This window comes from Vanessa atalanta, chromosome 13 (genome assembly GCF_905147765.1).
Source record: "Vanessa atalanta chromosome 13, ilVanAtal1.2, whole genome shotgun sequence".
NCBI classification, from domain to species: domain Eukaryota; kingdom Metazoa; phylum Arthropoda; class Insecta; order Lepidoptera; family Nymphalidae; genus Vanessa; species Vanessa atalanta.
The window spans coordinates 4370324-4442412 of NC_061883.1; the positions used below are offsets into that span (position 1 = coordinate 4370324).

Here is a 72089-nt window from a genome sequence, read left to right on the forward strand (position 1 = left end):
CGTAAAACACAAACTTCCAACCCCCGTTTTACCACTTTAGGGGTGGAGTTACGTAAAATCCGTTCTTAGCAGATGTCTACACCCTATACGGAACCTACCTGCCAAATTTCAAGTTTGTAGGTGTTATAGTTTCTGAGACTTCGTGATTAATTAGTGTGTGGTATTTCACTTTTATATATTACGGGTATATAAGCCGTAACTATTTATTTATTTATTGATTTTGAAATAATTACACCATCAACTTATCATTAAACACATAAAACTAACAAATGTCGTCTTCCGATTGAAAGGATATGTGATCCAATGTAACTATAGTTATAAGTGACATAACTTACAACTTTCTTAAGGTTAGTGGAGCATGGATGATGTCTATGGCATGGGGATAATTTACCATCACTTGCCTCATTTTTCAGGCCGCTCATTTATTTTTAATAAATATGAAAGTTATTAGGAAGTCATTACTGCTAGGCATATCCTCCTGGCTTCCTCTTGTCTTAAAGGAAGATTTTTAAGGTTAATGTCAGAACTTCCTTTGACACATTTTGCCAGAATATTCGATGACTGCGTCGTACATACCCAGACGGTCTTTCACAAGGTCATCCAGTTTACTATTACAACGCGTATACAACTGTTTTGTTTGTTTATTTATTCTTGATACGTAGGAGCACACGACAAAGGTCAAAGCTATTTATTATAATAATATATCAATTTCCAACAACAACTAGTATCCAATAACATCATAGATCTATTTACACACAAAGGCATTACGCATAACTTAAAAACAAAATTAATCATATAATATTAAACATTAAAATATTACTTATGTAAGATTCAGTTGATTTTGAGTTTTAAAAAGTATTTTATTTTAAATGTGTAATTATTTTTATTATAATTTGAAAAAAAAACAATCGTCCGATTTATTTTATATATTTGTCAATTAAATATTTATAATAGAATGTCTAGTAAATTTACTATTACTTAGTTGTTGACGTCATTCGGAGTGGCTCATATACTTGCGGGTAAATTTATATGGCCGCATGTCTCTTGCGACCACAAATACTTGTCTCATTGTAACCAAGTTCTGTACTTACAGTTGAGTTGAAATGGGACTTTGTCACGGTCATAAAAACTGCGTACCGATACTAATATTACACAGTTTGAGTTTGTTAATTTGGACGTGCTAATAAAAACATACTGAATAAAAAATGTCTCAAAAGAACTAACTTGGCTTAGTGTGTCATGATTTTTTAAATCTACTTATATAATTTTAATTGAATTAATAATATTTAAATAATAGTACTGCTTTGACTTTTAAATACTTTTTTTTTTTTTTAAATTGAAATAACATGTACGAAGTATGATTATTCCGTCTCGTGGCGTGGTGAGGCGAGCTGGTACTGCCTGGCACGGAGAAGCGCGGGACTTTTAACGGGAGAGAAAAAGATGGAGGACAAACTAGGAAGGACGGATATTTGCTGACTTTGCTGTTAAAGTTATAAATAATATATGTATCGAGTGGTTTTACTATAATGGAATTTAAGGTAATGTGAGTTGTTTTATTATAAGTGTGAGGGCTTTGTGGTAACCCTTCTGGGTAGATACCGTCCACTCATAATATATTACAAACAGTGACACTTAGTATTGCAGTGTTTCGGTTTTAGGGTGAATAGACCAGTGTAACTACAGGCACGAGGAACATAACATCTTAATTCCCAAATGTTAGTGGTGTTATGAGGAATGATCAATATTTCTTGACATACAAAACTTATGCTACAAGTCAAACGAACCTTTAGTACATTATTGTATATAACGAAGGGTAGGGTATTAATTCCTTATCAGACATATTTTTTCCAAAAATATAAGTCTCGTCGTTTTTGTTCGTATCTTTTTTAATGATCCATCAACTTTGACACTTTTCGATTCTTTTCTTTTTAACGTAATACTGACGTTGTCAGCTTGTACAATAAAAAATAAAATAAATTGTAAATAAACTTTTTGATGCTTCGACATATATACCTAGTACCTATGCTATACCCATATACATATATATTTATTCGTCAAGAGAGCTGAGATGGTTCAGTGGTTAGAACAGGTGAATCTTAACCGATGATAGCGGTTTCAAACCCAGGCAAGCACCACAGAATTTTCATGTGCTTAATTTGGGCTTATAATTCCTCTCGTGCTCGGCGGTGAGTGAAAATATCGTGAGGAAACCTGCATGTGTCTAATTTGAATGAAATTCTGCCACATATGTAGTCACCAACCCCCATTGGAGCAAGATGATGGGATATGCTCCAACTCTTCTCCTCAAAGGGAGAGGAGACCTTAGCCCAATGCTGGGAAATTTACAGACTGTTAATGTTGTGTTACCGTCAAGGTCACCGATTTACGTTATATGGTTTGCTCAAGACGTGCGTTCAGCTTACCTGTTTTAAATTCTTCTCTTGTATTTCTTCAAACATAAACTGAAATTTTCGCGTTTAAAAGTACTTTTATTCAATTCCGGCAAAGTTTGAACGAGCTAGTACGAATTTCTAAAAATATTTTGACGTGTTATTTTTATAGCTTTGTAACGCATTGCAACATCCACAATGTTACAATACGCTACTTAGTAATGAAAATGTTTAGTAAAGTACTACTACTGTAGAGGTTGTATTTGGTCTGCCCGAGGATTGCGATGATTTTATTTTATATTGCTTCCATAATATTTTATAATGTGAAGATATTCCAAATTACCCTCACGTAATTGAAACCATTTCAATAGCATTCAATTTGTAAATTATTAATTTATTTTTTGACCATAATAATTAATTATTATTTATTAAAGCTATATTTTGTACAATTCAATCAATGTATCTCTTGAATTTTATGAAGTAGACAGGACTATAAGTAAAGCACTATTTTTGAAATTTTAATTAGGTACAAATAAAAAAATCTGCGATGCGTAGCAATCTGCTACGACTCCTCGCTACCTAATGTAAAATAATAGAAGTACGCTAAAAATATTCACGCTAGTACTAATGATAGTTGAACAAAACTTATCTCAAACGGACTAATAGCTTAAAGACAATAAATGACACTCAACTATTAGTATTTATATTATAGAACCCACCACCCCAGTTCTATTAGCATTCAATTTGGATAATAAATACGATCAGCACTTAAACAAGTGTATTTCGTGCACTAAATAGGTACCCATCATGTAATACCTCTGCACTGACCACTTGAGAACGTTGTAGCTTGTATTTCTCGTCTTTTTCGTTTGCCTGATAAATTTTTATGGTTACTGTTGAGTTATGTTTATGTTACTGAGTAAAGCTACTCATTAAAGTCGTTGCGTTAACTTATATATAGCCTGTTATTTTCCTTACCATTTATCCACTTTATCCACTATTTTAGACTGACACGAAACATAAAAAAAAAAAATGTATCTTTATATATAAAGCCGCAGGCCTCTAGGTTCTGGGTTTGAACCCCAGATTAGGCCAGTAAAAAGTTATTAGGTTTTTCTATTGAAAAACTCTCAGCAGCAGCCCGGAGTCTGGAAATTGAAAGTGTGTATATTCCCGTGCCTCTGAAAGCACGAAAAGCCGTTGGTCCTGCGTCTGATCTATTTCCAGTCGTGTCGGATTCGCCGTCCAAGTGGATTCTGAGAGTGAGTAAGTAGAGAGTGCGCCCGTATTTGTGCTCAAAGTTGTGCAATATAATATGTCCTACTTTTCCTTGAGATTGGCGGCCAATCATGAGGGAGACCAGCCAACTACGATAAGATTGACTGAATTCGGTCAAGACTACATTATCATATGAAATGTATAGTTAGAAAAATTAAAAGAATGTGTATATATGTAGATACTCAGTTAAACAGATCGTCAATATGATTGGTTTATTAATATCGTAATAATATTAATAATGTTATTACAAGTGCTACAAATAAGCTTATGTCGATTATGAACATTTAAATATTCCGTCTTAAAATCATCCAGAATCACCAGCCGCTTAGTCTCAACATCTCCTACAAATGTTATCAATCGGTAAAACACAAATGTTCGTACTCGTAACTATACCAGATATAGAAATAATTTTCAAGTGTTTTAATGGGATCCCAAAATGTATTTGCTTGCGCTCGTTTTTAACTTATTACTGCTTACTTAGAACTGTGTAGTAAGCATAACAAAACACTATCTCTCTACCTACCTCTACCAAAACAAAAGAGCCTTTTTTATTTTTTCAGTGAATTATTATTAGAAAATACAGACGTGTATATCTTTCTAATTTGTCAAATATCAAACGTAAAAAGTAAATATTTGTCTATATTACGTATTTACGGAATAAGTAGATATTTGTATATTATTATGTTCATATATTTTTAGAATTGTAAAAGTACCACATTCTTAAGGACTTTTCATATATAAAATGTGACATAAGCGCAATTATAACAGAAAGAAAATTACGTGATATTAATTAAATTGATACCTTATAGCAATCCGGGATAAAGAAGCAATTTAGCTGTGGATATTTTTTTAAATTAGTATTTCCGGAAATTACCCCTACATAGAAACAAACCAATTTTATCTCTTGATAATATTCGTATAGACGACGTTGCAAAGATAACCATAAGATATATCATTGTAAATACGAGATACTGGATTTATAAAAAAATGACTCTACTTTATATATACAATGGAACTAATGAACGATTATGCACACAGTTTAGACTAAACTAAAAAATATTTAAAATGAAATATTTAAATCATAATCAAAATATACTTTATTCAAGTAATCAAAGCACTTTTGAATCGTCATTTAACAAACTATATTAAGTAGCGCTACTACCGGTTCGGAATTCAGATTCTACCGAAAAGAACCGGCAAGAAACTCAGTAGTTACTCTTTTCAATATTTTAAAATACAAAGACATGTTAGTTAAATACAATACTGCCTGAAAGTCAATAAGCTCCAAGAAACTAAGCTCCACGCATTTTTATAATCTATCTCATCATAGAAAAAAATATCGTCGTAATGACAGATATATTTTTATTTCATTTAATGATGACCTATTTCATAAAAAAAAATATCATCCACATTACGAACGTGTATTAAATTAAAAAACCTACGTATTTCGCTATACAGAAAGCGTGGACGTTTATAAAATATTCAAATAACCAAAGTAACATGAGTAGTTCTGTCCTGGATATCTGCTCCACCGCGATACGTTTAAGTGCAAATATAAAACATGTTTTAGCCTCGCAATAAAGTTTTACGATGATCCGAAACACGCATTTTTATATTTTCGAGGTAACATAAAAATCTTATTTGACCCTCTCATTCGTTACGTAAGTAACGTTTAGGAATATATTTAACATAAACTTCTAGTTTTACGAAACAAAATATATTATTTCGTAATAAATACTGACCCTTTTAGGCAGATACAACGGTGACGTGTTTAATAGAAAAGTATAAAAGTTAGTGCCGATGAGCCAGTGGTTAGAACAAGTTGATGTTAACTAAATATTACATGTGGAAATACCACTTCATTTGTATTTTTATTTAGGAGTAAATTCGTACATAATGTTTGTAATCAAATCAAATCAAATGAATATAATATAAAATTGTTATACAAAATCATATTTAAAATAGTCTCTCCTGGTTCCCACCCGACGCAAAGCTGCCCATAATGCAGGCTGCATTTCCACGCTGTACGGCAATGGACAACCTCTGCGCCAGGTAGGACCCGGAGCGACTGTCAAATCCCCTCTCTCTAAGGCGATAGCCAATCTCCCTGATTAAAGCAAGGGCATCCGACCCCCAACATCCTGAGGTCTCGAACGCTAGTGGCACAAATAAAAATCTTTTACACAAGGGGGCATATTTCTCCCGCTTTTTCGCTGCCGCACTCTCAGCAGCCGCCCCAGCCGTCCGTGTTGTATGAGCTAGGTGAGATACTGCAAAGGTATTGACACAGGTAGCATCCCACAACAAACTCCTCCCCCTTTGCCATGGGACCAGTGTCAAACCATCTGGTCTCTTGCCATCGGAGCGACAGAGACCCGGTGGTTCCAGGACGCATGGGACATTCGCCGAAACCAAGGCTCTCCGGACAATGTCGTTGAGAGCGTGGTGTCGGGGAAATCTCCCCGAGCATCGTCCGCAACTCAATGCGTGATGCCCGTTGGCACCCACCATGGACCCGCAGATGCATCGGTGTGGTTGACAAACATCGCAGCCCAGGCGGAGAGCCACAGCCACACGCAAAGAGTCACTGTCGAGAAGAGTCCCAAAGTTAGGTGAAGGCAAAGCCTGCAACCAAGCTCCAGACTCCGCCCTCGACACCGCTCTGAGTCTGGCCAGATCCACTCCACTAGCAGCACTGACAAGTCGGCCGAGCTCAGACTTGTACCCCATATCGTCCCAAGCACGCTGCCTTTCTGGAAATTCAGGAAGAGGTGCATTCGGGAAGAGCGTCTCCCACTCCGCTACTCCCTCAGCAGCAAAAGGTATGATAGTCCTGCCTCCATCGTACGATAAAATTTTAGAGACCAGACTAACAGCCCCATGCGCCGATGCGAGAAAGGCAGGCAGACACACATCCCTCACTCGTCGCACACCTAGACCCCCAAACCGTACAGGCAAAGAGGCTTGGCTCCACTGGGTATCATTCAAAGACACATTCAAGATGTTTTCCACCGTACACTTTAAGGAGCTGTCAAAGGAAGATATATCTTGAGGGAACAACCAGACAGGAGACGTCCTTAAAAGATAGGTAATCTGTGGTACCGCAAAACACATTCTCAGCAGAACCAAGGCTACATGCGCAGAGATCTTAGTGAGACGGTTCTGAGCAAGTAAAAGAAGACGTCTCCCGACTTCAATAGCCTCGGGAACTGCTTCCGGAAAAATAGGTGAACCCAGAAGATTAAAGGTATCACGAGACAGCTCCTTTAGGCCAGGTAGAATGGAAGAGAAAAGAGAGAATTTATTAAACGGGCTGGCTCCACATTGAAAAAACTCGCACTTATCTGAGTTAATCTCCAACCCTAAGTCTTTAAAGAGGGGAATCAAAGTAAGGATATCTTGCCTCACGTCTTCTGGCTTTCCCCCAATAGTACCATCATCTAGGTACCATATATTAAGCGGAGATTTTAAAGACAAGATTGCCTTGTGGATTGCCAGGCTGAAAATAAGTGGTCCAAGCGGATCCCCCTGCTGTGCACCAACTTGGGAGAGTATAAGGGAATTCTCGTAGAAGAGCTTAGAAGGGAACTGATAAACCTGTTGAAGAAATGGATAAAGAGAAGGAATATTTCTACTGACTTCATTCAGGAGTACGTCCCTTTCCACTGAGTTGAACGCGTTCTTAAGATCTAATTTTATCACTACACAATCTGCGTTCCCTGGCTCTGTTACAAATGCACGTGTTGCGTGTATTGCTCCCTCACATCCCATTTGGGTTCCGAACCCCAACTGGTGTGGCTGAAGGTATTTGGCCATATCCTCTCTAATAGCGCGACACCCTAGCTTTGCCACTAAACGACGGAAGATGCTCCCCACTGCAATTGGTCTAATGCCCCCATCTTTTTTTGATAGCGCGCACAGACTCGCCCCGTACATATATGGACAAATTTCCGGATTTAATTTCCCACTAAGAAGGAAGTTACACAAATCAACCAAAGATTCAAGCAAACGTTGCCCGTTGTCCCCTGCAGAATTCGTGATCAGTTCTTTTAAATGAACTGGACGAATACCATCCAAACCGCCCGCTGAACCATTATGAAAACTGCCCAGAGCCTGGACTACGTCTTCCTTTTTGACTTTTAAGATTTGAATGGATCGATCCGGCGCCAGAGGAAAAGCTACTGGACGCGATGGGGAGGGATGTTTGGACGTCAAGGAAGCTAGAGTTTCGGGACCAGGCGGTGCAATTGTATCATCAGACATTAACAAGCGCACTGCCCCTCTCAAGTCACCCTCAAACACTTTTGACTCGATCGCCTTTTGGACTGAAGACGCTCTATAGGACACATCTCCATCGACATAATCGGGTGCGCCACGGGATGTTATGTTGGCCTTCACTTTGGACGTAAGGTTACCCGAGCCGTGCAGAAGTGGTAATTTAAGCGCAGTATAAGAAAATGTAAGCAGTGTACACCAATCTGTTGTTCCATTGGTCTCAATACACCTTCTTACAATGTCGCACAATCTACCGGCTGCTAGGTTCCTCACTCCCTTAGGAATATGCTTTAGCACCCTTACAGATCTCCTGAGTGTCGCTAGACTATCAAGGACATTAATAGGAGTCTGTGAACCTAGAGATGGTGCACTTATACTGTTTTCGTCGGGTTGAAGTGACTGCCGCGCGAGAGCGGAGCCGGCAGGGAAACGAGCCACATCCTTATGTTTGTGCCCAATATGTATTTTAAGCCCATGAGAATTAAAAGTTCGCGCCGAGCTGGGGCAATGAGGACACGTTAACCTTAGAAAGGGGGAACTCATGTTTTAAAAATATATACACAATAATCATAATGGAATTCGTCTACGATCAAATTATTTCAGAACACAAATAATAACATTGCCATTTAACCTATTTATAATTGTAAAATAAATAAACATATATAATTAATCGTGACTAAAGTCCTAAAAAAATTATATAAAATTCAAAAATTAAGTAATAAACTCAACAAAATTAAATTACATTTGTATTTAAAATTGATTGGAAGGGATATTTTTCATCACCCGTTTCAAACTTATGAGTAGGATGAAAAATTTTCGCATGCATTTACACCAATTCGCATTACTACATTTAATTACATTACCACCATTTCCTTTGTGCACTCATCAAATATACTACCGCTAAACAGCAGTACTCAGTATTGTTGTGTTCCGGTTTGAAGGGTGAGTGAGCCAGTGTACCTACAGGCACAAGGGACGTAATATCTTAGTGCCCAAGGTTGGTGACGCATCGGTGATGTAAGGAATGGTTTATATTTCTTACAACGCCATTGTCTATGGGCGGTGGTGATCACTTACCATCAGGTGTTCCATTTGCACGTCCGCCTACCGATACCTTAAAAAAAGTTAAAGCGTGGTGAAATAAGCTTCAAGCCTTCTCCTCAAAGCGAGAGGTGATAGCAGTGGGATATTTGCAGGATACACTTATAATAGCTTGCTTAATATAAATTTGTCAAAATATAAAGTCATACTTTTACATGTTAGATATCAAAACAGTTTATTTTAATGCCGGTTAGTTTCACATTTCGTCTCCATATCACAAATGTTAAAGATCTTTTATAACAATACCTGAAACTTACCTGCGTTATTTAGCTGGTGTCGAAATAAAGTCTACGTTGATACGTTGACGCGTGCCCTCATGAATAATATTTTCAGTCAAAGGTTTGTCTTGAGAAAACCGTTTAATTTTGAGGAGTTTTACGATGTCCTTATTATTATTTTAATTTTTAATTAATTTAGGATATTGTTAGACATACAAAGGCAAAGATTATAATTTTTCATCCGCTTAATTTCGTATCTGTAGTGCTATTCTATAAGATCTATTTAACTTTTGTAAAAGTATCTCACGCGTGAAATGTTAAAAAACGGACATTTGCTGTTTTAATGCAGGTTAAATATTATAAATATTATTAGTTATTAGTAAATGTCGTACTTATCACTGTTTTTTTATGATCATCTTCCGCGGTGAGATACGAGTTTGTTCTAATAGAATACAGTACTCATTTAATAAAGAAGGTACTATGTAGAAAATATTTTTAAAAATCGATTAAACATAAAAACCCTTTTTGTAAAGGAAAATAAAGATCCCACGGGAGAAGTCAAAAAAACTATATCATACTTGACAAATATGGCCAACGTTCCATTATTCAAATGTAAAACAGAGATGGTTATATTTTTAAGACTTTCTTTTCATATAGTATAGCATATAAAACATTCGTCACGTCTCTACTATCTCTGTCTGTCACGTGGTTGATAGGATAATGGGGAAGCGCTCCGGAATTTTAAGTGACCCTTCACTTTATTACGAACGATGAAAAAATACGTATAATATTAAATTTATATTGTCAATTGAGTTGGGTTAGGGAATGAGAATAATTATTGTTTTCATAATAGGTTTTCAGGGGGATCGCAATATGTTTGACTCTTTAAACCCATGGTTTTACCCAAGTGGAATTCGGAAAAATGATTTTATATTGTTGTTATACAATAATATACCTAATATATATCAGGAGACAACGGTTAGTTTAGTCCGGAGACTGTTGGAATGCACTAATGGCAACGATCCCACGGCACGTACTTCTATGATTTCCGAATTCGTAGTACGTGTTAATTATTACATTTTGAAGTATCTTTAACATACATAAGTATATCATGCTGTTACACTCTACTTGAATCGATTCCCAAATAAATCAATGTTAAAAACTTACTTCTATAACACGAAGATATCTAGAAGATATATAGAAGGTAACCGGTAGTTAGAACATTATGACGATAATTATGAAGAATTATAGAATAGAAGAGTGTCAAATTAAAACAGTTTTACATTATAAAAGCAATTATGAAAATATGTGCTGAATTAAACTTTCGTTCACGGTTGGCTTAGCTTTGTGCAAGCCTGGGCACCCATCAGTTATTCTACCGTAAAACAGAAATACTTAGTCACGTTGTGCTCTGGTTTGAAGAGGCAGTAAACCAGTGTAATTAGGTGCACAAAAGAGATTATTTAGTTCCCAAGGTCAGTGGCGTATTGGCGATTTAAGTAAAGTTTAATATTCGTTACAGCGCTAATCTCCACCAGGTGGCCCATTTACCAGTCCTACCTACGCTATAACAAAAATATACTTTAGTAAATATATGAATAAATTTGTTTAAATCTATATATTCTGATAGTATAAGTCTTTCACGGTATGTTGTGTGCCTAATTTTTCTTTACATAAATTACACAAAATCACACGCACGAGTACGCTAGCATGGACGAAGGCACAATCATAGGAAATATTATTATATTTTTTATGTATCCTACATAACAAGTTCACATTGATCTTTTTAGCTGCGAAACAGATTTTAATACGGTTTTTATCAATAAACAGAGTGGTTCAAGATTGTATTTACAAGAAAATGCATATTAATTATCAAGAATATTTCTTTTTATGTTTGTTCTTTAATCTAATAGATGTATATTATACCCTTATTATAACAGTGTGATGCTGTTTATTAATCGTCTATCATTGTTCTTAATGCCACAACTAGGAGTGTACGAATTAAGTATAAAGCAATTGGTATTTCCACGATGAAATCAAGGGAACGCTCAACGACGCCCTCATCGCATATCGGGGATTTAAACAAAGTGCCATAATCGTGCAATTTTGCAGTTTAATGGCACTCAATACGTGCGCTGCGACGGAACTCGCTGAGATAATGGCTGTATGAAGTGATATTGCTCACGCTGTTGCTGAATAAATAAGTTTGATACTTTAAAATATTAGAAAGTACCTAATTAAATTATGACTTATGTACATTGCTCATAAATTACTCGAGGAAAGGGCTTATGTTGTATTATTATATTTAAGCAATTATTCGTTTTACTTACCAGTAGTTGAAGTATCAGCGAGCCGTAATTCAGGAGCTAGCATCGACTTGCTGTCAAAGCTACGTAACGCATAGTATTATTTTTTTAATAAAAGTATTTGTTATCTTTTAAAACTACAAGCGCTTATTTAAAATCCATATCTAATAAAGCTACGATAAGTAGATGAGAAGTACCCGGGAATACCTCTCGACTTCGTCGTGCTATCGTATTCATGTTTATAAATTTTCATCAAAATTACTTCCGCATAAAGTCCTGTCAATACGCAATTCCTATCAAATCAAATCAAATTCTAATAACATAATTTACTTGATACTTACCTACCCAGACTGGTTCGTACCAAGCCGGTAGGCACCACCTTCTCATAAGGTATTCTACCGCCGAACAACAATATAGTATGAAAATTAAGGAGAGAGAGGTACGAGGGACATATTTTTATATATATAGTAGCTTATTAGGGTCATATAAGGAATGTTTTATATTTCTCACGACATCAATGTCAATCAATGGGTGGTGATGACCACTTTACATTGATGGTCATTGGCTAGTCTTTATTCCGATTATATAAAAAAAAACGTTGAGTCTAAAAAAGATAGTCATCTATTTTCGTCCACGTGTGCACGTCATGGTGATCACTGGAAGGTTTTTAATTGGGTACAATTAAAAGGCTATAATTACACACAGAATTACCACACCCCCTACACACACACCTACTTGTCTATATATGAACGAGCGAGGAACACAACGCTGTTTTAAATTTAGCTATACATTTTTTATTGGAATATATTTATTATATAAAAGAAAGCTAAATTTATAGGAATAAAAGCTATACAGACTTATCTGTGCCGGTTAAGTGAGTATAAATATTAAAGATGATCCTATAATTTAAAAAATAAATTTACAGCCTCCATTCCTTTTGCGATTCTACCGGTTTAAAGCGTATTCATAAATTCAGTAAGCGTTGAATTCAGTCGACTTCAGTTCCACACCTGAAGAAAGGCTGAATTTTCTTACTCCATCTATGTCTTGGCACTAAATGTATTTTGTAATAAATGTGAATGTGGTATGCGTTTGTTGTGTTACGTATAAAGTCTTAAATACGTTATTTTTATAAAATACTATTTATTATAAATTTCTCCTGTTCTAATTCAAGATGGAGGTAGATGTCAAAGAAATTACATCTGGCTCAGTACAGAGATGTCTGCGTTTTCATAGTACGTTAAAACTGCAATCCGATACTACGCGAGGTGTCCAGGTACAGATTTATTAGTAAAGTGCTTTCCAATGCACGGAAGTGTAACATTGCTAACTTCCTAACTTCAGACTTAAAACTTAACACTTTATTAGTTCGACCCGGAATTTGAACTCAACCTCTCAAAACATTGACGTCTGCATACTTATTAACTAGACATTAGACCAACAATGTATACATCAATGTATAGTCATCCATTCCTATTAAAATACAAAAATATATTTAATCAAAAATCATACACTTTAATCTTCGCTTTCAAGGTGTGCTACTGTTACGTGACAACGTAAAACGTATGGTGAAAGCCTTTTATCAGTTTTAGATAAGCTGAAGAGCACATAAATATTGGAAATTACCAGTGTAAAAATCATTAATCATTCCATATAACAACAATCTACCATACTTCTACCGTACCATGCAACTAAGATGTTATTTCCCTTCAATTATACTGGCTCACTCACATTTTAAACCAATACATAGTAATACTTTAAAAGAGAGAACAACATAAAGAGCATAAATTCAACAATTAACAAAACATAAATAAAAAAAAATACCTTGAAAAGTAGTCTAAACTTAACCAGTTTTCAGAATTTTAAAGTTTTGACCTATTTCTCTATAGTACTACAACATGTTTTTGGTTAGAACAATAGGTGTCGTTGCGGGTCTAAATGCAGGCCATTAAGAGGGAAATAATTTCTGAGTCCTGGCCCGAGTTGCAAGCATTGTTGTTAGAACTGATTAATTATATTCATGTATGTAAGCTATTTGCATTTACTATGTAAGTGAGATTCTCTCGCTGGATTAGGTTTCACATATGAATATTCAGTTGTAAAAAATTGTGTTACAGATCTCACACGAATATTTCGTATTTAGAAAACATAATTCTATTTTCTGAGCTTATAATTACTTTTATTTTTATCGTCAAACTCATAATTTTCTTAACGCTACCGGTGCAATATAATTATGGATGTTAACCTTGCAATTTAAGTTATACTTTTTTTTTTAATATTATCGTATTTTAATAAATATTTAGTAAGGTATTTTTGCTTTATTTTGTTTGTCGTTCACGTTGTAAAGTCACTTATCACTTGGAATAATTTAATGAGTATTTAATCAATATGTCGGCGCTGCGCCTGCTCTAAATTAAACGTCATCAAAACTCGTCAAAATTAGTCGACATATTTTTTATTTTATTGTTAGAAGTGATTTTCACACTATTATAGATTAAACAGTAAAGTTAAATTTTGATCTAAATGTTTTTATTACAGTGATTATATTTTATTGAATTGAACTTCTGGAGCAGTTTCTGTCATTGTTCGTCTTCATTTGCATCATTGTCTGATCTCCCAGGATTAACGTTCTTTCCAAGGCATGGAAATGTAATTCTACCAAATTTCCAACTGGGGGTGATTATGAGATTTATTTTACGGAAATACCCAAGAACTCTCTAGCTTTACCCAGAATTTATAATCCACAAGACCAATGAGGCAGATTTAACAAGGCGAGATCTCATGTTTACCTATCTTTATTTCGTTTTGATATTGTGAATATTTAGTAAAAATGTGGTTGATAAAAATGTAGTCTATATCCTTCCCTGGAGTTAAAGCTTCATAACAAATTTCTTCTAATCATGTTCAGTGGTTTGGCCGTGTACAGACAGTAAAAGACACTTTTGCATTTATAGAGATTATAGGAAGTATTATAGTAAGCATTTTTAGGATTATATTAGTAGAGATTATAGGAAGATAGCAAATTCAATAACACAAGAACACGGTCAATGTCCGGCCACATCACAAAGGCTTTCGAAATCGTCAATCTAGATTACGAGTGTTGGTAATTAATCTTATTTTGGCCGATAATCCGTCTCACAGGAGCACAGGCATCGTTATGTATTCACCGCCAACCCGGATTTATCTTCTAGCATGTAGAATACGGCTATAATTATAGAACGTGGAACATATATTTAGAAAATAACGTTACTTTATAATTAAAAATTAGTTCAGATTTTGAGGCAATCTCTGTGTTCCAAATTTAAATAAAATCATCGAAATCGAAGCCAAATATTTAGTCATCTAGTAATATCTTTAATTATATTTTTGGAATTCTTAATAGTAGTTTATCTTATGATAAGTAAAATTTAACGATGAGTTACAGCAGTTATAACGTCACTTTCTCATTTATAATGTTGGTTAATAAATGGACTTTTGTCCATAACGTAAACGTAAAATAAAAATCTGTAACTATCTTTGATTTTTGGAGAAACCCGGTGCTTACTCCACCACGCAGAATAAATTCGAGTTTGTAGAAAAATTAAACAAAAAAACACGTGGCAGATTTTCATCTGACAGGTCATGGAAGTTGCCGTTGCCGTGCACGAGACGAAATTATAAAAACAACAAATAAGTATTCAAATATCATGCTTGCAAAAATTAGAACTTCGGATTAGACCTACGTGTTTATCCAACAATAATAAAAAAATATATAAGAAAACTTATACTTTATTCAAATATACAAATAAAAGGATTGTCTTATTGAATGAATGCTCCCCTATAATACGGGCTTCGTTCACAATTCAAACAACTCATCAGGCAGTCTAAACATAAGTTCTTCCGTTGAAATCAGAGATGGTACAGAAGTACGAGATTTCGGGAGCGGAGTTTCTCGTTGAATTTATTATTAATGTGTTTTAACTACCTATGTTTGTTTAAATAACCTCGTTGGTCTGCAGATCCCACGGTTCGGGGTTGATAGAAAGTCTAGCAAGTGAAAAAGATATTGGGTATTTCTGTAGTGAAATTTTGTGATCGGCATTTAGAAGATTCAAGTGTTTGGAGATATGTTTCGGAAATCACAAATACATTGTTCCTATGCCTGAACTCTTTCTAATCCTATTAATTTGCTGTCAAATCGGATAATAAGAGTAAAAAATATAAAAATTGCACTTGTGTTTACGCACACACAAGTTGACTATAAAATGTCTCGCGTAAGAACGGTTGTCATAAAAAAAAATATAGGTACCCTCATAGGTACTCACATTATTTATTACTCACATAGTTTTTTCATTCCATATACATATCTAAATATAAGTTCTAAGGATATCTTTCGAAAATAGATCGATCTATCTTTAATAAAGAATCAGTAATCGCTTTATAATATGTCAAAAGAACTGTTCAATTAAGCGTGAAATGGGGTCGCGTCATGTCAGCCGGTGAGGCGTTCCGAACCCGAAGTCTATAGGATTAATAACTGCCAAATAGATCTCTTATAATGACATGAAAATATCCGAGTTGATATCGAATGGATTTATCGATATCAAGGAGTAGATAGGTTTTAACGGGGCTTCTTGATCGATTATATTTATTTTTCCTTATTTCTTATTATATAGTGCCAATAACGCAATTTTAATGCCATGGAATGAACGCGAAATTATGAAATTTAGTTTAATTAGAAGCAATTAAAAAAATGTACAATTTCCACGCTGTATGTAATCCCTTTTATATTTTCCGTCTAAGGTTTAACCTTTCTTTTTTTTTTCGTCGGACGTTTTGTTAAAATTGCATCTGTCATGATTACTAGCTGACTGGGACTTGGGAGCTCCGCGCCTCATAACGTTGAATCTGCGAGGATGAACAACGTCTATGCCTTCACACTTTTACCATTTCTTATTCTCCTATAAAGCTGCAAACACACTACATCATCTCAAGCGCGTTATTACAGATTAATAAAATATATTACAGTGTTCACAAATTAAATCGAACGTCGCTACTAAAATAGTTATATTGCTTAATTTTAATCGTTTTACATACCTTTTTTTCATCATTGAAGAGTGAAGGAAGGGCTGAGACGGCCCAGTGGTTAGAACGCGTACATCTTAACCGACGATAGTGAGTTCAAATACAGGCACCACAGAATTATCATGTCATTTCATGATTGGCGGTCAAGGAAAACATCACAAGGAAACCTGCTTGTGTCTAATTTCAATGAAATTCTGCCACATGTGCATCACCCCAACAACATTGGAGCAGCGTAGTCGAATAAGTTCCAAGGCCTCTTTTTCCCTGCTCACAGGGAGAGGAAGCCTTATCCTAGCAGTTCACTTAACAGAGTGACATTTACAGGCTTTACTTACTTTCAGGAATGAGTAGAGTTTATATCTTGAAGTTTTGCAAGTCAGACAGTGACAGAGTGGTTAGAAAATCTTTGAGTCCTCAAACTCAAACCGGTATTTTGTTCCTGAGTTTAATAGGTTTTCAGCAACCACAGATGATAACAATTACATTAGTTGCAATTGAATTTTCAATATAATGAATTAAATAAAAATATTAAAACCATAATTTAATAATTCAGGTTTCTTGAGCTGTCCTATTAAATCGTTTCTTCGAGAAATTTTAAGCTAGGTAATATATATATTCCATCATGACGTAAAAATATAATTCTAAAAGTACTTATGTATATCAAAGTCATGCCCTACATTACACCACTAATCGTATGGGATTCCGTTGATGCCTTTAATTAATAGTCCACGTGTCCCTCACTGATCTTCTGAGACGATGGTATTACGTCAAAGGACTTTGTCTTATAAATTACTACTCAAAATTAATGAATATATTTGAACCATTACGTACACAAAGCTATTTATTATTCACTCAAATTCAAAAGTTTATACAATTATAGAGAGATTGTTTTTAAATGGAAGGTTTTATAATTTTTATTTATAGCACGTTTATAGATGTAATCACATTATTATAATAATCATTCAATAAAAGATAACGATATTATTTAGTTCAGTTCTAATCGTCAACAGTATTAATTTCATTTTTTTTAATCAAACTAGTTCTGAAATACATTCATTATATTTGATCATAGTTTTCAGGTTTTGGTACACTGCCATCTATTGGGAGTTTGCTGTACTACATTCGAACGAATACTTGAGAGAATATTTTATGACAATATAATGTTGATAAGCCAACAGTTCCCGAGTTGACAGATAGATGTCATTTATTTAGAAAAAATATTACTGAAATTGACATAAAAAAGGTCATACCTATATACTATTATTATGTTCAACAGAGTTAATAGTTTTAAAACGGCGTCAATTTTATAACGCTTTAAAACGACTACAATCATTAAAAATATGATTTAAAAAGTTATTAACAACAAATTTTAATGAATTATTAACATTTTTCTTTTATAAAAAAAAATTACCTACATAATAAATTTAGTTTAATTTTAACAGTTTTAATTACATGTTTTTTTATTATACTTTAGTCAAAATGTATATTAATGTATAACTTAAGTTAATTAAAAATGTATTATAACTTAAAAACTATTCATACGGTATAAATAATTGTTATTCTATTTATTTATAAAATATTCTACTTTGATAGTCGCATGCAATTACCAATGCTATTCATAATTCCACGCATTTATGTTCAACCCAGTTGATTCTGAATCAAACACATTTCCCTGCCTCATTCATGAAAATTGCCTTCACCCATTGAAACTCGCGACCTCATGTCGCCTTGTCATATCGATGGCGTCTTCGCGCATGCGTGGTACGCATGCGTTCCGCCATTTCTGTGTACAATGTGGAGTATAATCGCATAGATAGAATCTGTCAAGCCTTAATAATAAGCTTCTGTTGTTTTAGATGAATTAAATTGCATTTAATAAATAGTAATATTTAGCTAGAACAGTGTAATACATACAATCCGTTTATAGAAATATAGCTTTTTTTTTCTTGTTAAGTAACTTATTTTATCGTCAATGAAGTATTCTATTAGGGTGTGAAATCTGAGTGACTAGAGAAGATTTAAGAGGCCAATATCAACAGGTAGGTATTTGTGTTTACTTTTAGTTAGGAAAAAAGGTTGGAAGGCAATTGGTTAACGTGGGAGTTACTCCAGACGATACGCGTGGGTGGAGTATTTTAACATCGTAGACAGTGCATCAATAAATAAAGAAGTTGGAGGGAGATTATTACATTACTAGGTCACGGCCACAAGAAGGCATGTCTAAATTAGATAGCTTTTTTTTTAAAAAAAGACAAATTGTCTTTAAAATTTTATATGATGGATATTACTTAAAAAATATTTTTACGACTTCAAATAACACCGCTACTGGTACAGTAGGTACATATAAAAATAAATTAAACGAGTACAGAAAATAACTTTTTTTTATCTCAAATAATTTGTATTATAAAAGCACAAACAACAAAAGTATGTAAATTATATTTAAAACAATCAATTGATATGCAAATATTTCATCACAAAAGCAAACGTAAACTTTTATATTCAATAAGGGTTGTTCACACAAAATCGATATTGGCAATTAAGTCTTGCTTTTGGGTCGGTGCTCCTGTCCTACATACGACGGTGGAAATTAACTGGATGTGGCGTTCAGTGTTCTCGATACTATCAGAAAATTGAATCCTTGTTCATGTAACTGTGAATATTAACAGAAGGTTGAACAGAGTATTGTTTTTTCATATAAATTATGTTATTTTATCTTGTCTGAATAAATCATGATTCATTGTTTCTTTATGATTTGTTTTTAAATAAGTTTTTGTTTAATATAAATAAATATGTTTGAAAAATATTAATATATATTAAATATATTGAGCATTGATTTGATACACGCATCAAACAATGTCTAATAGTAGTGAAATTGACTAATTTCAATGCGAAAATACCTATCAAGAAGTGTTATAAGTGATACATGAACTCTCCAAATAGTATCTGTACAGATGATTCATTCTTCTTCAGGACATTTTTTATTTGAAATTTCAAAACAATTAGTGCTTTATACATGAACACTTTTGAATCTTCATATTAGAAGACTTCGTTAAGTATAAAACTTGCGAGTTTAGACAGAAGGTCAGGAAGTAAGTAGCTCCCCTTTTTAAATCAATCATTTTAATTATAATATCAAATAATTAAAAAATAATCTTAAAGTAATAAAAGTTGCCGAAATTCGACCGTAATTCATTGCTACTAAAAATTATATATCAGGGTTCACGGATTTATATCACGATATATATCAATTGATTTTTTTTCTATCTTCTGAACAACACTCATAGATTTATGCTTAAGCCCTGACTCCGAATGATTACTTTTATTATTTTGATTACAAATTAATATTAAAATAAAATTAGTTGATTTATCTCACAAACAAATGAAGATATAATAATAAAAGGTACTTGTTTTTTAAGTGTTCATTATAAATTTCTTTCTCAAATAGATAGACACTAATTCCTTTGTTACTTCTTTTTTACTAAAAAATGTGGTATTTCGACACTTGTATTAATTTATAAATTCCTTTCACAATTTTAAGTGTTTCCAAAATGAAATTCGCTTCGTTTTCTTGGCCTGGATATATATCAGATATATATCGGATATATATAAAAAAATCGGATTTTTGATATTTATTATAAAAATCGGATTTTTTCGAACCCTGATATATATATTAATTTCATAAACTTATATAATTTCTTAATTTATTTTTTGCGTTTTAATTTTTGGGTTATTCGAGAAATACGAGAGATAAGAAAATATATATTTTAGCTTGGCGAAACCCGGCCGAAAACTGAAAAATTATTACGAAAATATCAAAAAACGGGTTTTATTATTGACTAGACTATTATTTGACAGTATGACCGTTGCCAATGTTTTATATTTCATTCATATAATGAATATGTAACACGTAATATATATTATGTTTAAATTTTTGCTCTCTCACACTAATCCGTGAGCAGAAAATGCTTAATATTGTAAATAACTTTGTATATAATTTTCCCTTCAAATATTTTAATAGTACAATAATAATTACAATAATTATATTACAATTATTATAGTACAATAATAATTATTTTATAAACTGCAACTATATAACAATTCAATGATTAAATTTATTTAGATTTGCAAAAGAGTCCAAATATTTTAAGAAAGTTTTTGTAATAATAATGATTATTCATTTTGAATAAAAATATAGTTCAAAAATATATTTGTTATATTTTAATTAGAATTGGTATCAAAGCTATGCATTGATAAGGTTTATTTTTAAGTTCGAAGTTTTATGCGAAGTTAGTTGTTGCGCAAGGAGTTCAAATATTATTTTTTTGTGTAGCGATCTTTAATTAAGTTTGTTAGAGATAAGTTATAATTAAGGCATTTGATTTTATTTATTTCAAGGATTAAAACGCGAGATAATTCATAGATACTATATAACATTTTACTAATTTCAATGAAGTCTTTTATTTTATAATAACGATATGACGTATTAAGATTGTATAGGTTAAGTTCAATGAACTTAGTTTCATACTCCAAGACTTGATTACCAATATAACAAAATTTAAGTAAGTAAAGTAAGAATAAATTCGAAACTTGGCTTTGAATACGATTGTACCATTTAGGCGATATTGACAATAATAGGTAATAATAACATTTTAAGGACATAAGAATGAAAATAGCGTGCCATTATATGTCGGCTTTCAACGTTTTACGAGTTAGGTACGAAGTGAGTTCTTACAAGATAGCACTAAACATATGTCTAGTTTAATAATGGTTGAGCCGTAGACGCATCTAGGCTCTGACGATTCTAGGCTCTAATACAGACTGTGTTGAGATGTCCTTAATTTATGTTTTAATTCACTTAATGTTCTGTGGTGAATTAAATTCTGCCAGGAAGTTTGACTTTTACCTTTGCCAATTATAAACGGTTTTTTTATTGCCAAGTCAAAATATTGACGCTAGAAGTAGGAATTAAAGTAGCGCATCGTGTCATTGAGTATTCCAGACTAGTCATCAAACTTAGAGACAGAATTCCCACGATAAAGAGGAAATTAAAGTGGAAATCCTTTATTGTTCTTCAAGTTACGTGACACACGCACATGCTTAAAACAAATTGCGTATAGACGAGATTGATAAAACAAAAGTAGATATAGGAAATGTCTAAAAAGAGAAACATTCGAAAATTGTTTCGTAGTTTCTTCTTTGCTAAATAAAAACACACACACTAAGCTTAAAAATAACATACATAATTGTGGTAGTGCTATGTCATTTAAATACATTAATTCAAGAAAAACCTTATACTTTTTAAAATAATGACTTCCCTTATCTTGAGTGTTGTCATTTCATTACGTAGGTTCCTCTCATAAGAAGAATATTTACATTGAGGTTTTAAGGGTTGTATGTCAAAAAATGTTATAGCATAACATTCACTTACATATAAATATGTAAGTTATATTCTTTATATTACATAACAATTTTGTCTTAGTTCTAAAACGTTCGATTTATTTCGAATTTAAAAAAAAATGTGAAATAACATTTCAAACTATTTATACTTATAAATAATTCTAAAATTAAATTAAATAAAACTTCAATAATATATAGTTTTATGAATAAATCTCAAAGCAACTTATATGTTACTACATACAAATGAAAATAAATCGCTTGGGCCACAAAAAAGACGCTTGGGCCAAACATTATTTCATTTTCACTACGGCGACAGGAATTTCCTTCATTTCCCACTGTCAGTCGCTGTCTGAACTCCGTATTGAGAGGTTGTGGCTAAGAATCTGCTATCAAATATAATAAATTTTTTTGTTCTTTAAAATGGATTTGACTATTACAAGACACTTCAGCTTGGACGAAGTAAGTTAATATATAGATATTTTCTATTTTGTCAGTCAAAATATGTTATTAGCTTGTAACTTAAATTTTCAATTGAATCCGTTTGAAAAGTTATTTAAGAAAAAAAGATTTTTTTCTTATTTTGACTTTAATTTAGACTTTTGTGAGTTGCTTTGCTGTGTTACTTTCGAGTTTTACATAATACATTATATAGATAAATAGACAAAAAAAATCTTGCGTAATTTATTTTGCCAAATTATCTGATTTTCGTACTACTTGTAGATTTTTAACAATCAATAAGCTAGTTTTACTTTTATATTATATATAATTACATCTAATCTTAATCTATTTTTTTTTAAATTATTTGTACGTCTTTTTTATGAAAAATCCAATTTATTACGTAAATTTATTAAATTATCTTAAATGTAATGGATATATGTTTTTGTTTTCTTTTAACACGTAATTAAAATTATATTTAGTACATCATCTTCAAACTTTTTTTTTTATATTTCTTTGTAAGTCAGTGTTGATGTGTATATCTCTACAACTACAATTGATATAGCGTAATGCTTAAAAAATAAAAATATTTTTTCAGTAATAGATTCAACATAAATAAAATAGTTCTGATAAATGATGAATTTCTAACTCAAAGGGTTTGGTCAAAGGGAGATCCAATTACAGTAGCCAATTATTCGTTCGGCAATTTATCGAACAGTCGCTGAGATATTTTCTTGTATAGCTGGAAATAAATTTAACTTATATTTTATACGAATTTATTTTCCTTTGACATAAAGCCAAATGCAGTTAATTGCACTGCGGTTTTGTCACATTTCTCTTTCAAGCGTTGATTGTAATTTAAATGTTCGTTAAATTATATTTTTAATTATTCTTAAAATAGCTGAGGGGAGTGCCATTAACTTCGAACCAGAAATACAAAGTTTAATATTTTTATTAATTATTTCCGTTAATATAGCTCGTAATAATGTTTTAAAATTTGGTTTTAGTCGTCAATGCGAAGCGGAGCGTTAGTTGCAATGGAGGCGGAGCCCGACCTCAGTACCTTCGAGAACAAGTCAGGACTTGCTGAGGATATGAAGTTCCTTGCATCAATGCCTGAACTCTGCGATGTCACGTTTCTTGTAGGTGACACGAGGGAGCCGGTATGTGCTGTCAAAGCTGTTCTGGCAGCTAGAAGTAGGTGAGAATAATAATAAAATAACCAAATTGTTGGTCATTGTTTCTAAATTTAGCGTAAAAGTTAGTAACTTCACTAGTCCAGCAAGTCAGTTATATTATAGGCGTATGTTTTTTAACATTGCCTATTTTAAGAATGGCTTATTTTAATTGCAGTGTAATGAGAAATACCTTAGTTGATCAAAAACATGGATCTTGACAAAAAATTGTAGTGTCAAGTACCAAAAAGTTTTCATGGTGTCTCCGTGTTGAAGGAAAACACCGTGAAGCAGTGTTACTGAATGTGAGCACTTATGGCAAATACCTTAAACTTCAAGATCTTCAGGGTTTTTGATCAGCAGTGTGCTATCACTCCACTTAAAGTGTATGAGAAAAAAATTGCAATTACGATCAGATGGCACTTTTCCCCTTTTACATTCCAAAAGCGTATCATATCATTTACATCATACTGTACGTAATATTTGTTTAGCTCATATCAGTTTTTAATACGACTTTTTAAAAGTCTACCTTACTGTTTTCTCTCAAAGCTGGTGAAATTTCGTCGCAGATTCGCCGAATTTTTATTTTTATATGACCTTTTATATCAGCGTAAAATAAAATTGGACGTTTTTTCTATTATCTGCTATTCGCCTCCACTTTATGAAACATGGCGAGAAAAGGCTTATAGATATAACTACGAGTAGAACCTTTTAACACGTGTACTTAGTCGCTTTTTGCTCGAGTGCCTGAAGATGGCATCGAAGGTTAAGTGGGACTTACTCGTAAAACTATGCTACAGTCGATGAAAATGGAATGCTTTTGCAGAAAGTAAACACCTCTAGAGATATACACTAGGTCGTACTATATAAGTCGTCAATTTTAATAAATATTATATTGTATGTTATTTTATTATAAAGATGATAGCATAAATATTTTGGGCAATTATCATTCAGTTGCCTTACATATGTTAGTTAGGTTCTTACCTTGTATGAGTACCACGATTGGGCGTGTTAAGCAAAGGTTATTTTAGCAAAAACTCTTTTTTGATAGATTAATTATATATACTATATAACTATATATATAAGCCTATGAGCTATGTAGCTGTGTAGCTCAAAGTAGCATTCGTAAGGGCCGATTAATACATTTATTGTAAAGTATCTATATCAACACTTCGGTGCATTTACGCTCATATAAAGGTAGGTAGGTAGGAAGGTAAATGGTCACGGCTGATCATAGACATCAGCGCCGTAAGCTTTATTAGACATTCCTTATAGCGCTAATGTGCCATCAACCTTGGGTGCTAAGACATTATGTTTCTTGTGCCTGTACACTGGCTCAATCACCCTTCAGACCAGAATATAACAATACAAAGTATTGCATTTTGGCGGTAGAATATATGATGATCAGGTGGTACCTACCTAGACGGGATAGTACTGCCCTACCAAGTAACTTAAAAGGAAACTAAAAGTTGTACGTTAAAACACAGACTGGCTGATGTTTTGACATTACTATTCAATAATAATCGATGATATTAAGAATATGCAAATTTTTACCATCGACGAAATTGATACAAGCTCCGCGCTTGCTCTAATATTAAATGTCAATTAAAATGTATGCTTACCCGTAATTGGATTTCAGATCTTGAGTAAAATTTCATTTGACACTTCGGTTGAATAGTTCTTAAGCTTGTTACATATAAATACATAATAATTTATAGTTCTTACCTTAAGTCTTATATAACTTACGACCTATGAGTATACTTGATACTGAAGTTCAACGACCAGACAGTCGACTTTAATTCGTCCTGATAGACTTTTCACATTTCATTTGCAGTCAATTTAATATAATTATGTTCTTATTATTAGAACTTATAATATATATTATATATATGTATATACTAAACTTTTATAGTCTATTTGATGTATTGTATTTTAAAAATCAACAAATCTCCACTGTTGTGTTGGTGGTTTGTTGTGCGTGCCTTTGGTGTATTTTATTGGATTTATTTGACTAGCAATCTGCCTCGACTTCACACAGGTGCAATTTCTATAACGACGCAGATGTTGGAAGGTATTTTACTCGTACAGGTGTTATTGGTCTTAGATGTATAAAAATGTGAATAAATGGAAACATAAAAATTACAGAGTATTTCAAAAAATGCTTTATCAAGCACCAAGTCCTCAAAGAAAGAAGGAACCGGCACCCAGGGAAAACAAACTACGGCTGTTCTTGAAACGATCATCAGAGCCTCTCTTGAACCTTCAAAATGCTGCCCAACAGGTACTCTATTATAAATAAATGGAAACATTCATTCAATCAAATCATTAGACTAGAAATGTTATATCAACTAAACGTAATATAACCTTACGACCAACCCAAAATTATATTATTTGTATATCATTAATTCAGAAAATCTAGTGACTTTAATTTATATATTAACCAATAAATTCAATGACAATAATTTGTGTAAGTTATTGATTAAATTATAATATTAATTGAGGCAGGGTATTAAATTACAATGAAGGGCTACGTTACCTTATTATCGACTGGAATTCTAGGTAAAGGACTGTCTTATATTACTTTTTGTAAACAAAATATCATCGTTAGCGCTAATTGGACGAACGGAAATATTTAAAATTCGAATCACATTCTCTCTTTTTTTAAATGCCTATTCAAAAAAAAGTTTTTACTAGGGATTGCCTTTAAAGAATTTAAATTTATAACGAATTATATTTTTATCATGTTTACTTCAGAGATCGACTTTCGCGCAGCAATTGGCTCCAATACAAGAGGTAAATCAAAATTGACGGTGTGGTAGGAGATTTTATTAAAATGGGTTGAAATATTTCATGTTAATTCACTTTTTACTAAACAAAATTGAATGTAGATTATAAGTTACTTCAATATTGTACAGATTGGATTTCTTTGAATTTAATATTGATAATTTTATATTGCATGTTGTATTTATTTTTTCTTTTCAACCTCAAATATGACGGGACATTTTATTATTTGAATAGTGTTGTTAATTTTAAGGGTTTGTTTTGGATTTTTTATTTAAGTTTCAGATCATATTTCATCTCTTATACGCACATGTTTAGCACCAATAGCATGTTCTAACTGTGTTTAATTATTATATAGGCACAGGACTTTTTTAAATATATTAATGCTTCTTACAATAATTGAACTATTAATGGAACATCGTCCGAAAATTTGCGATTGCGTTTTTCCTTATTTTGCAGTTCATTCTTATAGAACTATTTAATTGAGAACTTTTATACCACATAATATACTATGTTATATACACATATGTTAATTTTTCAATCAAATGTTATCCTTATTTGGAACAATATATGTATTTTTTTTTTATCACAAGGCTGTGAAATGGTCACTGCATTTATGTTACGTGATTATAATATGCTGTGACATATTGTCATATATCAAAGGTTATCAAAGGTTATTTTCTCGTGCAGCCTTCATCACAACAGCATCAGACGTTAATCATTGAAGAATTCGAACCGGATGTATTTCGTCAGCTGATTGAATACATCCACACGGGTTGCGTCACTTTACAGCCAAGAACGCTTCTGGGTAAGTTGAATTTGTTAGTTGAATATTTATTATAAAACAAATGGTTGATAGAAAGCAAGGAACATTTAAGTGTAGCAACGAAAGTGAATACAAAATCAAAAGCGAATTTCCCGGTTGAACAAATTTACGCTTTTTTTTTATTAAGAAATCATTGAATTTTAATAATAATCAAAGTGACGTCAATTTTTGACGTATTGACAAAAAAGCGACTTTCATCTACTTTTTTATAATCTGAAATTTATTCGTTGTAATATTTACTAAGAAGTGGATCTGTATAAATAAACTTCAAGTCAAAAGCATTTCCCTTACATAAAACAAATATTGATTTGTCCATATATTGATATTGATTCGGCCATATTTATAACAACTGAAAGCTATAAGCTATATAAAGCTTAAGCTTTCAGTTGTTATAAATATACTTTCCTCCGAAACCTGACGTAGATTTTTTTTAATTTCCCATTTTGGTAAGGCCTATAATCCTTTATTAAAAAAATAAAGCGCTTGTAGCTGTCTTTAAAGAAATAAAACATTTTCGGTTGAATCCATTTTGTTTAAATTTACCATCACTAACTTAAATTCGACTATATATTTTATTTTCATAGTGCCAATAATTATAAAGACACGTATTATTACATAGTTGAATTCGATTTAAAAACGTAAATCAAATCTATATAATCAATTGTAATATAAAACCAAATTGAGGCTTAAAGTTCACGCATTTCAAAGTAAAATAAATTTGGGAGTGAAATAAAGAGATGGATCTCAAGATTCAATTTCCGATTTAACGACAAAGGGTGCGATTTTATTGATGGTATTCTAGTTTTATAGCTGGAAGAAAATGAAATTTCTTTCCGAACCTTTCAATTAAGTCGTCGTAATAATGGAACTGTGAGTACTTCGACTTCAGAAATAGGAAAACGATTTAATCAAAGTTTATTATTGGAAAAATTGACGTTTAATTTCATGATTTGACTTTCATAAGCGGGAAATGTTACTAGAAACTTAATCGATTTGATAGAAGTATTGGCAAGAATTTTACTGCGTTGTATATATATATAATGTATATATAATATATATAGTATTTAACAACATATACGTCTTGTACATTTAATGGTATCATTAGTAAGTTTTGTTTGTCCAGTGGAAAAAGTCGTTGAATTTAGCGAAAGATATAGCGGAGTTAAATTCGAGCAAGCATCGTATCTAATATATACAAATATACAATGAATATCTAAATATTGATGTGCTTAATTAGCACATGAAATTATTTGTCGTACTAATTTTTTTTTTTTAATATAATTTTGATATTATATATAGTAATTAAAATCATTCTGTGACCTAGTTTTAAAAGACCCACTTGCTTTTTAAATTAAAATATGAAACTATTAGGTCTAAAGAAAGAAAACAAACAAAAAAATAATATCCCGCTGAGTTTCTTTCGCCGGTTCTTCTCAGGTTCGAGGTGTTAAATTCCGAAGCGGTGGTAGATTTTTGACAATAAGCAAGTGTAAACACTTATATATTGAATAAAGATTTTTGACTTTGACTTTAGAGGCTATATATACTCGTTAAGCCATAGATCCTGAGGTTCTGAGTTTAGACTGGTTTCAAATCCAGTGTTGGGGTTTTCTGTCGAAAAATTCTCAGTCACAGCCAGGAATCTGAGAATTTGAAGTGTTTACACTCCCGTGCCTCGTCCTTCACATTCCAACTATTTCTGGTCGTATTAGATTAGCCGTCTCATCAGATTGTGAGGATAATGGAATATAGAGTGCACCTGTGAACTATAATATGTCTTGCTTAGTTTCCTGTCCTCCCTTGAAATTGTCCGCTGTGGCCGGTTGGGATGACGTCATCACCATAATCTTGCTTTTTTGATGTTTTTTTTACTATTTTCGTACAAATTTATAATGTTTTATTTTTTATCATTCGAACAAGAGAATTTATTATTTTTCCAAAAATGTAAACATTTATCCCCTTAGTTACAGTCCAAAGAATTATTATAGAAATAAATGTTATACCAATTTGGTACTAAAATTGATGAATATAATAATTTTATCAATAAGCAAGTTCGTCTAGTATTGGATTAGAGATTGTATTAGGTATACCTAAGTAAGTTAAGACGGCACTTAACTAGATTAAAGGTTCGCTACGAACTAACGCAATCGATTATCGGATAATGTTGCTTCGCATCACACTTTGATGTTAGGATGATGGAGTAAATCTTCTTATACATCGTAGATATGTAATGATATAAAACGAGATTTTTTTTTTATTTTATTTTGCCATCTACTGAAAGAAGTACGTTAAATTAACATAGTTATTTATTATTTTGGATAAATTAGTGCTGAATAGTGACATAAAAAGTACATGTTTGGTATTGATGGTACAAAACACACTTGACGACCTCCGCGGTCGAGTAGTGTGTACACCGGTTTTCATGGGTACGCCACTCCGAGGTCCCGGGTTCGATTCCCGGCCGAGTCGATGTAGAAAAAGTTCATTAGTTTCAATGTTGTCTTGGGTCTGGGTGTTTGTGGTACCGTCGTTACTTCTGATTTCCATAACACAAGTGCTTTAGCTACTTACATTGGGATCAGAGTAATGTATGTGATGTTGTCCAATACTGATTTATTTATTAAAACAGGATTTTGATGTGTTAAACTTTTCATAAATATAAGCCGATATATATGCAAAAAAAACAATGCAAATGTATTGATCCGTGAATTATAAACCATTAAACTAAAATACTCAACTTATTGTAGAATAAGAAATAGTGTTAGATATGTTTAAATATATTTTAGTTGCATTAAATCAGACCATATTATTCGCACAATATAAATTCATAATTTTATGTCACCTTCAAGCTTTATATACAAAGGCTTATCTGACAGAACTTGAGTTAGATGTGCGAAAACATAAACAGAACAAGTACGAATCCCCTCTGTTCAAATACTTGTCTTGCGCGAGCGGAGAATTCACAACTTTTGACGGAGACTGAAATACAAACTACATCTAACTATACAGTGTCTACAATCTACATCATTCAAATATACTTAAGTTCAGTGTAAAAAATAACTATAAAAATTAATTTTATCATTTAGCAAGAAATAATTTATCTTAAACGAATATCGGACACGGCATATACTATCAAAGAATCTTAGCAAAATAATTATCAGCTTTCATTGAACTTTTTAGCTCCGGGCTGCTTTTGGCAAGGAATTGGCAGTGAAACATTTTTGACAAAATTAATTTACATCGAGAAAAAGACAAAACGGCTTATCATTTTTTTTTCCCCTATTTGCTAACCCTTTTTTTGTTGGATAAGTTAATTTAACCACTTTTGCTGTCAATAAAATAAACTTAGAAATATTATTAGATTTTTTTTTTTATTGAAAACATGTTAATTCTCAAACATGCAAGTCTTTCTCTAATTTTCAATAATGACAATGTCAAAAATGGCTAACAAGACTGATGAAACAAATGAAGTTTGCCATTGCTTGCCATTATTAACCAATTTTGTAATTCAATCAGGACATACTTTTCATTAAACATATTTAGTTATTGTAGTAGCAAATTTATATTATTCCGCCTATTCCGTCTGTATTATCCACACGAACGATGCAGTTAAAATAAGTATGTATCAGCCTTTAAATGTTACAGAAATATGGCTTAATCCTCTTTGCTGTCACCTGTGAGATTAAATTTGAAATATCTTTCGACACTTGCAAGTTTTCTCAAGATTGTAATTCATAGCCTTGCATGCATATCATGCTAAACGGTTGTTAGGAATTGAGATTTCTATAATCTTCTGTAATAGGAAAGGTCTTATTTTACAGTAATTTCTACTTGGAATGGTTTTTCTAGAATGTATCCAATTTCTTCATACTGCCAGTACTCAATAAATATAATTATGATGACTACACTGGATTCATTATATCGCACAAGTGTGTGTGCAAATTCAGGTGCACTCTATTTTTTCACTCTCATAATTCCACTAGACAGCAAATCCGATGCAACTGGAAAGCGTTTAGACGTAGAACGAACGGACTTGCATTCAGAGACAATTGATAGCACCACTTCTAGACTTCTAGAGAATTTTATGACCCAATAACTTTTTATCAGCTCGGCGTAGGGTTTGATCCTCGAGATCTGTGAGCTTAATTTAGCCATTAGATCAACGAGGCAGTTATAATAAAGCAATAATTAAAATATGGCCTTCATAATGAAATGTCCATTCATTATAATTAATACCCTTGATCATAACCATAGACTATTTATTTCATTAAGAAGATATAACGCTTTATTGCAATTTTGTGAGGTTTTGATAGCAATATCGGATTACGATAAGATATTTTATTAACTGAATTCGGAATATCTATTTATTAATTTTATTTGATGCTTCTTCACTAGCTTAATGATCTAACTTCACATGGCTACAACTGGAACGTTTGGTTTGGTATTGAATGAGACCAATTAACAATGTCAGAATCGTTATATTTTACTTGTAATATTTATATCTCCACCGATATTTTGTCCGTGCCTTTGGTTTATCATATTTTTGGTTCGTATTTTTTTTTTATTTACGTCGCCCGGATTTTTTTATCACCAGGCAGCTTTACAATTTAATTATTAAGATTAAAAACTTTTCTTTTTATTTTGACCAAGATATGGTATTCATATGCAATAAATATCAACATATTATGTCCTTGGATTCCTTAACGATATGGATGGTCTTCGGCCAGTTAGTTTATGATCGAATCATCAAACTTAGCCATTCTCTTAAACATAACACTAAATTATGAATTTTGGAGGCTTTTATACAAAAGTGGTGCACAAATAGCGAGAAGTTACTTAATCACATCAAAGCAGATAAAATAAGATCAGATCAATTTTTAAAGAAAATAATATGATTAAAGTTCTAGGTATATGTTGGAATAAAAATACAGATAATTTTGAATACTTGCATCATTTACCTGAAGCAGATATGCCCATAACAAAAAGGAAGGTATTATCAAATATCGCAAGATTGTACGATCCATTGGGATGGATTGCGCCTGTCATTATTTTTTTTTTATCATGATTAGTGCGCCATATATGTCATACTATAATACAAAATAAATTAAAATTATTATTTCCGATCGAATACTAAAATTAATATATAATATATAAAGATTATTCATATAGTTTAAATTTTCTGATAGGCTATATGATGTAGCTGTTTATAATCTGTGATCGAGTTTTTTTAAGGAGGACATCTGGATATACTGGTTTCAAATCTCATGTCGGGATAATAAACGTTCTTGGTTTTTTCTATCGCGTAATTCTTCTCAGAAGTAGTTTGGACTTTAAACAGTTGGTACATTTACTCCGGTGCCTCGGAAAGCAAGGAAAGCCGTTCGACAATCTTTCTGGTCGTGACAGAGTTATGTAAAAAAGAGGACACTTGCGGTTTTGTACACTTTTTCTATATAATATCTCTTACCCAGATGACCACTATATAGAAATTGTAACTGTATTTTTGACCAAAATTTTGGCCATTATTAGATTAAAACAACGTACTAATTTTAGTAAATGTAAAAAAAATATCTCTGAGCAGATTAATTTACTCAAAGAATTCACGATAAATTTCAATATCTTACGAGCGTATCGAAACTTTAATGAAACAATTTCCATAGTCTTAGTCTCTGTTATATAAAGTCGAAAATTTCATCTCTTCATAACAGTGATTTCCTTGCAAGAATTTATAAATAATAATTTAATAAAATTCCCTTCTTTATTTTATAATTTGAGTAATTCTTTATACAAATTGTAACAAAAGTTTTTAAGTCTTATTTATTAAATACCAGTTTGAATAAGCTTAACATAATCTGCTTTTCGTGCTAAGTCTACACTTTTTAGTCTTGTATTTTAGATGGATGTCTCAATTATGGAAATTTTCTTACTACGAGTTATTATACTAATTGCGTTTAGTCTGTGGAAATGAATTGTTCACTGAACAAGCGTGTGGGATGTAAATTATATGTGATATGATTCGTTTAATTTATTTCATGTAATATGATATGATTGTAGTTAAAATCTGAGAGTCTAAGTCGTAAAATTATTAACGTTTTTGAGTTTCTTAATACGATGTTTCTTTCATTATTATTAGGTAACTATTTAGGTTTAATTTTCGGCCAGTACAATATGTATACACACAAAGTTATTGGTTCTTTGTCTGAATTGTATCCGATTGTATGCAATGGATAGAGAGTATAAATACGCTTGCGCAAATACTTAAGCAGGATTTTTGCACCATATTGAAATAATCTTTATTTTTTTTTAATAATTATGTTTTAGGTTTTGTTTTTATTGGTTTTTTTTCTAATATTTCTATGTTTTTTGGCAGATAAACTGATAAGTAAGGTTATAACATATAAGAGTAAAAAAGTATTAAAGTATAATAATTTACATTTTATCTTACTTTGTATAAAGTTTTAGTACACACCTGAACAACTAAACATCGTTTAGTTTTGAACAAAGACTCTCATGTCATAATATAATGCGTTTATAATGTAACGTTTCATGTGTAGAATGAAAGGCTTTCCTTTATGCATTCTCGTGCTTTTAATTACTTTAGTGTATAACTTGATTAGTCACAGGCTACAGACAGCCGGTCCTAAGTGCCCTGCACGTATTTTCCAACTTTGTATTTCACAGCTGAGATTTTTATTTCATTATCATTTTAATTCTGCAAAGCCTTGTCACTGTCGATTCGTTTAAATCGGATTTTAATCAAGGTGCTTACAAAACGAGTTTGAAACGAGATGTTCTTTTAACGTAATTTTATCTATATGTTAATAATTGTTTTTTTTTTTTATTGTATACGAATTATATTTATGTTAAAAATCGTGGTAAGATCCTCGTTGATTTCCCTATGGGATATATAAAATTGATTGTGTATATTTCGCTTGGGGAAAAGAGTATTTTCCGATTGTTTTGTCAGTTCTTCGCGATAGAATATTCGTTCCTAGAATTTTATTCACATTGACATTCATTTTTATTATGTAACATAGTGATTTAGCCTGCTTGAATTAATTTTGATTGTATTGGAATATTGTTTTATTACATTAATGACTTGAATTTAAAATTTAAATATGTAGTATATTCAAAAATATATGTATAACAAGAGGTTACGTCTGCATTGACAGTGTAAGTTACCACTTATTTATTGAAAGTTATATCAATTTAAGATTAATTCGTTAATGAGACAGGTAATTTTATTATAGTGAATATTTGCAAATATATAAATATCTTTAATATTGTTCATTTTTGTTTATGTTTTCTTTACACAGTAGTCACTTTACATTTTAGTTAGATAAACCAATTTTAAAAGATATTTAAAATTTTATCTACAAATGCTACGACCGAATTTTTACAAGAAGACGTAATAATATAGTTATACTCGTATATACACATTTTCTTAATAATTTTAGTCTTTCTTATTTATATTATTATTATTTTAGATCATATTTATTACAGGTAAAATTTTGAAGACGCATTCTTTACCTATTTCATGTCAATTTACTTCCAAACTTAGCAATCTTCTCTCCTACCACATCAGAATCCATTGAATAACCGGCTCGTCTTATTCGTCACAGAAACCTTATTTTAAGTTCTTACACAAAATTTTATTCCTTATTTTTACGTTTTAGGTGTAATGAACGCTGCTGATTACTATGGACTGGACGAATTAAGACGAGCTTGCGCTGGTTTCGTTCAATGCTGCATAACCGTGGATACAGTTTGCGCCTTACTAGCCTCCGCAGAAAGATACATACAATACAAATGTACCAAATCCTTGGTTCAGAAGGTACGGTGTGAATTACATTTATAATTTTCCTCCTTATATTAATTTAGATTTAAAATTTTGTGTGCTATTCATATAGTGTTTGTGTCTTTTAATATAGATTGTCTTATTTATATATCATTTAATTTATATGATTATATTATAAAGATGTGGAAATATTTATTTTACTACTAACACACAAACTGTCAACCCAATTTTACCCCCTAGAGGGGTCTCACACTGTCTTCATACCAAAGTTCATCAAAATTAACACATAAAACGAGAAGAGGTAACAGACAGATGCATTCATAATGTTAGTATAGAGATATTATATACTATCTAACCTTCATAATTTTGCGAATGTATTGCAAAAATCTGATTAATTAATTTTAAGGTATTGATATTTTAAATTTGAAGATGAAAAATAATATTCATGATTATTTTTAGGTTCTGGAGTTCGTAGACGAACACGGTAACGATGTTCTGAATTTGGGCTCATTCACTCTGCTGCCGCAGCACGTTGTCAGGTTAATATTAGCAAGAGATGAGCTCCGAGCAGACGAATTTACCAAATTTCAGGTATGATTGAAAACAAATAATATATTATTTTATAATACTTTGTTTTGGATATTCATGAAAAGTAACATCCTATAAATGTTCTACTCTTAGTCTAAGACCTCCTCCCCACTTGAGTAGAGATTTCGAACTTACTTCACCACACTACTCCGAAATTATAGGTACAAATGTGGTTGAATTGCATCAGACACTTACAATGGTTTTATTCACCGCCGAATACGAGACGAGTTAAAAAATATGTTAGCTTTGCTATAGGTTTAAGCTGCAGCCTTAAAGACTATACTTCACTCTTCTATACTATGTTGTTTGACATTGAATGACCTGCAGAGTAAAAACTACACGATATCTGAAGGTAAATATTTTTAATAATATTTTAATTTATTGTAGGCGGCTTTGATGTGGAGCAAAAAATACTGTGATACAAATCCGAACATGAATTTAAAGGATGTGATTGGAAATTTTCTGGAATATATCCAGTTTCATAAGATTCCAGCGAATGTCTTGATGAGGGAAGTTCATCCACTCGGTTTGGTGCCGTATTCCATCATCATGAATGCTTTGGCTTATCAGGTTCGTAACGTTATAGTTCTTTGATTTTCTGATAAAGTAGGATAGCTAGATATTCTTCTAGCGCAAAGCAACTAAAAATTATCTGGAAATTAAAAAAATATTCGAAGCTATCCAGCTATCCGGTATCAATTCAATCATCATCGGGTATCAAGTATTTTACATCCTTTGCAGAATACATTAAACTTTAGTCCTCTGATTTATTTCCGCAAGAGTAAAGTATTGTGGTTGTATTTAAAAAATCTTAAATAATAATAAAATATTATTATTTTTATCACTAGTCCAAAATAAAATAAGGTTAAGTGGAGTGCTGAAAACACTAATGTTGCAGGCAGACCCGGCCAGCGTAGATCCAGGCAAGCTATCACCGGCGCGAATCCGGCGCGCCGGCCGCTCCATGTCAGTGCAGTCCTCGCTGGACCCCTACGGCTCCAACACCACCCTGTCCTCTACCGGATCGAGCGATGGACCGTCATCTGACTCTCGGCACAACTAACGCGAGGGGAACGTCCCCCGTCCCGCGCCTGATCCCGTCCCCGGACCCTCCACTGCACCTACCGCACCTATACCAGATAAGCCTCCTGAGAAACTTGGACTCTTTTCCTCAATAAAGCGTGCTGCGAGTAAAAAATTCGGTGACCGTCGTTCTCCAACTCCTAAAACGCGAGAACCGCGATCGAAGTCGGATTCTATAAAACATGCAGCTCTGACGAGACAGATTTCTGAGACGGTGGCAGCGTCGGGAGATCCAACTTTTGAACGTTGTACACCAAGGAAGCGCGACAGTGAAACAGAATTTCCAGTCAGAAAGTCGGCTTCAGAAATATCTGAAAGTTTTCCATTCGTTAGAAGAGCGCTTGCTGAAATTGAAAATGGACTTAATTATTTTAGAAGATCTATAACTTCAGATGCAACTGAGCCCAAAATAACAGTGCAAAAAGCTGATCAAATGAACACAACAGTAGTAGTTGTGCCAGCAGCTGAAGATGATCGTCCAGCATCTCCTCCACCACCAATGACTTTAAAAGAAAGGCGTGGTTCTAGAGGTTCACCATGTGCTAATCTTCCGCCTCTTATGATACCATCTATAACACCAGAACCATCTCCTGGCCGCTTATCACCGAGTCGGATTTCACCTCAACGACCAAAGGAACCAGCTTCAGCACCTGTAATAGGCAATCCGCCAAGGAGATCCCGAACGCGATCTGAAATGCCTCCGGATCCACCACCACGTTCACCTGAGACTCCACGTCCAGCATCTGTGTCTCCTAAGCATACGTTCGCATTCAAAATTGTTTTAAAAAAAGTAGAAAGTACGCCAAATACATCATTCGATCGACCAGAACAATGAGAGTACCTCCTCTAAGCGCGCCGCTGTTCGGTGGTGGAGTACTCGAGGTTATAACGCGCTTTTCTCCTTTTTCTAGTAAAAGCTAGCATAGATTAGCTAGGCATGGATAAAATATCCAAGAATAAATAATTTCTAAAATCTAGATGGCTGTTAAAATCGACTTTCTATTCTTATGAAATTAAGGGGCGGGCCCTTTTGTATATTGATGTTCTAGTTGGAATGATAAAATGTGTTAATTGTAATCAATGTCTTTATTTCGTAATTAATACTTCCGAATATAGAGTTAATTTAAAGATTTCTAGTGTTTATGCTCAATAATTTGAATTCGAAATCATATCATGAAATTCATAATTGCGTTAAGCTTTATTAGAATTGAATAATAATAGAGAGAATTTCTATTACTTTAAATGGTTGGTGTTGTTAGGGATAAGTATTTTTTTTTTCTATTCTATCTAATAGTAAAGTAAATTGATTAAAATGTTTTAAATGTGCCTGTTCTCACTTTTTTCTATTCCCATCACAAGACTTGCCCTAACACTAAATCTTCTTAGTCATATAATGTAATTTTATACAATCATAAACTAATCATTAATTGGTATCAAGTGTATTTTTGATGTTATACAAGTGTCTGATGTTAAAATATTTTTATAAGCTGTATATAAATGAATGTTTGAACTTCTAATATAGTACGATTATAATTACGTAAGTGGTCATCTGAACTGTACTAAATTTACGAATATCTTTTTTATAAATTTCATTGAATTCCATGACATTATTGTAATATGTTATATGTAAAATTTTTATCCATGTTATCTTTGAAGACGTTTAACACAATATTTTGTGTTAGTGCCATTTAGATAGGAACAAAAGTATGCTTAGTTTTAAGGAGTTATCACAATTTGATTTATTATAAAGATACTTTTCGCTTTTTTAAATGATATGTTTGTAAATTTCATAAATTTTAGTGTTAAGCAATCATTCAGCCATTTTTAAAGCTAGTATCCTTTGTACACACTGCCACTAAAGTGGAGGGGGTGAGTATAATTGTTTATAAACTGAATTCTGTATCTAAAACGAGAACCATGATATATTATGATACGATATGACAACTAACTAATCTAGCTACAGAATATGAGACCAGTTCCACTTAACCGGTCGTGCTAAAATTGGGCATACTCGTTTGGTGCAATACAATCTCGTAAACTAATTCCCAATATCTAAACCCTGATTAAATTCAGATTAAGTTATTTGACTCTAATCTAAATTGTAATTGGTCGGGGATATAGGGATTAATGAGCGTTTACCTTTCAATTTGATATGCAATTCTGACTTTTCTCAATGTTTCAGAAAATCTTGTAAATATCGTTATTTTTTTTCACTTCGACAACCTGCTTGTGTTGTGTGTGTGTTGTGCTTGTGTTTGTCAAATAAGACATGAACCCTGAATGTACAGATATACATTTTTGGTTTGATGCACGAATCAGAAAATTCACTTTAAAAAGTTTATCATACTAAATTATTTATAATTACCGTCCACCAGAATCTCTATAATAAAAAAAAATACATAACCAAATAATTAGCTGCTTTTTTAATCATGTTGAGGTTTGTGATAGCTCCGTTTTATTGCTATATCTTGTCACTAAGACATTCGCTATTCTCGGCGTTTAAATGGTTATTTTATGATAAATAAAACCAAATGTCCATATATACCAACATTTTGTATACATAGACTTAATGCCCCGATAAACTGAGACCATTGCATATAATGAATTACCCTGTTATTAATTATAATACGAACTTTTATGTATTTTGCGCCTTGGTGTTCAAGACGTTATAAAAGTCCACGAAATCGCCCTGAGCACTTTCTAAAAGAGTAGATTATAAAATGTGCATAATGTCTGTAATTAAATTAATTGATGTATTGTTGTTCTTGACTGGACTATTTTAAAGTATTCATTGTACCGAATAAATTGTTTTTTTTTTTCTAACTTTATTATGTAAATAAAGCAATGGAAATGGGATTGCGTTTTAATATTTTACATATTTTTTTGTTATTATAGTTATAGATTTGTTTTTAAGCATGTTTTTCGTGTCAATTATTTTTTGAATTATTGCAAAATAAATAAATAAAAATTTAATTAATTTTATTATTCATTAAATAATAGTAAAACTGTAGTAATGGCCTATAAGTAGTCCACTGAGCTGAGCTCACACCTCCTTTCCCTTTGAGAAGATTTGAAGGTTATCTAATTTATTTATGTCTTAAATAAATAAAAGCAGAGATGGCCCAGTGGTTAGAACGCGTGCATCTTAACCGATAATTGCGGGTTCAAACCCAGGCATGCACCACTGAATTTTCATGTGCTTAATTTGTGTTTATAATTCATCTCGTGCTCGACGGTGAAGAAAAACATCGTGAAGAAACCTGCTTGTGTCTAATTTCAACGAAATTCTGCCACATGTGTATCGACCAATCAGCATTGGAGCAGCGTGGTGGAATATGCTCCAAACCTTCTCAAAAAGGAGAGGAGGCCTTAGCCCAGCAGTGGGAAATTTACAGGCTGTTAATACAATACAAAATGTAATAAATATATTATTATATCTTAACGTTCAAGATAAATGTATCATACATACAATTTAAAATAATGACTAAACATACATACATATATAGCTGCGCCGAATATTAGAAGACCGATTGCGAAAATATTGACTCTCGAGGCGAAAAATTAACAAACTATTCTAGCGGAGGTATAGTGAGTTTTTAATGCTTTAACTATTATTATTTAAAACAAAGTTAACTATCGATAAATTAGGTTGTTTTGTTGGTCTATAAGGCTGTGTATATCCCTAGATATCTGAGTTCGAATCCGATAAGAACGTTATTGAATTTTTCTGTCAAGAATTGCTCAGTAACAACTTGATACTAGCCATTGGGGATGAGGTAGAAGTTTGAGGTGTAACATGTGAGGATTCTTCTCCGGACCCAAGATTACTCTCCCATCGGATTAAGAGAATAAGGTTAAGAGAAATAATAGAATTATAAAATATAGCTTAGCTTGAGATTGGGCACCATGACAATAATAAGATCATAAATAACGACAATATAATCAAGTAAAATTTTTAAATATTTTTCCAGTTCAGTTTGATCTCGCGCTTCAAGCGTTATGGTTAAAAGCATATTTGATGACATAACATAATATTGGTTTTATAGAAAGTGCACTATCATATAAAGCTATCCAGACAACCATCACTCATAACGCACGTAAAACAATAAATCAATAATGTAACCACGACACAACACAACTTTCCACTCTACGCCATTTTGAATTTCATGCCATTTTTAATGTGTACAATACATTTTCAAATATCGAAGTGATTGATAAGTAATTATTTTTTATAACTTCGATTATATCTTAAGAGTGATTAAATATTAATTCGAATATGAAGTTTAGAAAACTTGTCACGTGTTCTGTGTATTTTAAACGATATTTGTGAATATATTGTTGTTGTGCCTTATTGATGTTAACTAAAAATGAATCTCAGCATCGGATCTTTGATTATATATTTTCTTGTAAATTAAAAAAAAACAATATTGACATTTATATTATGTCAATTAAAAAAAAAGCATTAGATGAGTATGTACTATATTGTCTGTTTTTTTTTTTGTAATACATTTTATACATTATAGTGACAATTAAACTGATAACGTTAGATGAAACTCGATAAATAATATCTTTAGATATATATCTCATCTCTTTCTGATAAGCTTCTGTGCGTACAGATAAATAAATCAGCATTCACTCGAAAACGTCAATTGGGTTCAAACCAATTCTCTTTTTTCAATAAGTTTTTGTTAGAACTTTACATGTTCACTAGTTCTTATTTCTTTTTGCAATTTAGACTTTGATGTATACGTATATGTACGTTCATATATATATGAACGTACACGTATATATATATATATATATATATTATAAATATGATTTTTTATTAACTTTAAATCTAGACAGTATTCTTGAGTATATATGTAAAATAGTTCCTATAGATTCAATCGATTTATGTGAATATTAATTTATATTTTACCCGTATTACTGCCTACTTTTAATGTTGGCCAGTATAAATTCAAATAGCTTTGCGCGTTATTTTCGAATATGCGTTCCATCGAGGCTCCAACTCTACCCACAACGTCGACGACTTGTAAAGCCAGCCTTGTAATACCGCAAGTTAAAGCATTGTGGGTTTTTGGTTAAATCGCTTTCATTTATGAAATTTGATTTTGACAATAATTCACGTCTAACGGAAGACAAGTCTTGAAGTTTAAGAACAAAAATTTAAAATTTGATGAAGCGACAAGAATCATTTTTCACCCTATTTCTATTCTCCAAAACTAGTACAGAATATGTATATATTTCAAATTACATTTTACAGCCAACTAATCAACCTTCTTGAGTTTTTATAACAGAAACCCCTTATATAAAATTTTAAATGTGGATAAATATATTTTGCATAATCTTTTTGAAGTAGACATTTTTTATCTTTGTTATATAGGCCTTAATAAAAATATGAAAGAAGTGTGTAAGTACTAAGGGTAACGATGTAGATGGATTGCTCTGACCTCTGTAACCCTTGAAGGCCAACCTAATAAGTTAAGATTGACATCAACCGAACCGACGTATCCGACACTATCCTTTAATAGCCTCCACGACTTATCTACACAATGTTTAGGGAACGTATAGCTGAGATGTTATTAAATTTCTTTAAACTATTTTTTTTAACATAATAGCATTTCATATTATTTTTATTTTCTCTTTTCTAACTTAATTCATCAATAAATATTTGTGCACAACACGGGCCAGTATCCAATTAATCGAGACTACCTTAACCTACCAAAACCACTACATCCACATGGACTTAAGGTAAAAAATTATCCACTGCTCATTACTTTATGCTATACAGTATTGTAGTAACGAAACGACCGAGCCACATATTCTGCCTAAGGTGTAGAGTTTGTGAAGTTAGGCTATGTAGAGTTTGGGCGTGTACAGTTAGAAACTTGGCTCTACATGAGATCTGATAACTTTTTGACAGTACGGATCATATTATGGTCTCGTTTTAGCAACATTTTACATTATTATGTTTTTGATGGGAATTTATTTCTTTTGCTAAGTTGCTAATGACATTTTTTTTTAATTCTGCTTTTTTGTGTGTCATATTATATTTTTAATTATTTATAATAAAGAGTTTCTATATCAATTTTCAGACCTCTAGCGTATAAGAGCTCTGCAATTAAAACTTTATATATGTTTAATTAGTTCGCTATTGACAAAATATTTCGATAATTTTGTTTATCTGGTATAATTCAAACCCAAGTTATAAGGGTTCAATAAATCGACGAAGCCCTTCGAGAAAAGGTAGGTAGTTCCATTGCGTCTCGCTTGACTCATGTTGCCGGGGTTCCTATGATGCCCCCAGATGAAGCGTTATTCTATAAAAATTTGGAGATTGGCTCGAGCATATTTAACATATATAGTATTTATTGAAAAGAACTTGTTATCTTATTTATTTACTTTTTGGAACGTAAAAGTAAAAACAAAATATTAAAAAAATATTATACTAAACGGAAAATATAGCCCTATACAATAAATAAAAATTCATTCGACTTACTTTTGTAAATACTTTACAAAGTGAAATTTCAAATACCAATCCAACCCAGTGGAAATAAAAATTATTAAAATAAAGTTAATAGATATTTTAAATTCAATTTACGTAATGTGTAATATTGAAAATTTTGTCGGTTGTTTATGTAAAAATGTAAGTTAAAAATTTTCAAGCAAGTTTTTATAAAAAATGATGACTTCGGAATTCTTAGAGGGAAACTGGAGACATCTGGAAGTAATTTTAAATTAAAGATAATTGTTTAATAAAAAATATATCAGTCAATGTAATTTTGGGGTGGGTTTTGGTATTAGACAACCCAACAAATAACCAAATCTTAGCTGAATGTTATTATTTTGTACTCATCCGAATCAATAGACCCAATTACTAATAATAACTTGATAGAGTATGACAAATATCTTACTGAATAAGTTAAGTTAAAGATTATGTATTATATATAGGACTGTTCACACGAAACTTGTAATGCAATACGTTGTCAAGCATATAGTTTTACACAGGTTAATCTCTGTGTTTAGTTACATCCTATTAACTTCCTACTGCTGGGTAATGGCCTACTTTTCGATTTGAGGAGAAGATTTTTTTTAATTGTACTCCACCACACAGTTGGTAATGTGGATTGCTGGATACACGCGGTAGAATCTTACCTTTACCACATACAATTTTCCTCACGTGCATTCAGCGCTGAGCATGAAATAAATACAAATTAAGCACATGGATTCAATGGTGCTTGAAATCAGAATCATGGGTTAAGATTCACGTCTTGTTACCGTTGGGACGTCACGACCCTATTTCTGTGTTTGCTATAGAGCCGTTGCGACTCTCCGCTTTTTAAACGAATAGGTAACAGTGTGACTTAGAAACTTCACACTGATGCATTTACAAACGAATACTATAGAAAACGTGCAGTGTTAATTGTCGTGTAGGCAGACTAGGCAAGTCTAATATTATATAGCAAAGTATTAAGATAATGATTTCAGTGAAAGCTTAATGCAAAATAAACTCCAGAATTTAAAAACTGTTTGTTACAATTTAATTATTACTATTTGTTACTAATTTTATAATCGATATGAAGACTAAAACAGAACATTATATAAATAAAAAAATCTTCCTTTTTTTAAGACATTTTTTAACGTAGACTTACCTTTTCTTTCATATTTTTAATCAGTTTTCGTCACATTTTTTTGTCACGATAATTAAGTCAAAAAAAGTTTGTTCTGTAATAGAAACAATGAAAACGTCAAGAGAGGTCCGGCAGATACGTATCATCAAAAAAAAAAAAAATAGCTATAAAGGAATTTTTATATCGTAGAGTTTAAGTTCGGAGAGAGGGCATAACGGCATATAAGAGCGTCATGCCGTTTGCCGTCACGGTATAGGAAAGGGTCTTACCTCTAAATACAATTGATAATTTTCGTAAATAAATCTTGAAAAGTTCGAAGTAGTGCCGTCACAAACTTTTTAAATACATATAAGATATTGAATCATAACATATAATATTATATTGAAGTTTGCTTTAGGATTAAGTGCTTGTTAGTCCGTTAAATTGCCCCATCCATTATCAAGACAATATGTTTGGGCAATATCCGCAAACGTCACTCTTATAGCAAGGGGTATCGACAGCGTTCAAACACCATTTATAAAGAACTATAGAGAAAAATGTCAGACCATTAATGTCTTAAATTATATCATAGCTAGTTACATAATAAATAGGTAAGTTGTATCTTTGTTGAAGGACATGGGAGTTGTACATATTTTTCTTCTAGATTATTGGCGAAATAATATGTACCTAGTTGCCGCTGGCTTGACGTTTTGACAGAGCTCGTCTGGGCATATGTCGTGATTACAAGCTTACCACGTCATATGCTCAGTTGAGCTCCGCGTGTCCTCCAACGTCGACTGTACGAGTTTTCTTCGTCTACCTCCATTATACTTTTATTGTTTTTATATCCAGATATTTATATTATATCAACAATGTTGCCAAGACTTTGCACAAACATAATTCCGCGAACGTTGTTCGAGGCACATTAACTTTATGAAATGTTTGTAGGATTCCACGTTTTGTTGACAAATTAAATCCAACGTCGCGAATAAAATTTGTATGTTATTTAAATTTAATAGTTTCGCTTATTAAATGGCATTAGTGCTTAGAACTTTTGACATATGAAACTCCACGTAATGGTTTGTTTCCTAAGCTTAAAATAAGTTAAATAAGCATTCAGTTACTGAGTTTCTTGTCGATTCTTCTTGGTAGAATCTGCATTTCGAACCGGTGTTAGCTTTATTACATTTAATAAAATCTTGTTAAATGACGATTCAAAAGTGGTTGTAAAAGACTACTTAGATTTAATATATGAGATAATGTTTTTATTTTTTTTATCTTCTTTTACTCATTTCGTTATGGTATGCTTAATCAGTTATAATTTAACTCAGACACTCATGACTCAAGTAAATGTATTTTTGCGTCAACAGCATTGTAAGATTTTTAAACGATAAATTTTAAAATGTTGCGCGGATGTCCTTAAATAAATAATATTGGACAACATCACATACATTACTCTGATCTCAATGTAAGTAGCTAAAGCACTTGTGTTATGGAAAATCAGAAGTAACGACGGTACCACATACACCCAGACCCAAGACAACATAGAAAACGAATTAACTTTTTCTACATCGACTCAGCCAGGAATCGAACCTGGGATTTCGGAGTGGCGTATCCATGAAAACCGGACCGCTACTCGACCACGGAGGTCCTTAAATTTTAGTGACTTATTTTTTATTGTGCCCTAGAAATTTTACTCAAAAAGGTGATGACAATCTCCTGACCGATTTCAACTATCTCGGCCATTCTCAAGGGAGACCAACCAGAGGTGAATGACGTAGTAAAAGATCTATTCTTTCGATCTAATTATTCAAGGGAACTGAAAATCCACCACTACTTTACACAGTTTAGACGCAGAACATTAAAGTACTTTCAGAGGCAATGAAAATTTTGCTAACTTAACATCAGTCTGATACTGAAAATATCTTGACAGTAAAATCCATTTATTGACTCAAATAGGGCATCGAAACAAGGAACTCGAGTATAGGATAATTATTAACAAAACACTACACAAACATTGTATTTTAACGGTAGAATAATATACTTAAATTGACTGTATTAACACGAACATGTAATTAGTTTTTCAATAAACACAACACAGCTATGTACCATACTGTTGTGAACAGCATAAACTTTTAATTATACGAAACGCAAAACTTCAACATCGAACATTGTGTTTAGTTAAATTCATATTAATTTCGAGTCGAAATGTAAGCATCGTTGAGTTTTAGGCGCTTGATTTGTGTTTATAATTAATCTTGTTCTCGATTGTAAAGGGAAGCATCAAGCAGAAATCTCAATGTGTATGATAAAAGTATGCTACATGTTTAGCGTACATTTTACAGGGGCACGGTTAAATTGTACTTGGTAGTACCACCCACTTATCATTAATTCTACTGCTAAACAGTATGTAGCATCGTGCTGTTCCGGTTAAAGGATGAGTGACCTAGTGTAGCTACAGCCTCAAGGTAGATAACATCTAAGTGCCCAAGGATCGTGTATTGGCAATGTAAGCGACGGTTATCATGTCTTACACTAATGTGGTGGTGACCATTTACCATCAGTTGGCTCATTTGCCAACCCACCTTCTATAAAATGAAAGTAGAAATAAATAAAAATAAGCTCTACGCCTTCTTAACACAGGCTACTCAACAGCAGTAAAATATTTACAGGTCGTTACTAAATTATATATATTTTTTTTTTATTTGAACTAAATGTAACAAAGTAAGCCTGCGTATTTAAAGTGAGTGAGAACCCTAAAGTAAGGGAGAAAACTTTTTAAAGGAATTTAATCTTAAAAAGGTAAATTTTATCAGAAATGTATTTAAGATTAATGTGTCTAGCATTTAGATAATCTCTGCAAGTGAACTTGAAGAAATAAAATAAACTGTTTCATGTTTCATACTAAGCCATATAAACGACGAAGTTAAAAGGGCTTTCTCGCTGTTTCTTTAAAGGGGTCACGTTAGCTAAGATAAATGATACACTTTGTATTACATGAGTGCTGTATGAAATAAGTTTAATACCTATGCAGTTTTATTAACAAATGCAAACTACTACGACTACGTACGAGATCATACATTTATCGTGTATCATCAAAATCCAAATCTTGTTTATTCAATGGGATTCTTATAATCTGTTTTATAATTTCATGTTACAGGATTCAATCGAATTTAAATTTCTAGAATCCAGAATGTAGATTTAAGCAAGAAGAACTGGTAAGAAATTCAGCAGTTGGTTCTTTTTTTTCACAAACAATATCATGTGAAAAAATTATAAGTATACCTTCTTCTTTCTTTCTTATAATATTATTTACAAGTATTCCCTAATTCAAGATACTGATGGTTAGTCGTTACATTGACGTTGTGTTAAATATGAATTTGACGACCTCCGTGGTCAAGTAGTGTGTATACCGGTTTTCATGGTTACGCCACTCCGAAGTCCCAGGCTCGATTCTCGGCCGAGTCGATGTAGAAAAAGTTCATTAGTTTTCTATATTATCTTAGGTCTGGGTGTATGTGTTACCGTCGTTACTTCTGATTTTCCATAACACAAGAGTAATGTATGTGATATTGTCCAACATTTATTTATTATTTAAATCATTCCTTACTTCGCCAAGGCACCACCTACATTAAGATCACAAATGTTATGTCCCTTGTACCTGTAGTACACTGCCTCTCTCCACTTCCAAACCGGAACACAATACTACTACGTATTGCGGTTTTACAGTAGAATGTTTGATAATTGGGTGTTACCTGCCCAGACGAGCTTGCACAAAGTCCTTAATAATCTAGTAAATAAGTTTAATGGTTATGTCACGTCAAGGGCGGAAAATTTGTTAGTTGTGTTATTTTGTACACATATGGCAGAATATTAAGAGACACGTGTAGGTTTTCTCACGACATTTTTCTTCACCGCTAATTACATTATTAAATTGAGAGCCGAGGTGACCCAGTGGCTAGAACGCGTGCATGTTAACCGATGATTTCGGGTTCAAATCCAGGCACGCACCACTGAATTTTCATGTGCTTAATTTGTGTTTATAATTCATCTCGTGCTTGGCGGTGAAGGAAAACATCGTAAGGAAACCTGCATGTGTCCAATTTCGTTGAAATGTGTATTCCACCAACCCACATTGGAGCACCGTGGTGAAATATGCTCCAAACCTTCTCCTCAAAGGGAAAGGAGGCCTTAGCCCAGTAGTGGGAAATTTACAGGCTGCTAATGCTAAAAAAAAGTTATCTCAAATTATATTCATTCGTTTCGTTGAAGTTAAATTAGCATAATTATTTATTATTTTAAATAAAAAGAATTAGAATTTTAAGAGTAAACTCCAAACCTTATCCTCAAATTGACAGAGTGTTACTTTTTAATTTATTTTTTACAAAACAAGATATTATATCATTAGAATATCTAATGAGTAAAAAAACCTTTCACAGCTTCTTAGATTTTTTGCAATTTTATTGATATCTCAATAAAAATGCATTGGATTTCGAAATCAATTTAAATTCATAAAAAATAATTTACCATTTCGCACAAGCTTATTACTCGAGAGATTTCTTGGAAAACATAAATGGAAAATATTCTGTACAAATGCATTTCTATTTATGGATAAATACTATGAAACTTTCAATTACTGGGTACTTTTTAATATATTATGTTCCTGGGGCTTATTTCTATGTTATTAATTTCATTGGCTTAGTAATAAATATGTTATAATAATACTATCCAATTATTCAATATCCAAGTCCATGCTTTTTATCGTTACGCGTTATTTATTTATGATTCTTGATCATAATACAATTTATTAATCGTTAAATCTAAATTGTGTTGAAACCTGTACAGTCTATTTTTACTTTATACAGGCTGTATACTTAATGTTATATTTAGAAATGTGAAACTCCCCCCATTTCTTTTCCAATACAAACATTTGGAATGTGATAAAGCAATAAATCATTTTCAAGCGTCACAAGTTGGAAGTTTCACCAAATAAAACCGATATTGACAATAAAACTTCCCAATTGGTACCATTTTCATTCATAGAGTTGTTTATAGGATGGATATTGTTTGCACATGGTGTGGCACTAAAAGTTATACCTACAGTGATTTGATTAAATTCCTCTCCCATTTTTATTACGAAGACAAAGGAGATGGTGTCATAAAATTTTTACACAACAACGGTGTTTGATTGTGATATAACGCTTTTATTTCGAACCTGAAGTAATAATCATTCTTGATTTATTTTATTTAATATAATCTTTATCGCTGTAAGACTTTCATATTTGGTATGCTTATACTACTCATATATTATATACTACTAGCTGTTGCCCGCGGCTTTGCTCGCGTGTGTATTTCACCTCTAGTAGAATATCCAGAAACGCTTAAATCCGTATCTACTCATTTTAATTAGTATTCGAAAAATAAAGTGTAATGTTTGTAACTTAATAAATGACGGAATTCTAAACAAAATTTCAACACTTATTTCAACTTTCTTATAGGAGAATTTCCAAAATTCCTTTCTTAGTGGTTGTCTACTCAATAAAACGATCGTACTCACCAAATTTTATGGCCCTAACTTTAATAGTTTACGCTCGACGGTGATGAATCAGTCAGTCGAGACGTGTTATTTAAAAAGTATAGATAATAGGCAAAGACAAAACTTCTTTCTTTTCTTCTCTATTTGTAAATCTTGCTTTTGTAAGAAGAAGTCTAATAAGAAAATTTTCAATTTTATTTTAAACCGAGTAAGATATTCTTAGAAGAATCTTATGATGGGATGCTTTATATTAATGTAACATGATGATTTAAGAGTTCTTGTAAGGGACTAAATTTAAATTATATGAAGTAATTGGAAATTGTCTTCCTCGAGGTTTAGTTTTTTAGTTTAAGCACTAAATCCATTAAAAATATTAAATTGACATATCGAAATTATCGTGTTATATCTGAATTAAATTTTAGCTGTATTAGTATCAAGACGATAGCTCTGTCAAAAAATTTAACAAGCAAAATGACCGCCTGATTAGAGATCACCGTTTATCGTAAATATTGGTATTGTATTAAAATTGACCAATTGTTAATACGCTGCGAGGTACCCAAACCCCTTCCTGCAAGTCTAACTACATCGCTAATTAATACGGTTCAAATAGCCTAGATTTTAGCCCCGGATTCCCGGATTCTACCCCACTTAAAGATTTTTGTAAAAAAAATCTCACTAACCTCACGGAATTTGGAAGTCGACAGAGTTTAGACTTTTTTTTTTACATTAGCAGCCCGTAAATGTCCCACTGCTGGGATAAAGGCCTCCTCTCCCTTTGAGGAGAAGGTTTGGAGCATATTCCACCACGCTGCTCCAATGCGGGTTGGCGGAATGCATGTGGCAGAATTTCGTTGAAATTAGACACATGCAGGTTTCCTCACGATGTTTTCCTTCACCGCTGAGCACGAGATGAATTATAAACACAAATTAAGCACATGAAATTTCAGTGGTGCCTGCCTGGGTTTGAACCCGAAATCATCGGTAAAGATGCACGCGTTCTAACCACTGGGCTATCTCGGCTTTTTTAGACTAGCTTTTTTAGTTTAGACTTCGTGCCTCGGAAAACACTTAATGTTGTTCCCGTGTTTGAATTCTCTAAGGTCATGTTGAATTGCTGTTTTGAGATTGAGAGAGAAATTGAGAATACACCTATTCAGACACTCCTCAGACAAAATTATAGTGCTTGTTCCCACACTTGTTCAGAGTAATGCCTCAGAAGTGAGCCTAGCTTATCTTCACTGCCGTAAACAAAACATGGATTATTTAATATATTATGATGCTTCGAATATAATTAATTGAGTCAAAAGCAAAATACAGTCTGCATAGTAAATTGACCTATTATAATTGTATTTGCCTTACCCAATGGCTGAGCGCTGTAACTAAAGACATATAAATCTTAATAAATATTTTGTCCTTAATTGCTTCAAGTCGTTTCATCTTTGCACCGTAGTTCAGAGGTGAATTACGACATTAAGATAGTATTAGCTCCCCAGTCTACTTTTGGCCTTAGTTACACACTACAAAAGCCAAACTTCGATTTATAAACTCACACATAAAAATAATACGTCATCAATCATACGAAATTGAAATGTTCAATTTGTCTTTTACGTTGTGTTAACAAAAATTGTCTTAACAAATCGTTTTCCCGATTCGTTAAGAGACTGAAAGCTGTCCAATCACTCTCAATTTAAAATTCATGAGCAAATTCGGTTTAAATTGAGAAAGATTTCCAGTGCAATCGTGAAAAAATATCTATTACTTTGCATTTTAGACTTGAAAGGAAGTATGTTTGTGAGGTATACTATAAGTGGCATGTCAAGAGGAAATATGACTCAAGCATTAACCTGATTCTGAAAGCAAAGCTATTATGCATTGAGGAATGTACATCGATCGAAGTTTAGCATTTCTGACGTTTATCAAAATTATTGTACTGAAATATTCTTTGTCTTTAATTTATACACGAGATTATAATAGATGAGCTAGTACTCGTAGGTATTTATTGATTTTCAAGCAAATTAACTTTGTACATATTTCAAATGTTGGAAAAGAGTAAAACCGATGTTAAGTTTACATTCAATATAAATCTATAAAATGTCGATTTAAAGGTACTTGTATAAAGTTTATTTTTATTTTATTTGTTAAACTGTACCGTACACAAATATAATCCACTATCACATCATACGATATACAAAGTCAAAGTCAAAGTCAAAAATCTTTATTCAATATAGAAGTGTACACTTGCTTATTGATTGTCAAAAATCTACCACCGGTTCGGAATTTAGCACCTCAGACCTGAGAAGAACCGGCGAAAGAAACTCAGCGGGATATATTTTTTTTTAACCATTTTCCATGTACAATGAAAATTATATTTTAGTTATTTGAAACAGCCTGGAGGCGATCATTTCAGAAGCGGTCATTGCTACAGCGATCTGTTCTAGGCAAGCTTTGCGTCATAAAGTAAAATTATGGAAGTACGGCGATGAAGAATGAAGATTGATTCGACCGATTTCATTCACGTAGGCCATTCTCAAGAGAGACTCTGCAACAAGAGCACAAGTGCGTGCACAATCACAAAGGCATTATCTATTCCTTCACTTACATGATCTCGTATCACAGCATCTGACACGAACGGAGAGATATCAGCCGCAAGTATAACGGCTTTACATATTTTTCCAGGCAAAGGCAACAGAACTAACTTTCAGACTTCGCACTGTAAATCTGAGAAACCCAATAACTATTAAAAACAAAAAAATTTTTTTTAGAGCCGAGGTGCCTGGAGATTGAAACACTTACATTTTAACCGACGATTGTGGGTTCAAGCAAGGCAAGCACCGCTGAATTTTCATGCGCTTAATTTGTGTTCATAATTCATCTCGTGCTCGGCGGTGAAGGAAAACATCGCGAGGAAACCTGCATTTGTCTAATTTCAACGAAATTGTGCCACATGTGAATCCACCAACCCACATTGGAGCAGCGTGGTGGAATATGCTTCTAACCTTCTCGTCAAATGCAGTGGAGTCCTTAGCAGTAGGAAATTTTATACACTTTGTATAAAATTTTTCATCATAGATACAAATTTCTCTATTTGGACCTTGTTTGCCACAACGCATCATGGTTGATTTTATAATAGCTATATAACATGAAATCCGATGTTTCAAATCATGAGCTGTTTATTAGGAATGAAAGTTTATTATTCTTTGAATCTAACATAGAAAATATATTTGATGATGGTATTAAAATTATCTAATTAATGAAAGTCAAAAAGAAAAAATCGTCTGTAAGCCTGGATAGGTCAGATGAAATTCAAAGAATTGTACATTTGATAATCCAAATCGACAGGAAGGTAGGTGGATTATGCTCCGTATTCGCAGCAATGTTATTAGCAGCTGCTTCCTTTTTACTTCAAATTTATGCCTATGTGATTTGATTAAAGGGGTTTAATCAACTTAATAAGATTTAGTGTATCAAAGAATAATCTATTAAAATATTCTTTGTTTGTTGGTATGAAGGGGGTAATCTCCGGAAATAATCATCCAATTCAATTTTTTTATACTGGTGGGTAACTACATTATTCCTGAGCGCTAGAGGATATTGTAGTAAATTTTATTTATATCATATATTTTTTTTAATTAATTAATTCCACCAGTGCAAAGCGAGGAGGGTCGCTAGTTTGTTTTAAGTATATAAAACCAATGTTGTTTTGTACGAACTCCTTTTGAAACTCGTGTAATGTCAAATTATGGAGATACTGTATTTTTATGCGTGTAGGATTCACGTCTCACTAACCGTCTTATAGCAGACAATGTCGCATATTACTTTTTTACATTCAGATGAGTGACGTATTGTTTTTACATGTAAAAATAAATTAAGCTCAAGGTTGATGGCGTATTAGGGCCAATGTCTATGAGCGTTAATAACCATTTACAATGAGGTGACCAATTGATCCATCCGCCAACCTATAACAAAAAAAAAAGTATGAGTATAAGTATTTATTATACTTTTTTTATAAAAGTAAAAAGTGACAACTTTTAAAAAATACTTAAGTTGGTCATAGTTTGGTCCTTTCGGGAGAGTTCCACCCATACATCATTTATTGTTCTAATAAACAGCAATACTTTGTATAGCTGTGTTACGATTCTAAGATTGATTGTATCGGTGTAATTACATGCACAGATTACGTAACATTATAGTTATCATGTTTGGCTTTGCATGATATTTGTATCAATAAAATGTTACCATCACGCGATGGTAGGGGTAAGCCTTCCAATATTGAAAAACATGTATATAAAATATAACTTGAAGTCGAAATTGAATGGACTCAAAGTGATGCAAATAACCTTAAATTTTGTTCTCGGTTTATTTAAAGAATATTTGAATCTAAATAAAAAATTAGCAGGATTCAGCGAAAAGTAACAGACATTGTTTTTAATATAATTACGCACAGAGAATAATCATCCAAAGCTTGTCAACTTTTACTTTTTCAAGAGAAATGTTGAAAGACCGCACACTTTTGCACCTGTTATTTTTCTTCCTAATTAAATTTCTAACATTACAGCTCTGTCCCTTTGAGACGGCCTTTGTGACGGTACCTTTTGCAAATAACGTTAAAACCCGCCATGTTGATTTTAACCTCGCATAATAAATTACGCGTAGTGAAAGTTATTACGAACCAATCCTAAATACACTTAATAAAAACAAAACAGAATTTGTTTTTAGCAAATATTAATATAAAAATATAAGCTTGCTGTTAATAGTTAAAATCTTTATTTTCAAAATAAAAAAAAGGATTTAAAATTAACCGATAATCCTGTTATATTTTAAATATGAAATTAGTTTTTGTTAAGCGTTAACGTTTTAACTACTGAACCGCTTAAAAACCACTACTTGACTATTACGACTGAAGTAGTATACTGCTCTGGCTATCTCAGTGGGATAGTGGATCGATACCTCCACAGATCCCTAAGTTCTGGGTTACAACCTCAGGTTGGTGCGATGAAATTTTATTTGGTTTTTCTATTGAAAAATGCTCACTCACTCCGAGGAGTATGGAAGTTGGAAGTGTATACAATCCCATTCCACGGAAAGTACGTAAAGCCTTTGGTCCTGCGACTGAACTCTTTTCGGCCATGTCGGATTTGCCGTCTCATCGAATTATGAGAGTGAGTGCACTATAAAATATACTGCGTAGTTGACTGGCCTCCCCTGAGATTGGTCGTGACTGAAAATGATTAGGACTAGAAGGAGTACAAAGTCTGATTCGAATATTGAAGGGTTTGCCTTATCGGATTAACATTTAGTATGACAGTGCATTATTGATTGCCACTTCCTTACGCGTGTTGGCGTTTTTCTATAAAATTACTCTTATCTTGAAACAATCATATGTTTGTATGTTCACAGTCATACATTACCAACCTTCTGGGAATAGCGCGGTCAACATCGCAGAACGGAGTGTTTATTTAATCGAGTTCAAGTATTACCATAATGGCTTTTTGTGCAGAGTAGCGTTTACAAATGTGGGATCATGGATTTTTTAAATATTTGCTTAATTTTTCAATCTCTGACACTTCGATTTACCCTCTTTACAGTTGATTTCCAATAGCCCTTTTTTATTAGTAGCAGCCTTTTTACAGTAGCATTTTTACTTGAAGGTAGGGCGTTGTGCGAACCCCGCTGGGTAGGTACTACCCACTCATCTGCCGTCAAGTAGCAATACTTAGTATTATTGTGTTCCGGATTTAAGGATGAGTCAGTAAACTCAATGCAGAAGGGAAGTAGCATGTTAAAAATTTTTAAAGCGCTAATGGTAATGGTTATTGGTGGGCGCACAAAGTGGCCTATTTGCCTGTATACCTATTGATGTGTGAAAAAACGCCTGTATATATTCTTTTCGGCTTTAATCCACACTACTTATACTGTATAAAGGCCATAATCTTCGTTTACTATTAAGGGGAAGAATTGCAAATCATTTCACCGCGCTGTTCCAATGAAAGATGGGGAATACATATGTATGTGAAATATTTTCATCCGACACCCGTCGATTCTGGAGTTATAAGCAACTAATTAAGCAGTGGAAATTTAATGATACTTTGAAACAGTTGTCTTTGGGTAGGATTCGTGTTATCACCTAGTCTGTTTTAGCTCTGGGTTTGGCTCTCCCATTTCGTAAGTCGCCTCTGCAAGGCTTGCATGCCATATTTTTACATAAATACTGCAACCTAGGGACATTATTTTCACACAATGCCAAATAAGTCAGTCGAACAAGCGAACTCTGCCGAAAATTTTTAAGTACATACTTTAGTTTTAAGGCATAATTATTTTCCTTAGTGGTAGCACAAATCTGGATTGCATGATCCAATAAAAAAAGCTGATGAACAGCAGTTGTAAAACTAACAATTATTAATAATTTATGTGATTTCTAATATACCTGTGTTTGTGTTTTAGGCTAGGGATTAACAAATCCTTACTGTTATGTTTGTCTTCAAAATTTAATTGATTTTGTAATCTCGACCGCACCGTCCATTCGCCTTCGTGTCTTCTCTATCTAACGTGACATTAATTGAATAATACGTATGTGCCCTGTTGGCACTACAAAATGCCATTAATATAAGTATTACATTGATAAACAACGTACGTACAACGATAACAAAAACATATAAAACCATACTATATTTACTTATTTACAGTATGAAAAATATAATAATAATAAATAAAATTAAAATATAATTTATTGGCACAATAAAATGTTTTATAGTGTCAAAAAATACAAAAAAAAGAAACATAAATAAAATTAAATTAATACTATTTTATGTTGAGAGTTTCATCAAGAGCATCCCTTTCCATAATTTATTTTTAAGAATCTTTTTTCGTAGGCATGGATCACACATCTGGCAGACCGTGGAACAGAGTATATTTATAAGTTAATTAATTAGCAACATTGCATACATTGAAAGAAAATCTAATATAAAATATTTTGAATCGCTGGCCTTGGAGATTAGTAAATTAGACAAATTTTACAGGTAACGTTTGTACTTATCAAGTACAAGCTGCTATGCGCTGCGCTTCCGCTAGTATATTTTAATTTATTTTAATATTTTTAAATGACGATTTATGGCACGAGTTTGAGGCTATTCAAATAAATTTCATTTTAATTTTAATTTTGAATGATCTATGTTTCCACTAATCTGTATTTTAGCATTCACCTTCACTTGTTTTTGTTTGTTGCATGTCGTATTAAATAGAGGATGTATTTATAATTTATCTTGTTTATTAAATTCACGAATATGAAGTACTGAAGATGAGTTGATGATTTAGATAATCGATAATTGAGTATGAATGTATTTTTTTTTATTGTTATCCAAGTAATCTGTGGGCTGTAATTTGATACCTTCTGTTTAAAAGTAATTTCGACCTTCATAGTGTTTTGCTTCCCACTTTTTGAGAGATTTCTATTTTAGTTTTATATTTCATAAATCAGAAACATTAATATTTAAAAAAAAAATCTAATGTTATTATAAAATTCCATATTCTAGTGGCTAGCATATTTTATATATTTTCTATTTTGACATGGATGAATACAGTGTAACAAATTAATTAAAATCACGTTTAATGGAAAATAAAGTTTTCTGTAGAGTGTTTAGAAATTTCGAAAATTTACTAATCTCTGTATTCCTATAATATAAAGAATTAGCAGTGAATATATCCGTGAGATATCACATTGGAAATTTTATACAAAATCCTGCTGACATTTCGATTAGAGTTTTTTGGTAACTTCTGTTGTTTATCCACATTTATAATCAAATATTAAGAAGTTCCATACACACTTTAGTCCCCAATTTTACACACTTAGATGATTTCATATTTACAACTTTCGAAAATGACTTAAATAAAAAATAATTTCATCAGTAATTTCACTCCCTTAGGTGGTGAATTTTCAAAAAGTATTAACAACTCTTTATAACTCGCTAAGAGGTCTTTTTTTACATACAAAATTTCATCCCCTATTCATCCACCTTAGTAGAAAAATGTTGGGAAATCCTTCCTACTCCTTAATGCTTACCCATATTGCATGATGTTTTATGCAAAATTACATCCTATTAGACTCACCGGCTAAGGCTGTGCTTACAACGAACATTCCGTCAGTCAGTCATTTTTGACTTTTATTACGGTTATGTTTTTAGTAAAATTGTTATTCCTAAAACTATAAACTGGATATTTCATATCTATATATGATTATTAGTTAATATGATTATTAGTGTTTGCGTGAATCTGGAAAAACAAACGAACATCAGTACCAAGATAGAGGAATTATTAAATAAGTGAAGCTGTTTGGTAGAGATAAAAAATGGTAACTAATTGAAGAGGAATTTCATATTTACAAATTATAATTTGAATTAAGTGAGCTGAAATAAGATAGGTGAAATTTTACCAAATAATATATATATATATAAATAATACTTTATAACATTTTAATGTTAGACAGCAAAAGCTTATTTAGTCTAAACGACGTATACATTTAGCATTTTATATTTAACTTTACATATAACCTCAAGAACTGCATAGCTTGAAAAGTTACAAGGAAAGTAATTTAATTTACTTGCCTCAGTCTCAGAGTGAAATGATTATTTTATTCAAGGATAAATATTAAAAGTTATTTTTTTACTTTTACTATTAGACAATGAATTTGTTTTTATCATTTGTTTGATTTTATATTAATTATTGTGCACGTATCCGGGTTTAGTTTTTAAGGAACAAAGAATGAATTTTGCTTGATGAAATATTAAATAAAATATTTTTATAAAAAGGGGGTGGGGGGTGAGCAAGTACCGGCCAGTTGGTGGTTACATAACATACATAAGCAGCCCGTAAATGTCCCACTGCTGGGATAAGGGCCTCCTCTCCCTTTGAGGAGAAGGTTTGGAGCATATTCCACCACGCTGCTCCAATGCGGGTTGGCGGAATACACATGTGGCTGAATTTCGTTGAAATTAGACACATGCAGGTTTCCTCACGATGTTTTCCTTCACCGCCGAGCACGAGATGAATTATAAACACAAATTAAGCACATGAAATTTCAGTGGTGCCTGCCTGGGCTTGAACCCGAAATCATCGGTTAAGATGCACGCGTTCTAACCACTGGGCCATCTCGGCTCATATGTTTATGCTCAGTTGGTGGTTACCAGTGCCGAAAGATATTGAACCGATTTTTTTTACTTAAATGGCCAATCCTTTAATAACCTTGAGAACTATAAGATGTTATGTCTCTTGAGCCCGTAGTTACACTGACACACTCAGCCTGCAAGCCGGCATCCAACAGTGCTAATAATAATAAGTATTGCTGCTAGGCGCTACAATATATTATGATGAGCGAGTGTACATACCTTTTTTTTATTTATTTAAGAAACAACGAAAATTTTCAGATAATCCGCTAACAAATTTTCAAGTTTACTATATATACATATATTTATTATTATTATAGCAAAGTAAACATTATAAATTAAACACAAAATTTTAGATGAGCAGCGCAACCCAAGTCGCACGAGCTCCTTGAAATCGAGGCTTAGTATAAGTCGAGTTCTTGGGTCGACAGAAGCCTAGACTAATATTTATTCAATTAAATTAAAATTAATAAATCAATAGATTTATTCATAAAGTTTTGTTTTCAATTTAATTGATAAATTAAATATCAAAACTCAATTCGAAGGTGCTAAACTTGTTTATGCTTATGTAGTCGTTAAAAATCTTATTTTAGTTGAAGTTTAGCTCTCAATGAAACTTGAACAAGAGATTAGTGAAATTAGAAAAAAAAAAATTCATTAAGCACAATTTGAGTTTTTACGGTATATAAACTTGTGTGTGTATAAACATTCTTAAAAAAACAACTATATTTAATATGAAGTTTTGCAACATGATATGTATCCAACTAACCGTATTGGAGCTGTGTGGTGGAATAAGCTCAAAACTGCTCCTTTAGAGAAAATTAGATCTTTATCCAGTAGCACAGTTATGGGCTGTTGCGATCGAATTAAAAATTGATTATTTTTTCTTCATATATGTCGGCGGAAAATCACGTATTTAAGAAAAACACGTGCCCGGAAATTATTGTTTTAATTATTTTTAATAATTGAAAACTGTTTGATTATTAAATTAATAATATTTAGTGAATATTTAGATGTTAAATTAGTTTGAAATATTTTACCGTCCATAAATAGGTGTTATAATGAGTGAATAGTGTTTTAAATGACCCCACCTATTTTTGTTATAAAAGACCGAACGCCCGACGGTATTGAGAGGCTTGTTCGAGCCGTCACAGCGATCGGACCTCCTCATCTTGGAATAAATCAGAGAAGAATATATCCTGAGTTTAATACATACTTTCGAGGATGAATACAAATTCAAATCCTGACATTCGTGACGTCTGCAATGCTGACGTCATGTTTTAAAAAAAAAGCAGGGACAAGCCACTCCGTCATATATTATAGGAAATAATTGCTACCTTGATGGTATTGAAAAACTGAGTGAAAAATTACAAAGACTTCAGATTTTGTGCAATGGTTTTATATCGAATTGCGCTAATTTATTCATGTCTCTGACGTCCGCCGTCAAATAAAGTCTCATCGTGTACGTATTCTTCAGAACTTGTACTTTGCTAATAATAGTTAGTTTTAGTACATTTAAATATGCTCTGTAATCTATGCTAATATTATAAATGTGACAATAAACCCTATCTATCTGTATGTCTGTCTGTTCGTCCTTCCATCTGTCCGACTGTTATGCTATCACGGCCAAACTACTGAAACGAAATCTGTAAAATTTAGCATAAATCAACTTTAAACCCCAAGAAAGGATGTAGAGTTTTTTGTTTTGACTAACAAACTAAACTAAAAGGCAAGGAAAGCAGTCGGCGAAAATTAGTTACTTATAACCGCTTGCAAGCAACTTCACCTCGAGATCGATTTTAGACACCGTGTTTACACGTATCATTAGAATCGACTTTATAATTTTTGTTTTGCAAAAACATTTGTTTTGCCGTGCTTCTCTTAATTCTCTCTCTGATTTCATTTTCTTAAATAATCCTATCTCTTACTTACATTATTCTTCAAAATATATTATTTTAAATTTGTATATAAAATTCACTGATATGGAAAATAGGAAGTAAGCCGTGTGACTATGTTACCCCCAGCGAATAACACGAAAATTGAAACAGGTTAAATAAAATACAAAACAAAAGCATAATATATAATAAATATCGAATATATAGTTTTTTTTTTTACCTTTATGTGCATATAAGTAGATATATATTGTGTGAGTGCTTGACTTCCGCTAAATTTAATAGTTCAAATATAATTTTACTGTATAAACGAATTGCAAAGAGATTTTCAATTTGCTTAAATCAATAATAGCGTTAAAAAATCTGACGGTATTTCGAAGTGCTAAACTCAATTTGTCTGCTCTACAAAAGACAAAGAAAGTCTAAAAATGTAATTTACTCTAGTGGATGTCAAGCTCAACTTTTGTAACTTTGAGAGCATTTTTTAATTATAATGTTATGTTATTTAAGTTATCAAAATTTTTACCCTTATTTATGCTGAGTACATGTAAATTACATTATGTACTTGATAGTCAGTTGAAAACAATATATATTTTTATTTTTATTCACACTTTCCAACTTATTAAAATAATCTATAAATAAACTTATCTATTATTATCTGTGGTAAAATTACAAAGGTCTTTTTTTTTTTTCTTGGAAAGGTATGTTCACATAGATGACTCAGCGTTATTACGACGTATGATGATAATATGATTTCGACGCATTCTCTAAATATCGTTCCCGAGGGTAGGGCTTAAAGCCAACCCATTTCGTAAGTACCATTCACCAGTAAGTCTATTACCATCAATACTTAGTTTTTTTTATAGTTTGGTAATGGGCCACCTGATGGTAAGTGGTCATCACCGCCCAAATACAATGGCGCTGTAAATTTTTATATAACATTCCTTACATCGCCAATGCGCCACCAACCTTGGGAACGAAGATGTTATGTCCCTTGTGCCTGTAGTTACACTGGCTCACTTTCAACAATACTGAGTATTGCTGTATGGTGGTAGAATATCTAATGTATGTGGTACCCACCCAGACGGACTTGTACAAAGCCCTACCACCAAGTTTGTATTTCTGTATTTCGATTGAATCTGTTTATTCTAGTGAATCATTACTGATCCTTTGTAACGAGAGGCACTAGGGGCATAATATCTTAAATTTTTGGCTGCGCATAAACAAAGTAAGAAATAGTTTGAACTCTCACACTGTAAGCGTTTATGAGTGAAGGTAATCATTTTCCGTGAGGTGCATCATGTTGATATGTAGATACCGAAAGTAAATTAAAAGGAGAACATCATCTAATAGACTTTAAAACTCAAACACCAAATATTCTTTTTTTGAGTAGGCTCATAAAAGCACATTCAAATCGTCACGTTACAGAGCTGAATTCAATGTAAAACTACCATCGATTCGGAAATTAGAAACTGCCGAGAAGAACCGGAAAGAAATAGTTACTGTATAAATCTTGACCCCGTAGAATGGTGGCAAGAATGCTAGCAGAATTTTATATTACATGTATAGCAGTGGCATGTTTATATATAGTTTTTTTATAGAACCTTATATACCAATTCGAAGTCGGGATAGGTAACTAGTAGTTATATTAGTAAGTTCGTAAGCGAAAATTCAATTTACTTCGCAGGGAATAACAGAGGTAGCAATGTTTAACGAATCGAAAGATCGGATGAATTTGTAACCGATATTTGTGTAAGACAATATATTATATGTATTCGTATGTTATATGTACAATCAAATGCATTTTTTTTTTATATTAACAGCCTGTAAATTTCCCACTGCTGGGCTAAGTCCTCCTCTTCTTGAGAAGAATGTTTTGGAGCATATTCCACGCTGCTCCAATGCGAGTTGGTGGATACACATGTGACAGAATTTCTTTGAAATTACACACATGCAGGTTTCCTAACGATGTTTTTCTTCACCGCCGAGCACGAGATGAATTATAAACACAAATTAAACACATGAAAATTCCGTGGTGCTTGCCTGGGTTTGAATCCGCAATCATCGGTTAGGATGCACGCGTTCTAACCACTGGACCATCTTAGCTCAAATACAGATCAATAGATAGCATTTATTTATATTTACAAATTGTCAGGTTTGGTATAAAAGTTAAATGCCATAAAAAACACTTTGCGCAAATATTAATTAGATAAATAACACAAAACCCTACCAATCAATAGCGAATATATTGAGATAGAACCCTTGACAACTAAGAAAAGTAGGTACCTTCATTATCTTGTTTTATATTACCTCCTCTATAATATATATAATGGAAGCTGTTTTTATTATTAAATAAAATTTTTTTGGTGTTACTTTTTAAAAAACGATAATATAATTGAATTTCTAGAACAAAGTCTTCTAATACAGTGACCTGTTACAGTTAGCGTGACTGCTACTTTAGTTTGTATAAAGTGGCATTTTTTTTATTAGATTTAGAAATATGATTATATATTAATCAGAATTACTTATACATTATGATATGATTAAAAAATAAGAGCGTGTGTAAGCCAAAATTGCTTATCTTGTACTTTCGGAGCGGTAAATCCAGCTTAAAGTCAAAAATAAAATATTGTATAGATGATTGATAAAACACACCCTTTATAATCATATAGATTGAGTTTTATCAATAACATACCAATAATACAAACTGAAATACAACAATACTTACTTTATTGTTTTTCAGTTTGTAGGGTGTGTCTACAGACACAAGGGGCAAAACTTCTTAGTCGCCAATGTTGGTGGCACATTGGCAGTGTAAGGAATGGTTATATTTCTATATCATCAGCCCACATTCGTCTACTGCTGGACATAGGCCTCTCCAAATGCACGCCACTGTGGTCTTTCTTCGGCAACTCACATCCAATGAATGAAATGGAATGGTTAATATTCTTTAAATGTGACCACTTACCATCAGTGACAGATTCATATGCATGTCCACCTGTCCACCTGCAAATACCAAAAAAATAATATCTCGTATCGTATACTATTGTCTTTTTATTTATACGAGTAACATTATAAGTTATTGAGACAAAAACTGGATAATTAATTATAATTGAAAATAATCTAGGGCTGACAAGGCACGGGATCCCCCGTGTGAAAGGGGACTGACATTATTGATTTTTTATAAATCCCTTTCGTTTCGAGAAAAATTACTGTCATTGTCAACTGTCATATGTGACCTATATTTAAAACATATGTAGGTATATTTATATTTAAGTATTTTTGTTTCTTAATCAAATAAGAAAAAAAAAACAAAACTGCTGGTCTTCGTAGAAAGGTATAGAAATGAAATTGCGTATCGAGAGGGGCGTGTAATAAGGTATGCGTTCGTGAAATCTGAAATTTTGCTGGCAGATGCGCTCTTAATAAGAAAAGTGTCACTGCTTGAAATTTTAAATTAAAAATTGCAATATCTTCGTGAAATAAAGTAAGAAATTTCCATCATGAAGTTAAAAATGAAACATATTATTAAAAATATTTATGTAATGTAATTTACTGTGACCTACTTAAAGTGCCAAGGTTCTTTATTATTCTAGTTCTTAGCAGGAATTCACTTACAAACTGCGGTTACCGTCTACAGCTTCGATCAGAGTACGACCACAAGTAAATTTACTTAGAGAAATGCTACTATTATATATTTTGAGTAAAATTAAACATAAACTAATACTAAGATACCTTATAGTAGGTATAAGATAGCAAGTTATGTCAATAAGTAAGCCTGTATCCCACATGGTATATCCCAATCCCAGGCACTTGGCTCAGGTTTCCACACTTCTTTTGGAGACTTATTCACGATGCTGCTTCAATGCGAGTCGGTTGATATACACGTGGCAGATCTTCCGACATAATATGCAGATTTCCTGTACTGCCGAGTATAAGATGAATAATAGTATTTTTTATATCACAGTGATTATATAAAAATATATGTATATAACAATATATATATATAGATTTGATAAACACACTGACAAATATGTATGCTGTAATATTAACTGTCCTGTCAGTGTCTGTGTCTGTCCTGTCACTGACAAATGTATGTATCTGAATGTGTATGTGGAGTTCCTTCGGAAAAACTTTTACCACCAAGTTTTTAACTTTCCAAAGTGAATTAACCTTTAATGACCGATGTAAGGGAATGAGTGATTTACTACTAGTAAAAATCGCAAAAATGTGCCGAGGTGCACATCCCGTCGAGAATTTTCAATTTTCACGAGTTTGACCTTTTTCAAATTATTCACGGGCCTGGTAGACCCCACGTCTAGCGTGATTTTTTTGCGGTATGCTAAAAATATATTTTGGTTGTTTTGATCAAGGGTTAAAGTCAAACAAGGAAGGAAAATGAGTAGGAGACAAACGAGTGCCTAAAGAGCTAAAAAAAAAAATCTTTATTAAACACATGTTATTTAAAATGCGAGAGCGTTTTGTGAAACACTATATTGCACAGATAAATTCCATAAAATATACATTCTCTACTAACCGCAAAATTTTTACGAAGTGTTGTTAGAAGTGCAAAAAATAAAGAGAAAAGTTAATAACAATAAAAAAATATATATATATAAACGCATTTAATTAATATACTTCATTATTTTTAAAACAAGTATAGCATCATGGTAAGACACACGCATATAAGATTAAAAGTTAAAGTAATAAAAATAGTAACATTCTATAAATTTCCTACTGCTTTTCAAGCAGAAGTTTTAATGTTTACTTCAACACTCTGTTCTAATGCGGCTCAGTGGATACGATTCGTAGATTCTCATCCGCCACATGCAGTTTTCCTTCGCACATGAAAATTAATATCATAATAACTTAAGCCTCGGTTAAGGTTCACGTCTTCTAACCACTGGGCTATCACGGTTCAAATCGTTGAAGTTATAAGAAGATTGAATCTAATAGGCTCTACGGGGAATCGGCAACCGTAGAAATGGGTGAAAATACAATGAACAGTAAACCACCATTTCCTTGTAACCTCTGAGTCAAGATTAGATTAACCGTAATCTCATTCTTGTTTCCCTCGAGTTATCTCAGCCTGTCCATAAAATTTCATTCCGGTCTTCCTATGAACGAAGGAACATTTTCCGAAGCGACAACGACCCATGAAATATAACATAATAAATTGTAGGACAAATTGAATGACCACCTTATTATACTTCTTAAGTATATTTACTAGTGCTTTTATGTGTAACTATAATTAAAACACTGATGGTTGAGATTTGAATTAGGATGATTTCTTTGTATCGTTACTAAAAATCCAATTAAATTTTTGAAATGATTGACTAATTATTTTCAAGGCAAAGCTATTTGACGAGACGTTGATGATATCTATTTTATTTTTGTTTTCATCAATAATACATTTTTATTTTTATTTGTCCAATGTTTCGACAGTATCTTAGTACTTTATATGACATCAATAAACCCGAATATAATATATGAAATGGGTAAAATATATTGGGAAAGCTTAAGTCGTACAAATAAATTAATGTTTCATAACCGAATGTGGCATGTTTGTGTGTGTGTGTATGTGTCTGTGTGTGTGTGTGTAATGTGCTTGAGAGAGTTAGACACGATGTCATTTTACAGCATATTATTTTATAATAACAAGGTTTTGTATTAATATACAGATGTAATGTTAATGTGTATAGTCTATTCTAATGGAAGTAGGAAAAAGGATACACAAACCTAAGATTTACGTATTTCATGCGATTTGCCATGCGAAGAGCCGAGATGGCCCGGTGGTTAGAACGCGTGCATCTTAACCGATGATTTCGGGTTCAAACCCAGGCAGGCACCACTGAATTTTCATGTGCTTAATTTCTGTTTATAATTCATTTCGTGCTCGGCGGTGAAGGAAAACATCGCGAGGAAAACCGCATGTGTCTAATTTCAACGAAATTCTGCCACATGTGTATTCCGCCAACCCGCATTGGAGCAGCGTGGTGGAATATGCTCCAAACCTTCTCCTCAAAGGGAGAGGAGGTGACGTTCAAAACGCAATTTTTTCGCAAATCTATTGTGAATATCATAGATTAATCAAGCTCTCGACTTTTATCGCGTCAATTTGTTGTCAAATGTTGGTTATTTAGCTTTTCTCCTCTTGTGGTTGGAATACAGTAAAATAACCGTGTACATAATTTCTAATGCATATAATTAATAATTTACATCAAATGTTTTGGTGTGTAATCCGTTGACGGCTTAAATATGAATAATAATCTCACCTGACCTTGGAGTAATATCTTATATATTAAGAGTGCTAGTGTTTGTCCCAGTGATTATGTGGCGATAGCTGCATATTAAAATATCAGTTATGATCTCATTTTGAAGAGCTCCAGCCGTAGATTTGCAGAAAATTAAAGAGAATTCTTGGTAGCATTTTACAAAATTTTTACGAATTAACAAAGAATTTCTTTTGGAAAAAGTTACTGGCCGGTTGGCTGGCCGGAAGGCGGCGCTATGGACGTATAAGAAAAAAAATGAAAAACGTAAATGAAATTAAAGTAAATTGTTTTCAACAATCTCTAATTCTAACGGTACGATTGTATACTATTTGATATTAAAAATTTAATTTAATATTGGCGTCATTTTAGCGATGAAATGTAGATGATGTAAAAGATTTTTTAGGAATTTCAAAACATATGACAGATTTTGTTTGATTTTTAATTTCATTGTAAAAGTCACCCATTACCATTTGGTGCCAAAATTATGAAGCCTTATTTAAATACAATTTAATTTATTTTTTTATAAGTTTTCATATTTTTCTTACACATCCATAGACTCGAAGACAGATCACAGTGGCGTGCCATGAGATAGACCTGTATTTAACAATGGTCTAATATGAGCTGATAATGATAAAGTTTAACTTATATTTTCTTAAATATATTTTAGTACCTTGAAGCTATATTATGCGTTAGTACACAAACCCTATAATACGGCAAAAATATAGAAAGTTACGTAGTTAATGTTACTCTTACTTGCCTACACATCATATTTTGTGTCATAATACATCTTAGCTCTGAAATGACTCTTTATCACTCGAGGACGCTCGACCTATGAGCTAGTCAAGGCCTTTCATTGTGCTTGTACGTACTAAAGAGTATAAGTGTTGTAGCTAGCTTGCTGAAATGAGATTTTTTACTCTCTCGTGAACCCTTTATATAAGTAATGGACATAGCGTGGATGTTTGAATATATTTTTGATATAATTATACTTCGATACAGTTGGACGGATCACTGTGAACGTTGCTCCATGATTTTTTGCAATAATAACGTTTCTATACCATCCAAATTGTGGTAATCCCCGTTAGATGTTATTATAATACATCAATAGTTATAACATTCGTTTTCGTCTTGTTTGCTCTATGGAAAAACTCTCGTTGAACAAATGTAATTATAATGTGTTATTTATTTTATTTATAATTAAATGTAATTTGTATTTAATTGATGTAATCACATTATATACCGCGTTTGTCAAGCGCTTAAATATAAGGCCGTAGATTCCAAGGTCCTCCGTTCAAATTCCAGGTTGAGCCGATGTAATGTTATTCAGTTTTTATTTCAAGGTAGCAGTCCGTAGCATGGAAGTTGGAAGTATAAACACTGTACATTCCTGTGTCGAATAGTACATAAAGGGGTAAGTCCTTACCCCTGAACTCTTTTTGGTGGGGTCGGACTTGCCATTTGAGTATGAGGATGACACATAGAAAGTGCTTACGTACACCAGTGTTTACGTACACACTTGTGTAGGCTCCCTTGGGAACCGGCTGCCGACACCGAATTCCGTTATCATAACAATCAGTAAACTAGGACAGTATAATAAGATATTTTATCACCTGAGTACCTCTATCAATTCAAGATAGTCATAAAACTTAATTTCCTCTTTAATAAACATTGCGAGAATTCCATGAAATTCAAAATAAGAACATGATTATAAAATAAAATCATTTAAATTTAATGTTTCGTAATAAAATCTAATTGACCAACAAATGTCTGAGCATTGTATAACTTTTGATACAATTTTCTGAATAAGGTATTGAATAAAGTCCTTTGAGATAAATTCATAATGGCGTAAGTAACTGTTTATTGCCGTCTATTAAAGTATACTCTATAAAAGTTGAGTCATTTGTTACTATAAACCAAATGGTATCGTACAAGTTCTCATAATAGAATGAGATAACGGTGTTGTTTTGGATATAAAGCGATACACGTGTTTTGTTATGGTTAAATGACTTGATGGAGGCGATGCCACACACTGATGGAGTATACCGGGAGATTTCCTGCACCATGACCATGTGGCCATTGTTGGCGGAAACGTTGCCGCTGAGAGTGATAAGACGATACTCGGTACCAAGAGGTGCTGGAAGGATTGCTATTTCTGCGAAAGCGTGATGACGCAGGAGGCCGAGGAGCGGGAGCGTGTGAAGAAATACCGCCTTCGCAGTATACAATTGGTTATAGATAGGTATATATAATTTATAGAGACTTTTTTGAGTCGAATCATTTTTAAATATGCAATTGAATTTTTCCTGTAGTTTAATTGTACCATTTCGGTATAAGTATCAAGCGATCGAATTTGTATATTCCAAAAACACATGTTTTTAAATCTTTATTGAAAAAAGTGAAAAATGGAGGTAAATGTACATGTAATAAAATGTCAAACGTAAAAAAAAAATATCGTCCGAGTTTCTTTACACGCGTAGTTGTATAAGTTACCAAATAAATAATTCAATGTCTACTCTATCGACCGCTAGTAAATAATCAACGGTTATGTGCTTTATATAGTTTTATTATATAATGATACGATACGATTGTGAAACAATTTACTTTAAGGTACACCAAGGAATTCTCAAAAGCGTGTATAAATTTTAATGGATAATCGTAAATTCAGAAACGGTTCAGACTGATATAAAATAATTAGATACTTATGTGGTACAGATGTACTTTTAATTTTTCAACGACACTATCTCGTTGGTTTGGATTCGATTAATGTAATTAAAAAAAAAAATTACATTGACAGTCAAAAACCCCTACCACCCACACACATATACGTATAACTGCGCACACATTCACAAGCTAAAACATATATTTGACTTTGATCTTTAGAGAATTTTACCATATTCCAAATATAAATATATTTATTTATAACGTAAGTTGGTAATCGATTATTATTTTTATGTATTTTATTCTGTTCCTTATCGCTTAAACGTCTATTCAACCACAATAGTGTATTACAACAGCGTAGAACCGGTTTTAACCGGTCAAAGTATGTAAATTTTAATAGCATCATCTCCGGTACACTATAAGCGATACATTGAATAGATAGAAAATTTTAAGGCTAGTATGAAAAGAATGAATAGAGCATTATCAGAAATAGCCGAGTCAACTCGATTCTGATCAATGTAGAGTCCATTGTGACACCATCTTTGAGTAACTTTAAGAAACTTTTATACGTAGGTAAACATACATACATACATACATACAATACGTAAATGTTCACTTTTAGTTCTATTTATGGAAACAACTGTTATAAAGTTAAAGTAAAGCTGAGATGTTGTGAGTCCGTTGCGTCTGTTATGTAGTTCATTGGCCCACCCTTCAAACCGGAGCTCAATACTAAGTTTTCTTTGGCATTTCTAGTTAGGAAGCTAGACATTATTATTCAATGTACATATTCATGCTTTCAAATATAAATAAGTAACATATAAAATATACTAAGTTCCCAAAAATCGAAGGCATTAAAACAATATTTTAGTTTTAATTTTAAGGTTTGAATTATTTAACATAAATTAAACAAATTAATAATTCGCATATTTATTGACAGAGTTACTGAAGCTTATCATTTTAATAATTTCATTCACGTCTCAGTCTAAGAAGTTCTCGGTTTTAATTGTTTTAATAGTAAGGTTGACCTTAAACTTGAGAAGCGACGTGTATATTCACTAAAACTTATGACACTTGGTTTGCAAGCAAGCCTATGTCAACATAAAGGCTTACTCGTTAATATTATTTTAGAGATTATATAAGCAAACATAGTTTGTCAATCTCGAGGACTTAATAACTGCGTAGGGGATATTAAAATTCACACGTGTGTGCTAAAGCTCTGGTACTCTGTCTTTTCTTGCTCACTTAATTGAAAAGAGAATTAACTGGGCTAACGGAGTCACGTGCTTTACAGAAGACAGCACTGTCATCATACTATAGACTACAGAGATTGTCTATACCAAAAATCTAAGTTGTATGAAAAGGAATTTATCAGCCTGCAAATATCCCACTGCTGGACTAAGACCTTTGAAGATCCCTTTGAAGATAACCACCAAGCACCCAATGTGAGTTACTGGAGACACATGTAGTAGAACTTCATTAAAATTAGAGACATTCAGCAGTGACGATCTGTATTAACACAAATTAAGCACATGGAAATTCAGTGGTACTTCATGGTCTTGAAACCGCAATTATCAAGATGCACGTGTTCTAATAACTGGGCCATTTTGGCTTGACTTTGCTGGCTCACGACAATTTATGTACAATTTAAATCCCCGCATCGTTTTGTTGTAACCTGCAATGTGCCTCTTGAGATTACCATATTTATATTAATTAATTACAACATTTTGTCATATAATCTTTATTTTAGTTCCACAAAGACGACATTATAATCCTAACCTAAATCACAATATTGAGAGCAAATGCGTTAAGGAAGTAAATAGCCGTGAATTTCAACGCTCAGGTAATTCTATTGTGGTAAATTCTAACGGATGGCTTCACTTAAGGTCAGAATATAGCATGAGCTTGGCATGAATATTATAACAAAAGACTAAAATTTCAATAGAGCCCAACTCATAGATCGAAAATTTACTTTTCATTGATTAATCTGACAAATTAGGATACAAAGAAATTAAAGAGTGTCTTACTAGTGAACAAAAGCTGTCTCGAATGTCCCACTAGTGAGCAAAAGCTATACCATCCTAAAGGAGTAGATAAGGAAGGAAAAAAAGATGGTAGTACAGGAATTCAGGAAGGTGGAAAGAATTTCATACGAATAAAGTCTGAGGTGTCGGCCCGGATTTGAACTCAAAAGCTTCGGGTAAAGCTTTATATAAATATAAAGTATAGCTTTTGAACTTGACAT

The 72089-nt window shown here is 32.5% G+C and overlaps 2 protein-coding genes across 5 annotated transcripts; both read left to right on the plus strand.

Annotated features, from left to right (window-relative positions):
- The first annotated feature begins 1393 nt into the window (after positions 1-1393).
- On the plus strand, positions 1394-38259 carry LOC125068447 (serine-enriched protein). Of its 4 annotated transcripts, none has more exons than XM_047677565.1 (8): positions 1394-1541; positions 23475-23668; positions 25788-25923; positions 27114-27231; positions 34926-35083; positions 35507-35638; positions 36023-36205; positions 36534-38259. In XM_047677565.1, exons 1-8 carry the CDS (start codon positions 1530-1532, stop codon positions 36696-36698), a joined length of 1098 nt encoding a protein of 365 aa, XP_047533521.1. In that variant the 5' UTR covers positions 1394-1529; the 3' UTR covers positions 36699-38259. The 4 variants fall into 4 exon arrangements, with proteins under 4 accessions (XP_047533521.1, XP_047533522.1, XP_047533520.1 ...); XM_047677566.1 differs by lacking the exon at positions 1394-1541 and adding an exon at positions 18462-18674; XM_047677564.1 differs by lacking the exon at positions 1394-1541 and adding an exon at positions 22453-22491.
- LOC125068339 (proline-rich receptor-like protein kinase PERK9) lies at positions 37152-37553 on the plus strand. The gene has a single exon (XM_047677443.1). The coding sequence runs from the start codon at positions 37152-37154 to the stop codon at positions 37551-37553; it is 402 nt and encodes a 133-aa protein (XP_047533399.1).
- Positions 38260-72089: the final 33830 nt, after the last annotated feature.

Excerpts from the sequence above, each read along its gene's own strand:
- LOC125068447 (XM_047677564.1), top strand. The coding sequence starts at position 22,453 with ATGGATTTGACTATTACAAGACACTTCAGCTTGGACGAA. Across the intron at positions 27,232-34,925 it reads ACAGCCAAGAACGCTTCTGG|GTGTAATGAACGCTGCTGAT; the intron begins GTAAGTTGAATT and ends TTTACGTTTTAG. Across the intron at positions 36,206-36,533 it reads TGAATGCTTTGGCTTATCAG|GCAGACCCGGCCAGCGTAGA; the intron begins GTTCGTAACGTT and ends CTAATGTTGCAG.
- LOC125068339 (XM_047677443.1), top strand. The coding sequence starts at position 37,152 with ATGAACACAACAGTAGTAGTTGTGCCAGCAGCTGAAGATGATCGTCCA.